A 72,089-nucleotide genomic window follows, 5' to 3' on the forward strand; every position below is an offset into this window, starting at 1 on the left:
TTGCTTGCTGGACAGCTTGCAGTTTGCCGGGAGGGTTGATCCGACCGGTCTTGCTTCCGACATGTTGAACCGGTGAAGCACCTTTGTTATGTACTTCTCCTGTGACAGCCACAGCTGCTTCTTCTTCCGGTCTCGGATGATGTGCATCCCTAGTATTTGCCTCGCCGGACCCAGGTCCTTCATTGAGAAGGTTCGGTGAAGTGCTTTCTTCAGCATCCGTATCTTGCCCTGGTCCCGTCCGACGATCAACATGTCGTCCACGTACAGGAGGAGTATTAGAAAGTCTCCTCCTTCGAACTTCTTCACAAACACGCAGTGATCGGACTGCGTTTTGTGGTACCCTTCGTTGGTCATGAAGGAGTCGAACTTCCGGTACCATTGTCGGGGAGCCTGCTTCAGTCCGTAAAGGCTCTTCTTCAACCGGCATACCAGGTGCTCCTTCCCTTTCTTCTCGAATCCTTCCGGTTGTTGCATGTAGATCTCTTCTTCGAGGTCACCGTGAAGGAATGTCGTCTTCACGTCCATATGTTCTACCTCGAGGTCCATGCTTGCCGCTATGCTCAGCACCGTCCGGATGGAGGTCATCTTCACTACCGGGGCAAATATCTCGTCGAAGTCGACGCCCTTCTTCTGCTGGAACCCCTTCACTACGATCCTGGCTTTGTATCTCGGGGGGTTTCCAGCATCTCCCGGTTTCAGCTTGAACACCCACTTGTTTCGAAGTGCCCGCTTACCTTTCGGCAACTCCACAAGTTCATATGTGTGGTTCTCATGCAGGGAATCCATCTCCTCCTGCATGGCACTTAACCACCTGCGGCTATGGTTGTCAAGCTTTGCTTCTTCAAAACTTTCCGACTCCCCCTCGTCGGTTAGCAGCACGTGCTCTGGTTCCGGAAATCTCCGGGGGGCCCTTCTCTCTCTTAGAGGATATCTCCGTTCCGGAGCTTCGGTAACCGGCTCCTCCGTTTCCTCTTCATCCGAATCCATTTCGGGGTCGGGGCCGGTTCCGGTATCAGTTTCATCTTCCTCGGCCGGTTCTGTTTCTTCACCGTCTTCGGCCGGATCCTCGAGTGCTAACCGGTCCCTTGCCGGTCGGGACTGCTTTTCGTAGAGTTGATCCTCACCGGTTGACTTGGAGCTCTTCATCTTCTTCTCCGACTCCCAGTCGGCGAGTGTCTTGTCCTCCATGAAGATGATATCTCGACTCCTGAATATCTTCTTGTCAACCGGGTCCCAAACTCGGTAGCCGAACTCATCGTCGCCGTAACCGAGGAATATGCATGGCCGGGTCTTTGGATCTAACTTTCCTCTCCGGTCCTTTGCCACATGCACGTTGTCGTGCCTTTCGGCTCCGGATCGTTGCGTGAGTCGGGTGGGAACCACAGAGGTCTTGGACTAGGAGAAAGAAGTTCGTGAGATAGAGATTAATTACGAGTAAATAGCAAAGAGAAAGATAAGAAACTCATGAATCACACGAGTATACTATATTAATTGGTACTTAGAGTGTTAAGAGAGAAGTAGATGTATAAATCGTGAATCCCACGAATAATTTTTGTATTGATTCATACTTAATCCAAATAATCAACAAAAACTACAATGTGCTCCCCATCCTTATATAGTGATGGGAGAGACTAAGCATAGCTACATGCTTTTTCTCATATGTTCATGCACACTAAATGTGCATGTGATGCTTTTCTAATCCTTACTTTTATTTGCTAAATATAGTGCTCATGCACGCTAGATGTGCATGAGTCACTTTTTAGTTGCTTGCGTTTTTCTATAAAATATTCACGCACTCTAAAAATGCATGATTTACCTTTTAATAAAGGTATGCATAAATACAGGTCTTATAAGTATTAAATCTATATTTAAAACACTTAAGATAAGTTAATGTAATGGTAAGGTTGGGGTTTGTCAACGTGGAGGTGCAGAGTTCGAATCACGCCCTGCGCAGTAGTGAGTATTTCCTTTTTTTTTTTACATTTATGTCTCTTTATCCGGCTCTTCCTTGCCGTTTTCTTCCTTGCCGGTATGCTGTTTTCCTCCTTGCCGGTATGCCGTTTTCTTCCGGTTCTCACCGAGCACTCCATTCTCTATCCGGAGGGACAAAAATATAATTTCCACATAGTGTGCAACCTACACTACGACAACGTATGCGAGACACCCGAACACCTTCAGATGCCGGTAGGACACTTCCTTACCGGTCCACACTCTCTGCGGCGTGTCTCCGTCCAAAGGTACTGAGGGTGATCTGTTTATCATGTATGTCGCCGTCGACATTGCCTCAGCCCAAAACCCCTTGGGTAATTTCGCATGCGCCAGCATAATCCGGACCCTCTCCATTATGGTCCGGTTCATCCTCTCGGCCAGCCCGTTTAGTTCCGGCGTCTTCGGCACAGTAAACTCGAGCCGGATTCCCTTCGAGCGACAGTACTCCTCGAACTGCCCCCGGTATTCCCCTCCGTTATTCACTCGTATCGCTTTCAGCTTCTTGCCGGATTCTCTTTCCACTCTCGCATGGAGTTCTTTGAAGACGGACAATACTTGGTCCTTTGTCTTCAACGGTGCCGTCCACAGCTTCCGGCTATGGTCATCTATGAATGTTGCGAAGTACTGAGCTCCGCCATGTGACTTCGCTTCTACTTGACACACATCAGTGTGTACCAACTCCAATGGTGCGCTACGTCTCGTCGGTGGCCTTGAGTGGAAGGAGGTCCGGTTTTGCTTACCGGCCAGACAGTCGGTACACTTCCCCAGGTGTACGTGCTTTACCGGTATCAGGTTGTCATCGGCAAGCCTCTTCATCCCCTTCTCACTCATGTGGCACAGTCTCTTGTGCCACAGCTCACCGGCAGTGTCGGCTGCCACGTTCAGCTCCTCCGGACATAGCCGGGAATTCATCAGGTACAGTGTATTGACCTTCCGGGCCCAAGCCACTATCAGGCTCCCTTTGCTGAACTTCATGACACCGTTCCGGATGCTACCCGTGTAGCCTTCATCATCTAGCCTCCCGGCCGAGATCAGGTTCAATCGGACCTCCGGAACGTGTCGTACATCCTTCAGCAGCATCTTGCATCCGGTTGATGTCATCAGCCACACGTCTCCTATGCCGGCAATCCGACATGTGCCTTCATTTCCCATCCGGACACAGCCGTGCTCACCGGCTGTGTAGGATGAGAAGTATTTCTTCTCCGGGGTCAGGTGGAACGACTCTCCGGAATCGACCACCCAGGTCATCTCTACACCCGGAAGGTTCAGCTCCCTCTCTTCGGTAATGAGCATTATCTCTTCTTCACTTGCCGCGAGTGCCGTCGTTCCTTTCCGGTCCTGCCCTCGCCGATCCGGACCTCTCTAGTCCGTGGCTCCCCGGTATGCACCGTTTCTCTCCGGTGACTTCTTCGAATCGGTGTCGTCGGCTCCGTTGTCCTTTCGGTAATGCCGACAATTCTTCCGGAAGTGCCCCGGCTTCCCACAGTGGAAGCATGTGGGTCTTCCTCTTGACTGCGACCGGGTCCCCGACTTCTCCCGTCTTTGCGGACTCCGGTTCCATTGTCTTCCCCGATCCGATTCGGTAAGCAGCATCTTCGGATCAGAAACCGGTTCTTTATCTCTCCGACGCGCTTCTTCGTTCAAAATGCTTGTCTTTACCGTTTGTAGAGACAAGTTATCTTCGGTGCAGAACGTGCTGAGAGTCACCACCAAGTTCTCCCAGCTTTCCGGCAATGTACACATCAGAATGATGGCTTGCATTGCATCCTCCAACGGGAACTTGATCGCCGCAAGCTGGTTCACGAATCCCATGAACGTGCTCACGTGTTCCACCATATTCTCGTCGTCCCGGTACTTGAGGTTCACTATCTTCCTCATCAGGGAGGTCCGGTTCAACGCATTCTTCCTCTCGTAGAGGCCCGACAGCTTCTTCCACATCTCATATGCGTTGGTGTCATTCGCCACATGTTATAGAACGCTTACATCGACATATTGCCGGATCGTCGCTACGGCTTTCCGGTTCAGGAGCTTCCACTCCGACTCTATTACCCCCTTGGGTATCTCAGCATTGTCGATCGGTTCATACAGGTCTCGGACGATGAGAAGGTCTTCCATCTTTATCTTCCAGTCGGCGTAGTTATGTGAGTTCAACACCATCATGCCCGGAGGCCCACTACCGCCGCCTTCCATTTTCTGTGTTAACCTCGCTCTGATACCAATTTGTTGAAAAACAGTGCTCGGCCACAACCGAGGAATAGGATTAACTCACAGAAAACGGGAAATACAAAATGCACGAAGATAATGGAGAGAAGAGTACACAGGATGTTTTACGTGGAAAACCCTAAATGGGAAAAAAAAACCACGGGAGTCCTCAAACTCCAACGATCACTATAAACAGAGATGTACAATGGCGAAGCTACAAGGCAACAACCTTGGGCTCACTGTCTTCGCCACAGGCGGCGGTAATACACTGAGGCAACGACCTCTTCGTCTCTCTCTCTCTCTCTCTCTCTCTCTCGGCTGCTCTCACTTCCGCTCCCTCTAAATGAAAACAGAAAAAAAATGAGCAACAACATAAACCTGTTTGCCCTAAGTCATATTTATACGCATATGACTTTCGGGCTATTTACAAATATAGCCTCAAGGGCCCTTGGCAAACATATTCACAAATATGTCCCCGCATCCGGATCTCGCTCCGGGTACATTCATCATCCGGCTCCGTAGCCGGGGTCTTCATCATCCGGCTCCGTAGCCGGATACTCTTCATCCGGCTTCATGCCGGGTACTCCTCATCCTCTGGTTCCGTAACCGTAACCGGTCTTGCCGTCATTCACCTCCGGACATCCCATCCGGAGGGACCGAAATCCCAACACAATCGACGAACTTCTTCAGGTGCACTCCCTTGACTTTTGGTAGAAGCTTTTGGTCGGCTAGCTGGTGCATTCCTTTCTCACTCATGTGTCCTAGCCTCTTATGCCATCTCTCTCCTGCTGAGTCGGCTTCCACATTTACATACGATTTGCACAGTCGGGCATGCATCATATATAATGTGTCTTCTTTCTGTGCTCGGGCCACTATAAGTTTTCCTCAATAGAACTTCCACTTGCCATTCCAAAAGCTACCACTATAGCCTTCGTCATCTAACCTTCCAGTCCATATCAGCTTCAATCTGATATTGGGCACGTGTCAAACATCCTTCAGAGTCAGTCGACACCCTATCGACGTCGTCAAGCGGACAGTTCCGACTCCGGCTATCTTGCATTCTCCATTATCACCCATTTTCTCATAAGCGTGATCTCCGACTATGTAAGTCGAGAAATACTCTCTCGACAGAGTTATGTGGAATGATATCCCGGAATCCATCACCCACATGCAATCCTCACTCGCAATATTTGCACTTGTCTGTTCACAAATGAGCAACAGTTCTTCATTGCTCGTAGCAATGGCCGAAGTGTTCTTTTGATAAAGAATCTTCTTGGTTTCGACATTGTTTCCGACACTCTTATCTCTTCTCATGTGTCGGCAATCCTTCTGAAAGTGTCTAGGTTTTCCACAATAGAAGCACAGAGGCTTACCTCTGGACTTCGATCTAGCGTGGAATTTGTCAGTTCATTGTGGACTTCTTCTTCGCTGGTCCCTTCCTCTTTCCGACTGCTGAGTCACATTCGACTCCGATTGGGACATGACTCCTTTGTCCTTCCTCCTTGCCTCCTCATTTAGGATGCTTGTCTTCACCGTTTGTAAAGACAAGTTCTCTTCTTGACAGGAGGTGCTGAGAGTAACCACCAGGTTCTCCCAGTTGTTCGGCAGTGTGCACATAAGCAAGATGGCCTACATTGCATCATCCAAGGGAAACTTGGTCGCGGCACGTTGATTTACATAGCCCATGAACGTGCTAATGTGTTCGACGATGCTCTCACTCTCTCTGTATTTCAACTTTACGATTTTTCTCATCAACGAGGTTTTATTGAGCGTGTTCTTCCTCTCATACAGCCATGATAGCGTCTACCACATCTGGTGGGCATTTGTGTCGTTCGCCACATGCTGAAGGACACTTACGTCGACGCACTGTCAGATGGTGGCCACTACCTTTCTGTTTAGAAGTTTCCAATCCAAATCCAATACCCCCCTAGGTATATCTGCTCTATCAATTGGCTCATAAAGGTCTGTCACGATGAGAAGGTCTTCCATCTTTATCTTCCAGTCTGCATAGTTCTCTGAGTTTAGAACTATCATACCTGGGAAACCGCTCACACCTCCTTCCATGCTTGCACCTCAAGCTTTGATACAAGTTGGTGTTGAGAAATCGTTTGGTCAAATCACAATAAGCGAACTATGCTGAAATACGAATCACAAATATGCCAAAAAACAGACAACAATGGTGCACAAAGATTTAACGTGGAAACCCTAAAACAGGAGAAAACCACGGGAATAGAGCTTCACTATGTATAGTGGATATACAACACAAAATGTTACAACACTCCTTCGAGTGTATCAACCACACAGGGCTCTTGGCGTTTGCTATACGCACACAGCTATGGCCTCACTCTCTGTCTCACACGCTCACACACTACTTCTGTTCTACTCACACACACACATTTTCCCTAAATATATTTATACTAATACATTGTATGGGCTATTTACACATGTCGCCCCTACTACATATTATCACTATTATTATCATTACAATAATAATAATCAACCTATTAGAAAAACCAGTCAACTCTATGTTTTACTCTTCAACTGTCGGCTATTTCCGAACAATCGGTTCTTCCCTGTCTTTGTTTGTCGGCTCTCCTTGGTCCGATCAGTCGACTCCTCGTAGTTATCGACTGTCAACTACTCTTGGATAGTCGACTCCTCCTCCCACTGTAGGGAAATATTCCCAATAGTCAGAGCAAGCGGTAGCGGCGGAAGAGTCAAGAAGGACAAAGCTGACCGGAAGAAGGGCAAGACCCGTACGTGGTCTGATGTGGTGTAGGGCCTAAAAACAGAAGACGAGTTGGAGACTACTAACTCAGACAAGAGCTAGAACGAATTGGAGGAAACCAATTTGGTTCGACAGTTGGATTCGGAAGAGTCGGATCAACTAAAGGCTAAGCAGACGAGAAGAAAGTGGAAGTCGACACCGATACGGAGGAACCGATGGGTTGACAAGCACCAGAGTCATAGTAGTGAAGGAGCTTAAATGGGCCTGTTGAGTAGAGAAACCGACCAAGGAGGTCGAGGTGCGTAGAACCGGACAGGTCGTGGGAAGCAGAACTAGACCAAACGAGGAGCGCAAGCAAGGTGGGAGGACGCTACAAGGAGTCGGACGGAAGAACTGGCTACCACAAAAACTGACGCCACGATCTGACCTCAAGTTGAGCTTGAGGTGGAGTGTTAAGCGAGCAAGCTCAACCAGATCTGGATCGGCTGAATAAGGGAAAGCCGGATCAGTATCTGGAACGGAGAACTGGATCGGTGTCCGAATGATATCCCAAACGAGGAGCCGGATCAGATTGAAACCGATAGGCCATTAGAGGCCTACGGATCCAGCCTAGTACGTAGGCATATTTGTGGGAATCAGTGAGAGTCGCTCATATGAGCATTGAAGTACCTGTCAGTACTTCTGTGAGTCCTTTATGGACTTGTATAAAAGTGCTCTCTGAGCACATTCTATGTACACAGAGGATTATTATTTTAGAATAGAGTTTTATGTTCTGCTTTCTCTCTATCTCTCCTGTGTATGCTAAATATTCTCAAGCTTCCATTGAACCTATGTTTTCTATTCTTTGTTGTTGCCTGGCTAAACCGGTTTTGTCAACCTTCCGCTCGCTAACTTTTACAAACTATTGTGTACATGATTAATAGATCACCTTCAGCACCCTTGGATGGAGACATGTCATACCGACACTTGAAGGTGTTCAGTTGTGTTGCTTATGTGTATGTAGCTAAGGATCAAAGAAGAAAATTGTATCCAAAGTCTCAGCCATGCATATTTCTCGGTTCCGGAGATGATGAATTCAGCTACCGACTATGGGACATCGTTACTAGAAGGTCATTCGGAGCCAAGACATAGTCTTCATGGAGGAGAAGACTATTGTCGACTAGGAGGAGTCGAACACATCCCCCCGAACAGTAGGAAACCAACGGTCGACTAAAAAACATGGAGAGTCGATCGAATTCAGACAACGAGTTGGGTTGGTCGGAGGCTAGTCGGGATTCCGAGTTGGATCCAATGAAGAAGAAGTAGACGACTCCAACCCAGACGAAGAACCAGTCAAAGGAGAAGAAGAAGATCCTAGTGAGCCAAATTAGGACAACAGAGGAAGAAAATACCCTCTGAGAGAGAAGCCCCCCCCGGAGATTTCTAGATAAAGAATATGCGCTACAAATCAACGAGGGGGAGCAGGAAAGCTTCAAGGTAGCAAAGAAAGACACCCACAACAGAGAGTGGCTAAGGATCATGTAGGACGAGATGGATTCCATGCATGAAAACCACACATATGAGTTGGTGGAATTGCCGAAATGAAAGAGGGCACTCTGAAACAAGTGGGTGTATAAGCTGAAGCCGAGAGATGGCAGGAATCCACACAGATATAAAGCCCGAATTATTGTAAAAAGCTTGCAACAGAAGAAGGGTGTCGATTTCGATAAAATATTTGCCCCAATGGTGAAAATGACCTCCATTCGAACAATGTTGAGCATAGCAGCTAGCATGGATCTAGAAGTCGAACTGATGGACATCAAGACAACATTTCTGTAGGGGGATTTAGAAGAAGAAATCTATATGCAACAACCAGAAGGATTCGCCAAGAAGGGGAAGGAGAACCTAGCATGTCAGTTGAGGAAGTGCCTATATGGACTGAAACAGGCCCTTCGACAATTGTACCGGAAGTTCAAATCCTTCGTGGCTGACCAAGGGTACCACAAAATGTTGGCTGACCACTGCATGTTTGTGAGGAAGTTCGACAATAGAAAAAAGTTTGTGAGGAAGGCCGACCACTGCATGTTTTTCAAAAGTAGAAAAAAGTAAAAACAAAAACAAAATGCAAGGCATGGAATTGAGGAGAAAGGTAGAGAAAAAACCTTGTAATTTCCTTGGCCAATTTCCAAATTAGAAAGGAAAGACGCATAAGAAAGCTAACATAGAGAGCTTTCCTATAATATCTTGCATTTCTAAATAGTGATAGAAATAAAACTCGACTCATATAAACAAAGCTTTTTTTAGGAGAAAACAAAAGGCAAGCCATAGAAAACCTATAAATAAGAGTTATTCTTAAGAAGAAGGGTAAATGGATGGGGATTTTAAGAAGAAAAGATTTATGTTCCCTCTCTCATACTCTTATACCCCGAAAGGGGAGATAGAAAAAAAAATGTAACAAAATAAGTCCATCTAGTGATAAAAAACTTTCCATGTTTCCTCTCTCATTCTCTCTTACTTTAACTTTGTTTATGTATAAGTATAATTAAGTGTTATTCATACTCTCTTATGCTAAGCATTATTACTTATAAGCATAATTAAGTACTATTCGATCTCGCATAGTCTCTTACTCAAAGATTTTCTTGTGCATAACTATAATTAAGTATTAATCAATCTCGCATACTATCTTACTCTTATTCAAGGAAAATATCTCGTCTTAAAACTTGAAGTGCATAAATCATTCAGCCCTAAATCCTTCCAGTCCAGAACCTCAGTGGTTTCGCCTCACAGTCTGCACTTACTAGCGGATTTTCACGACAATGTCACAAAGGTGCTCCAGAGATTTGGCATTGACAACGCAAAATTGGTCAGTTCGAGACTCCCGACAAACAACAAGTTATCTTCGACAAAGTGTCCAAAGACAAAGACAGAAAAAACTGAGATGATGAAGGTGCCTTATGCCTTAACAATCGGAAGCCTGATGTACGCAATGGTATGTACTAGGTCAGACATTGGATATGCAATCGGAGTTGTCAGCGAATAAATGAGCAACCCCGAAAGAGAGCACTAGATAGTAGTTAAGTGGATACTTCAGTACCTGAGAGGCACCTGGAGCATGTGTTTTCGATTCGGCTCAAGTAACCTTGTGTTAGAAGGTTTCACCGATTCAGACATGTCGGTTGATGTAGATACAAATCAGTTCACGTCCGAGTATGTGATAACATGTGCAGGGGGAGCCATCTCATGGCAGTCAAGGTTGTAGAAGGTCGTGGCATTGTCAACCACGGAAGCCAAGTACATGGCCGTTGTCGAAGCCGAAAAGGAAATGATATGGATGAAGGAGTTTGTCTGAGAGCGTGGAATTCGACAAGGTGAATTCTGACTCTACTGTGACAACCAAAGTGTCATCCACCTAGCGAAGAATGCAACCTACCACTCAAGGACCAAGCATATTCAAAGGAGATATCATTGGCTCTGAAGGGGAGTTTGCTCTGATGAAGATCCACACATTGGAGAACGGATCTGACATGTTGACAAAGGTGTTGGGTCAGATTAGTGCATTCCCATCCGAGGTGAAGGGGCAGTTTGTTGAGTTTCAGGTCCCCTCGGATGTGTTGAGTTCTAGATAGAGGTGTGTTCTGGATCAGATGACACCGATTTGAGAACCGGATGGAGTCAAGATAAGTATCCAGAAGAAGGTCAAAACTATAAATAGGTTTTGTATCAAGCTTATTTAGGCCAGCTATATACATAGCTCAAACATTATCTAAGTTTAAAGATAACTAGGGAAAACTGCTTGTAGGTGTGGGTTGTAGTTGAGTAGTCTTGTTCACTATGTAGTTAGTGCTAGTTGTTGGAAAAACCTGTGTGCAGCATGGGTGAGGTCGTTCGCTTTGCAGCAGAGCAGCCATAGCCACAAAGAGAGAGAGAGAGAGAGAGGTAGCGAGAACTTCTCTATTGTAACTGCCTGTCAAAGAAGTGTACGAGCTAAGGTCGGTGCCTTATGAGTTCGTTCGTTGTATATTGGCTGAGATCCTGTTTTTCAAATCAGTATCATCACATTTGGGAGTTCCTCATCAACAAGAAGCTTGAAATTTGAAAGATCAACACCAAGGTGAACATCGTTAATGGCCTAACCAAAACGTTGCCAGATTATTGCTTCAGGGCACTTAGAGTGCCAAATACAGACATATGATGGACTTACTATTCACATTACCCCATTGGACAAACTAGGTTAGGCTATTCTTATAAATAGCATAAAGGACAATTGCCCTAGTTTGGTTAATATATAACCAACTTTGTAACCCCTTTGTAGATTGATATCATTGTCATTCTTGAATAATACATGTTATATTTTATTTGTACGCAAACATGTTACCTTTATAGCCATTTGAAACATTACTTTGGGATGTTAAATTAACATTTTAATTTTAATCTAAGCTTCATTCCTTTGGGAGAAACATTATTTAGCATTGATTATTTCATTGTTTAGCATAGATTATTTTCTATTCCTTTCATTGTTTATCATAGCTTGATTATTGTTTACATTTGGGAGAAACATTACATTTGGAATGTTATATTAATTATGTTTTACTATGTCTAAGCTTGACTATTTTCATTGTTGATCATCGAATATTGCTCCATTTAAGAGAAATTGACAAAGAAATCATTGTGCAAACATAATCGCTAAGGATTAGATTGTGCAAAACATAATCACTAACTGTAGATATCATTAAACTTTAGTGCACATCCTCACAATGTTAGAACCTACTCATGTTGATAGTCTTGAATTTAACTACATTTTATATCTAGAGATCATCAACACGCCAACTTTGTCAAAAACTTTCCTAATCTAAGAATAGAGTTTCGAAACTTTAACTTGTGTGAAATGAGAAAACCATTGTGATATTTGTGTATTTATTACATTTGGTAACTCGAAATCATCAACTTTAAAAATGTTCAAAAAACTACACGTTTTAAATTTTTACCAACTTCTTAAATATTAATAAATCACTTGTGATGTTCTTGGATTTAATTACATTTCGTATCGGAAATCATCAACTTTAAAAGTATTATTCATTTAACTTAATGTTTAGATCTTTGTAACTTGTTAAATGTTAATAATTTAGCAAACTTTATATGGTTTGAAGAACATGTGATATTGGTGTATCAAATTTCTGTATATAGCCTAAAATTGTAGAATTATAAAAGAAATCTAAAAGTGGAATGTGCGATCCTGCCACTTGTGAACGTGAACGTGTTTGATGGTAATTTGCACAACTTCAAACACAACAAGCCCACAAATTAATAGAAGTGGTGATGTTTTTCGTAACGAAAAAGATGATGATTTCTATGCATGGTTGTAACATGTGTAGCATACCGTACGCGTACAATACGTATGCTACATATTTTATAAGTATTCTAAAAAAAAATTATAAGTTCTTAGAATATGTATTTATAGGTAAAATACGTTGAGTTTGAATACATTGAATACTTGAACACCACTGATGTTGAATGCAAAGATACTTGGAATTTTTCATAATTACCAATTATCTTTATTGCCCATGGGTAAATGGTTATCTCTGTTTCAATATTTACATAATTATTTTCTTTTTCTCTACTAAAAACAAAACCCTAAAAAATTAATTACAAATTTAGGCTTAGAAAAAATGACAGTTCCAAAAGGTTGAATACGTTTAGAATACGTGTGGGTATTCTAAAACATACTCTATCTATAAAATACGCGTTTTTTAACAACAATGTTTTAATGTCAAAAACAGGATAGGCGAAGTTAGGTTTTTCGAATTGATTCATAAAGGCTCGATTAACTCACTTAAGTTGGATAACATTTGAAAAAATAAATTTATTCATAGACCAAATAAATTATCTTAATAGCCCTACATGGTATTGTTAATAGCTCTTTGTGGGAAAACAAAAAGATCGAATAGATTGTGTGTGTGTGTGGGGGGGGGGGGGTGCGCTGCACGTTGAGGAAGGGAATGAGGGAGATGCATGCATGCGACAAACTCAACTCACTTGACTGAGTACGAAAGGAAAAAAAACGAAAAAAAAGCAAGGGAGAGGAGAGATTCCAAGAGAGATAGATTATATTATCATCTTCGAAGGTCAAAATATGACCTATGGGATGTAACAATTTCAAACCTTACGATTGTACGAACACATGATTCGCCAAAGATAGATAGATAGATAGATAGATAGATTATATTATCGTCTTCGGCGGTCAAATATGACCTATGAGACCAAAAAGAGAGAAATAGAGAGAGAGAGAGAGAGAAAGAGAGAGAGACGTTCATCTCCCTATATAGGCATATGATAGGAAGAGGGGACTAAGAAGTGTTGTAACTAAGTTGATTTTACATACAATTAATTAATATAATTGTGTGCTTTTACCAAGGGACCAAGAGAGAGAGAGAGAGAGAGAGAGAGATTCATTGACTTCTGCGAATGAAAGTTCGATCCGGAGTGAGAGAGAGGGAGAGAGGTGCATGCATGTGCGGCCACATGATTGCCACGTATGACTGCTTGGTGCCAGCCATGACTTGAAGGACAACGAGGGGGGAGTTGTTCCCCCATCCCCGCCCCCTTTTTATACAGCCCACCCAGCGAGCCATAGCCATAGGCCCATAGCCAAGAAAGCAGAGAGAGAGAGGAAGAGAGAGAGAGAGACGCTCCCACCCCATCACGTCATCTTCGATATCTCTATATATAATTAATCTCATATCTGATCTGCTTATCTATCTTTCTCCCCTTCCAAAGAAAGGGATTCAAGGGAAAAGGAGAAAAAGCTTTTAAGGCAGCTTGCTAATCCGAAATCCATTTTTAAACTACAGTTACCATGGCTGCTGCTGCTCCACGCAATGCTTTCTTCTTCTTCGTCTACTCCAACTACTCGCTGCTGCTGCTGCTATTGGCCGCCCTCTACCTCTCCTCATCTTCTTCTTCTCAGCACAACCTTGCGGCGGCGCAGACTGTGCCCAACGTGACTGACGTGCTGACGAAGGCCGGCAATTTCAACAATTTCCTGAAACTGGCGGGCGAGGCCAACGTGGCGCAAGCTCTGCAGAACTTCATCACCCCCGCCAACACGACGGGCGCGACGGCCTTCATCCCTGTGGACTCGGCCTTCACAGACGACATAGTGAAGGCATACGGGAATCTGAGCGCCGGGAATAAGAGCCTTGTCCTTTACTACCACGTCCTCCCCAAGTTCTACAACGCGACGGACGTGGTCAACCTCCGGAATGTGCCCACCCTCGCCACCGCCATCTCTAACTCCTCCTCCCCTAACGCTTTCCACCTCGTCGCTGTCAACCAGTCCAGCAGCACTGCTGTCATCACCGTCTATGGCAATCTCAACTCCGCTAACGTTACCAACACAACCGTGAACGCCAACGCCTTCCCCATCGCCATTCACCCTATCAACGCCGTCCTTCTCCCTACAGAAATCTTCGGTGCCCCTTCCCCTTCCCCTTCCCCTTCAACTTCCCCTTCCCCTTCCCCTTCAACTTCCCCTTCCCCTTCCCCTTCATCTTCATCTTCATCTTCACCTTCATCTTCACCTTCTTCCGGTAGCAACGGCACTAGCAAAGCACCTGCACCTTCTGCTTCCAGTACCAAAACAAGTGCACCTGCCCCTAACGGCACATCACACACGGCCCATGCTACCACCACTCTCTTCATCTCCCTCGCCCTCTCCCTCCTCCTCTCCTTCCACCTCATCTTCTTGGCATAGAATTTTTAACAACCATCCTGACTGAATGAGAACCACCCACCCACTCATGATGTCATCTCAAACCTTGCGTCCTTCGTTGATTGCTGTTTTTCTTCTTCTCTTCCTTTTCCCTTGTATGTTCTAAATTCCCTTCTTTTCATCTGATATTTCTCATTTTCACAATCTCAAAATTCCAAATCATTTGGACACATCTACAATCCCGCCCCCCCAAATCATTTTTGTGATCGAATAATCTATACATGGATTCCTATAATAATCCCATCATTTTTGTACCGTACACCATATACATATGGTGCGTTTGGAATAATCTAATCTATATGTACATGGATCCCTCCCTAATTGATTTTTATATACGTATGATGTTGTTAATGTTAATGTTAATGTATCTATGTATAGCTCATTGTGGGTCAACCGCCTCTTTAACTTATTATGATGGTAAAAAAGGAAAAGCAAAGAAAGAAAAATCACAAAACATCGTGGTAGTTTTGGAAGATACGTATTTTGAATTGTTTACACGTATGTCAACGTATTCAATTATCAATGCTCCTGGTTTGTATTTGGATCCCCTTTTTCTGATTCTTAAAAAAATAATGTTCTTGTCTCTTGTACATATTTCATTCATGTTGGTATGGGATGACAGATACATAATTATTGAGCTTGATGTTGGTTTGGGAAGGTGGTTGCAAATTTATGCTCTTTGCATTTTATTTTTTAAACATTGGATATTGTGTGATGCCTCAAACTCATCTACCTTTTTTTCCATTACATCTCAACACCTACTTTTGTAGTACACTCCAAGATACCTTTTGTTATCTTGGTACATTTATAGTTACTCCTCTAGTTACCTTTAACTAACCTTTTAACTAAACTATGGTATAACTTCCCTAACCCTCATTATCGTTACTTGGGTTAGGTGAGGGGTTTCGCCCTGTGGTTTGTTTTACCACACAATCGCATAGCTCCCCCCTTCGAGAAACCTATGTATGTCGGTTGTGCCATTGATCCGTTGTTGTGGGGGCTACATCTGTTGCGTTGCCATTACAGATCACATCTCGGTTGCTCGTGCTCGATGGCGGCCTTGGTTCGTCGTTGCTCCTGGCGGGGACTGAAGGGTTTTCTAATTCGTCATGGAGTGGACATCATGGTGAGTTGCATCTTCTTGTGATGCTTGAGTTGTGGTAGTATATGTGGAGTGGTTAACATACGGGTTAATCCACATCTCGTGAGCATAGGTCATCCGTCCATTAGCATGACGACAGAGAGTATAGGTGTTGGTCCTCATTGATCGGATGACAGTAAAAGGGCTGATCCATCTAGGCATCATTGATTCACCGAGTCCCCGTCGTCGGATCGGGAAAAGACTAGGACCTTTGCTCCCGTTGCGTACTCTATCGCTCGGCGGCCTTTATCTTAGCCCGCTTTTGTCGTCGTTTAGCTAGTTGTAGGTTCTTGTGTATGCTGAGCTAGAAGATATGTTCAATCTGTTGCAAGTATAGCCACCAATCCATTGCGTCGGTGCAACTATTTTTGTTGGCTAGGTCCACCTTGATGTCGGGGTGTAAACGGCGGTCTCGCCCATACTGATTTGAGTCGAGGCTTGCACCGAGGTGTTATACCCATGCATGATGAAGGCTAAGATCAACTCCCATGTTGTGTGTAATGGATTGATGAATGCAGTAAGTTGTTTAATGGTCTTGTTCATCCGTTCTTCTGGGGGTGAAATGGTGAGGTAAATATATGTTAAATGCCTAACTGTGTGGCTAATGCTTGCAATACCTCTCCACTAAACTGCAATCCTTTATATGATAGGATGCGACCTGGCCAGACATGTGGGAAAACAATCCGCTTCATCAGCTTTGTTGCTATGTTGACGACCCGTGCGTCCGGAATTGCGGTGGTTTCGGTATATTGCGCCAAGTATTCGGAGATAACTACGATATACGTGTTTCTTGCCCGCCATTCAGGAAAAGGGCCGATGATATCCCATCCTATTAACTCAAAGGGTTTAGAGACGATAATAGGTTGGAGTATGTTGAGAGACAAGCTCAACATCGGCCGGATCGGCTGAAGAAGCCGAGGACCGGATCGGTTGGGACCGATCGGTTAGGCCGAATGCGTAAACCGGTACGCAGACCGGTGCGTAGGTAGGGCCGGATCGGTGCGTAAACCGGGAGACCGTTAGGAAAGATATTTCGTGACGAATATATTTGGGAGTTAGTGTAGGAGCTCTTAATGAGCATTGAAGTATTGTCAGTACTTCTGTCAGTCCTTCTAGGACTTGTATAAAAGTGTTCATTGAACACACATATGTATAGAGTGTGGTGAATAGAGATTGAGTATTCATTGTTGAATATAGTTCGTGTGTTCTCTCTCTCTCACGCTCTCTATCTCTCCCGCGTACACTGAGTAAGCTCAAGCTCTCCATTAAACCTGAGTTTTCTTCCTTCTGTTCGGTCTTCATACTTTCTTCCGCACATTACTTTTACATGGTATCAGAGCACGAGGGTTGAGAACCTCTCTGCAGCCGACACAGCTTGACGAAGAAGAACAAGAAGAACGATGGATAGAGGCATGGCGAGCTCGCTTCCAACAGAGAAGCTCGACAGAACCAACTACGCGTCCTGGTCCTACAAGATGCACCAGTACATGCTCGGGCACGGCTATTGGAGTTATGTCGAAGGAGCTAATGATGCGGCACCCGAATCGACACACAGAGACTTCTCGTAGTGGGAGCAATCGGCATGCAGGGTATTATACTGCTTTGCGTCGTGTGTGGGAGAACAACTATTGAGCTATGTTCGGGATGCAAAAACGCCGAAGGGTGTGTGGGAAAATCTGAAGAAGATTTTCGCCGCGAGCACCACAGCCAGGAAGCTTCAGCTCCGACAGGAGTTGAGCAACCTACGACAACGCGACTTGTCGGTAGTGGACTTTACCTCGAAGATCAAGGATATCTGCGACTCCCTCGCCTCCATAGAGGTGAACATCGAGGAGAGCGAGATGGTCCAGATCTGTCTCGGAGGTTTGGCGTCGAAGTTCGGAGCGTTCCGAACGGCTGTGTGTACCTGGGAGAATACGCCGTCCTTTTTCGACTTACAGTCAATGCTCCTGGTAGAGGAGAACCACGCGGGTGCGTCTACAAGCATGCACATCGACAACAGAATGGTGTGCACGGAGAGAGATAGGCCTCGTGGACGTGGAGGACGAGGCAAGTTGGTGCGCAATGGAGGCGGCCGACAAGATCAAGGAAGAAGGCACCGAAGTGATGCCGACAGCAACTCTGGACCCTCTGGAAAAAGGGGGAGTCGAAGCGATGAGAACCGGCAAGGGAAGGCCATCGCGGAGTGCCGGTACTGTGGCAAGAAAGGCCATAGGGAAAGTGAGTGCTGGAAGAAGCGCGCCGATTCGGAGAGAACCGGTTACGGAAACGGTTCCGGACATACCGACAAGGGAAATCGGCAGCGATTGCACTACGCCGAAGACTCCGGGAGAGCCGGAGAAGGGTCTGCCTTCGTGACGAGACACGAAGCAAACTCAATGAAAAGGACCACCCCGAGATCGGACGAGGTGTGGTACGTAGATTCCGGCGCGTCAAACCACATGACGAGCCATAAGGAGTGGTTCGCGTACCTTGAAAAACCGATACAACCTGGAGTAGTCGCAACTGGAGACGACACTCCGCATCCGATCGCGAATGTCGGAGAAGTTCCCCTTAGCCATGTCGGGCAGAAAGGGAAACTCATGAACGTGCTGCACGTTCCGACAATCACGAAAAACTTGGTCTCGGTCGGACAGATCGTGGACCAAGGGATGGAGGTTCGGTTTACACACCTCGGGTGCTTCATTGAGGAAGAAGGCCGAAGACGAGTTGGAGACAGCCAACTCGGACGAGAGTGAAAACCGATCGAAAGTAGCCGAGTCGGTTCGGATGTTTGATTCAGACACGTTGAATCAACACCGCAAGAAGCCAAGGACCGGATCGGTTGGGACCGATCGGTTAGGCCGTTAGGAAAGATATTCCGTGAGGAATATATTTGGGAGTTAGTGTAGGAGCTCTTAATGAGCATTGAAGTATTGTCAGTACTCCAGTCAGTCCTTCTAGGGCTTGTACAAAGTGTTTATTCAACACATATATGTATAGTTTTTTGTCTTTCATAATATGCTCTCCCTTCGGTGTCTTCTCTAAAAACACTCTCGGTCTCTCCCGCGTATACTGTGTAAGCTCAAGCTCTCCATTAAACCTGAGTGTTCTCCCTTCTGTTCTGTCTTTATACTTGCTTCCGCACGCTACTTTTTACAATCGACGACCACACGCGGCACACGTGGATCTACCTCATTGAGAGGAAGAGCGAAGTCTTCGACTGTTTTCGGGACCTCAAAGGGTTCGTGGAAACGGAAACGGGACGAAAGATCAAGTGCCTGCGGTCGGATGGCAGGAAAGAGTACTTTTCTGGTCAATTCAACAGTTATCTACAACAAATGGCAATTCGGCGCGAATTCAGTTGTAGATACACGCCGGAGCAGAACGGCGTGGCCGAGAGGAAGATTCGGTCAGTTGTGGAAGCGGCACGGGCAATGTTGGAGGAGAAGAGCTTGCCCAAGTTCTACTGGACCGAGGCGGTAAGGACCACGGTATACATCCAGAACCGGATCGGAGACAAAGTGTCGGCGCACGAGCTATATTTCGGAACGAAGTCGAACTTGCGACACTCGAGGGTGCTCGATAGCATTGCGTATGTGCATGTACCGAAGGAGAAAAGGAGGAAGCTGGACGAAATGGCCGAGAAATGCATCATGGTCGATTACTCGGACGAGTAGAAGGGATATAAGTGTTATAACCCTCGCACAAAACAAGCGCACGAGGTTGTGGTTCGCGTCCTGGTACCAGCCGCCAATTCCGAACCCGGACTCCAATCCGAGTTCTGACGATGAGGTCAGCGAGGCCGAGATGCCTTCGGATGAGCCCGAAATGGAGACCCGCGAACAGAGTCTGATTTTACTCCATTTAAGTCGACCGATTGGATGACTGAGTCGGTACGAGCAGTCCGATGAAGAGTCGGCGAGTGATGGAGACTCGGCCGTGCATTCCCCGCGCAGGAAGCCGAGGAGACGGCTTACGCACAAAGAGAAAGGGAAGAAGCAGGTGTCGGATTCCGGCACGGATAGGAACGAGTCTGACCGACGCGAGTCTGACTCCGAGGGAACCGGTGACGGGTCTTTAAAGGTGAAGTCCGCGTCGACAGAGAAGGCCTCGACATCGGCTAATGTGAGATTACGCCGAGCTACCCGCCAGAAGAATTCTGTTTTGCGGTTCAGATACAACGACTACATGGCGTATCACTATGCACATATGACCCGTGTAGCGGAAGTGCGTGAGGCGGAGAGCTACGCAGAAGCAGCGAAGGACGCGAATTGGCGCGCCATGATGGAGGAAGAGATGCACACATTGGCGGAGAACGAGACCTGGGACCTAGTTGACGCACCAAGAGGGGTAAAACCGATCGGGTGTAGGTGGGTGTACAAGGTCAAGTACAACACCGATGGCTCGGTCAACCGGTACAAGGCTCGACTAGTGGCAAAGGGCTACGCGCAGAAACACGACATCGACTACGATGAGACGTTTGCGCCGGTCGCGAAAATGACGACCGTCCGTATTTTGCTCGTAGTAGCTGCGGTGAAGGGGTGGCAGTTACATCAGATGGATGTAAAGAATACATTCCTGCAAGGTTACCTTGAGGAACAGGTGTACATGATACAGCCCCCCGGTTTTCACTCCGAAACGAACTCCTCGGTAATATGCCGACTAAAGAAGTCCCTTTACGGACTGAAGCAAGCCCCGCGTGCCTGGAATGCGAAGATCACGCAACAACTGCGTCGGATGGGCTTCGTCATGTCAAAATCGGACTCTTCCCTGTTCATACGGAAAGGTCGACTCGGACCGGTTAGTATTTTACTATATGTTGATGACTTGGTCATCACCGGCGCCGACCTAGGTGAAATCGACCGCGTGAAGCTCCAGCTTGCGGCATCGTTCGACATGAAGGATCCGGGGGACCTTCATTACTTCCTCGGGATCGAAGTGATCCGTACCCCCGAAGGCATATTGATCAGCCAACGTCATTACGTGTTGAGTATGCTCTTCAAATTCGGGATGGCTGACTGCAAGTCCGTCTCGACTCCTCTGGACAGAACTGTCAAGCTTCGTCCCGATACAGGAAAGGTATGTGACCCGAGGAGGTTCCGACAAATTATCAGAAGCCTCATATATTTGACCATCACCCGACCCGACCTCAGTTGTCTAGTCGGAGTGATCAGTCAGTTCATGGCGCGACCTACCGAGGAGCACCTCCAGTGTGCGCAACGCATACTTCGGTATGTCAACGGCACTAAGAACCGGGGACTGCTATATCGGACCGGTGCAGCCGCACAGTTAGTCGGTTACACCGATAACACGTTCGCGTTCACAAGTGGAAGGATCGCGCATAAATGGAAGGATAAGGGAAATTTTAGGGCTTTTTCAATGATTTTACAAAACACATTGATACCAGTATCATACATGTTCAAACATACTATGAAAAAGGTTAAGAATCCACTATTTTCGTGATTTAAAAGTAACTAAAAAAAGACGAATTTCAAAAAGATACATTCTCAATTTATATCATAAACTTTACAACCAATGTTATTTTATAAGAAACGATTTTTTAGAAATCATAAGAATTCAAAACACATGCTTTTATATTACTCGATTTTTTACAAGCGGAATGTAGTTACACTTAATAGCCAAATATACATTCATGATCACTCCTTTACGGAGAATCACTACTATAACTAATATACAATGACGATTCCTCCTCATCATCCTCGGATGTACCAATCAGTGCATTATCTTCATCATAAACCAAATGGTTTGACTCTAGATTATATGTAGCAGATCTCGTTTGCCTTTGACTCGAGCCACCTTGTAGACCCGATAAATTTTCTTTTATTATATCTATTGTTGACTTCCTTAATCGTCCGGCTTTTGTAAGTGTGAAGTCATACACGATGATATCCACATCAGAGATATCAAGGGTCGAGGTGTTATGAATGTTTCGCTTCCTCTTCCTACCTCCCCTTCTTGTTGGGCATTCAATCATCTCCAATGTATACTTACCTGTAAAAGCATTTGCACTTCTAGTGTTGTACCAATGAACATTTATAGACTTGATCGTGTTTTCTATTTCATGCATTAGCACTTCTAGAATTTTACCAACCCAAAATTGGTGGCCATGTGAGTTCTCATCAGCCGGCGTTGCAATCAACATCCCCGCGGTGAGCTCTTGCAAATTGCCTTGCCATCTAGCTTCAGCTGCTTTGGTCATCCTTGGTCCCACATAAATTTCTCTTTGTTGTGGATGGACTAAGTTGTCATTAATCGCATTTACTAGTTGCTCCGGAGTTCTATTTACGCGATCATGTTGCAGCGACCATGTGAATGGCGTTTCCAAATTCCAATTATCAACAGATACACAATTGTCTATAATTTCTTTCTAATCACTATAAAATACATCCCACCATGACGTGTCTTGTTGTGCAACATATTTCTTGGCGGCCTCAATATGCTTTCTTTTTTCTTCTAAGGCTTGGAGCCATGACCGTTTTTGTTCCGATACCAAGTCGCTTTGCAACTGTCCTTTCTTCTCAATTGGCATTTGCTTAGCTCCATGGACAATTGTACTCGGCATACAAAGTAATAACTGGCAACCACCTTCAGGTTCCCATGTTGTAGAAGATGAATATTGTTTAGCATACAAAAGTGTAGAACCACTTATTCCATTTTTCTTTATCATAAAAATGTGATTGAAACTTATATTGTTTAACTGAGCAAGCACTTTAACATTCCCACCACCCCCATCTGATATATATCTCTTAAAGTCATATACCTCCTTCAAGTGTAACACTTTTGGGCGTGGTGTATATGCATCACAAATGATATCAAATAGTTTAGGTAAAGTGAAAGCATCATGCCGAGACAACTGTGTGGAGAATGTGCTAAACATCTGATCTATATGGTCATGTGTGTGGCCAACCAAAAGGAAATTGACTTTCACTTTCCTAAACAATTCTAGGTTGACCAACATACTTAGATAGCCAAATACAGTTGAATTTTTGTTCTCTCTAGCAGTATTGTCCAATTGAATGTATAGAACAGGGGGGAAAGGTTGGCCCCAAGACATCAAAACTCAGTGAATCACTGTAACTGTTACGTTAGGGTCATTGTGAACATTGGGGTAAGTAATGAAGACGTGAGGTCGAACAGACCTATTATAAGCCAAGCATCCCACCAAGTGCATTTGAACAAGGCACTCATCATTGACATCTTTGGGGAGCCTCCGCATATGCGGCAAGCATGTCTTCTTCTGGTCCATGCCATCTATCATTAAGCACATGTATTGTTCGGGCCTCTTCAAACACTTCTCTCTATGATGCATCTCCTTCTTTCGTTCTAAGGATTGTGCCTCACGATGCTCTTGTAGTAACTTCTTACTCGTATCCTTTTCCATTGATGTCTTTGCACCTTTAGCCAAACTTTTAAGATTTGCACAAATGGAGCAATACCCCATACGTACTTTACGAGGAATAATAACATTTGAAAACCGAGCTCTCCATAATCTTGTGAACTGGCTATAGGTGATAGACTTATTACGTGAGCCCAGCATATCAGATCGATAGACATCATAAACTTCCTGACGTGTATAATTATCAGAAAGATGCATCCTACCTGTAGTGGGCATTACTTCACAATTTAACTGAAAGTAAGTTTTCATCCAACCATAGCATGTCTTCCAATTGCACCTTTCATACTTGGAACATCTTTACAATTGAGCATATGATCCCCGCTAAGTAGACGTTGTTGTACTCTATGTAGCCGCATGTTACTAACACATAACACAATTTTGAATGCAACTCTACATATCTGTTGCGCATGGAAGATATAATACTCGAATGATACTTTGATCCCCGTACATTTGTCAGATACTAGTTGCATATGTGACCCGAGGTAAGTGTCTTGCTCATCACCGGTCATCGAAAAATAGTATCGCCTTAATTCTCGCAACTTTGATTTCCAATCATAGACATACAACCACGGGCACAACATATTTTTTTGACATCAAATCCAATCTGTTTATCTGATGTCACCAAGCTAAATCTAGCCAGACGAATTCTTCGTGGGATTCTTCTAATATGCATAGGGCTCCCAGATTTCTCTTCCTGCATAGAGGTTGGTGTAACCTTGTTACAATCTAATTCTCTGTTGTGACCATCGCCAATGTTATTCAATGTTTCCTGGGTACTACCTTCATTCTTCGTATCTTTATTAATATCGTATTCTTCAATAGAGAACTCTTCACATGTGTCATTATTTACATTCCCTGTAGATGAGCTCAGACAATATTCTTCGATAGAATATTGTGAGTCTGTCGACAGACAATATTCTTCAATCGAATATGGTGACTTTGTTGACAAACAATACTCTTCAGTAGAAAACGATGAGTCTGATGACAAACAATATTCTTCAAACGAGAACGGTGAATCTTCACTCATGGCTTAAGGTCTAGATAGGGCTCTGTAAGTTATGTGCTTAGGGTAAGGAAAAAAACTAATAAGCTCCTCTCTAAACATATACTCCTCTCTAAACATAAACTTCTCTCTAAACAAAAGCCAAATCAATAGAATGTCTATATTATGTAATATTCTATTAATACAATACATAAAAAGTTTATGTTTAATAAAGTAATTGTACTTAAAATATCAATTATTATATAAACTACATCTATATGAAGTTAAATCAAGTATAATATAAATCTAATCATTAACAAGCCATGAATATGTTGGATTAATGTTAAAATCATTGGCTAATTAATGGCACCCATTTTGATATAGAACCTCTCACTCATTGGTTCTTTAATGCTCACCATTTTAAATATTAGACTTATCAATCATTGGTTAATTCATGCCCACATCTTTAATACACAGCATTTCAGAGTCATAAAAATTGTTGCTTTTAGTAATCAATCATTGGTACATTCATGAACCTCTATCATTGTCTCCTTCATGACCTTTGAAGTCATTGCAGGTTGTTATGACTATAAAAGATTGATCAATATGTTAGTTTGACTTTGTAATCATTAATGCCATCATAAGTTACTCTAGTTAATGTGACTGTGGTTACCAACTAACTATCCTCAAACTTACCAACCTTGGTTAAGGTGACTATGGTTACTTTAACCAATGTGGTCAATCCCTATAAATAGGAAGACCTTGTCATATTTCACTCACAAGAGCGTACAGAGCGTACAGAGCACACAGAACGTACAGAGCACACAGAGCACACAAAGCACACAAAGCACAAAGAACCAAAGCGCGATCTCTGCCTCCACTGCCACACGATCAACCATGTCTTCAAAGAGAATCGAGCGCGAGGACTCCAGGTAGGCCTCTGACACTGTGGACATTTTTGTAAATATGTTTCGTCGCTCAAGAACTCGATACGCCGTATCGAGTTCCTGTATACAATACAAAATTTATACAGGAACTCGATACGGCGTATCGAGTTCATAATTTGTTTTTGCTTTTTAAACAGGAACTCGATACGGCATATCGAGTTCCTGTTTAAAACCTACACTTTAAACACGAACTCGATACGCCGTATCGAGTTCGTGTTTAAAACCTAAACTTTAAACAGGAACTCGATACGCCGTATTGAGTTCCCGTTTAAAACCTAAACTTTGAACGGGAACTCGATACGCCGTATCGAGTTCCACTGCTTTCTTTGCTTTTTAAACAAGAACTCGATACGGCATATCGAGTTCGTGTTTAAAGTTTAGGTTTTAAACAGGAATTCGATACGGCGTATCGAGTTCCTGTTTAAAAAGCAAAGAAAGCATAGAAACTCGATACGGCGTATCGAGTTCCCGTTTAAAGTTTAGGATTTAAACAGGAACTCGATACGCCGTATCGAGTTCCTGTATAAAAGAAGGCTCTGAAAGAGAAAATTTGTGTTTTTGGGGTAACAATTAAATATTGTGTGGAAAAGATATCAAATTGTCTGTCAAAATCAGTCTTTTTTATGTTGACTTGGCATACTTTTAAAAAAACACATGCCATAATTATAGGTGTTTTATGACCTACTTTAGCTTAAAATAATAGAAAATGATCCACAAATTGCCTTTACGATAGCAAATTCTCCTCAATATAGGTTTGGAATCTATATAAGTCATACCTACTCTTTAAAAGAATATATAACCCTCTTTACTTATTACGATATATATTTTCTAGTTTGAATAGCCCTGCCTAGAATAGATTTTTGAATATAGGACTACCATGTACTCTGAATGCATGATTGATATTTGCACTGCACCACTAATCGCCTACTAGTGAGAACTGTTCTTCATCTTAATATTTATATTTTAATATACAACCTTAATCTACGTGACTACCTAACTTATGTTTTTGCATATACTTTCTTAAATAGGTCGTTTGAGAACTTGTCGGACCGACCCGTGAAGAAAATAAAGCTTCGCATAAAGGGTTCTCCAATCGAAGCCCAGACCAAGGTAGCTCCTGAGACCATGAAGAGAGGAAAAAAGCTTCTCTTCAACGAAGAGACAAAATCTCAGCCACATATTGATGTTAGCCAAAAGAAACTTGTCGCCGCTACTGGAGGTGAAGACCTTCCTGACCGTGATCTAACGGACAAGGAATGGTGTATGCAATATGTCGACTCAAAGAAAAAAGTCGTATTGTATACAACAAAGAAGAAGGGGGAGGGGCAGCTTGGAAAGGAAACCCCATTTATGTATGGCCGTATTCTATGATTTGACTACGAAGATGCAGATTCGGCCAACATACTGGTAATGATAGAGTGCTCCAAGGGGGTACGTAAAGTGTTCCTTTCAGAAGACCTTTTAGTAAAGGAATCTTGTGGGCCAGAAGCGTTCAAAAAAGATCTTGAAAGCTCACAAAACCTTATTGTTACCTTGAGGCCTTATATACAAGGCCATGTAACTCTAAGAGATGAAGTGCTCTCCCCATTTAAGGCCACAAAAAGGGTATCCAAAGTCCAGTCAAGACCACCAAAGAAGAAGACAACCAAAATGTTAGACACCGATTCAACAAGTGAAAACGAAGAGGAGGATAATAAGGGGACGCCAGGAGCTGAGCTGGCATCGGGTGTTTTGTCATCCGAGCATAATAAGATAAGGAGAGAGTTAATGCAACGAAAACTGGTCAGGAAAGGGCAAGTGTTTAATTTTCCTATAACACACATCCATCGGCCCCCTATTGATGAAAAAACAGGTCGACGACCACTTGAGATTAGAGAGCCACACCGCATGCATGTTCAAAATCTCTAGAAAAAAATGAAAATTAATCCTCATGCCACTGTGGTGCCTTTTATTGTTATGATAGATCCTGAAGAATGTGAAACCATTGAAGATTTTGATATTAGAAAGCATGATCAATATAATTATTTTGTCATTGGTGGATCGCATTCAGCAGAGGCACGTCGGCAACTTGTGAGAGAACATTCAATGACTTTCTTCTTCAAGTATGCCGAGTGCAAAATTTATGTTGGGCTCACAACCGAAGAGGCTAAGCTGTTGGCATGGGACCATAATAATGATAATGACTATAGGCAGAAAATGTCGTCCATTGAGCGTATACGGTTCTTCCACCACGAGTATTTAGACATGAAACAAAAGTTTGGTGTGAAGTTACATCCAGGCCTACGACGTCAATGTCTGCATGAAGTCGGCATTGTGGTAGATGATAATGTTAAGTCCGATGGTCTTCGAAAGTATGTGTCTTGGTTTCAATTGGCGTTTAGAGATGGAGAAGTATGGGACCTACAAGATCAAATCTTCTCAATGTGGGAGAATAAGGAGGTAAAGGGTCAACGACAAAAGAAATGTAAGGTTGACCCTCAACTAGAGTTAAAGTCACAAGCCGCCAAGAAAATTGACTTGACAATTGAAGAAGCGGCAGACGACATGAAGCTGTCTCTGTGGAGAGCGATGCAAGATATTAAGGACGAGCAGCTTCTTGTGTCTGTTTTGTCAAGGGTTGTGGCGAAAGATTTAAGCCTTGAAGAAATGGTCACTGAGTTCAATAAGTAAGTCTTTCAAATACTGAAATTGTAGTCTATCTGGTTTAATTCAAAGCTCTAATCTTGATTTCTAATTTTATAGTCATAAGGTGTACATGAAGATCCAAGAAGTGATGATGAAACAACTTGGATGTATAGCTTGGGAACAAGTGACTAAGGATTATCCTCTAACGTCTTCATATAAGGCGTTATCAGAGTATTTTATTGCATTCAAGGATTGGGTTAGTATTGATGGTTTTTCATTACCCTTTCATCATATGTAGAGCTTGTATAATAATACCTGATGTCCTATTGCTTCTATTAGAAACCATGTCGAGGCAAGAAACAAGGAGAAGTTAAGGATATACACGATTTCCCTACATCCTTCCTTGCACATCTCGAGCGAGCCAGAAAAGAAAAGGATCGTCGCTTAGTCAAGGCGTACGAAATGGAGGAAGATGGCTCCTTTAAAAAATTTAGCCACAAAAAAGATATTACGAGAGATCTTTACTACAATGTGGTTTGCGGTGATGTTGTCGACTTGATCCAAAAGGTGCCAAAGAAGGAATATACTCTAATGATTGCGGATATTCCTTACGGATTTCGAATGGCTGGGTCATCATACAACGATAAATCGTTTAGGTTTAAACAATTGGAGAAGATGGTCAAGGATTTCGCTGAGCTAACGACTGCATCCTTGTGGTGAATAGTTGTCTTTCATAGTATGGACCAAGGGTACTCGGTAGCTCAAGCTTTGAGATCGTTGCCATGGCATCGAGAACCTTGCATGGTAAGGATAATTTATAGGTGTCTTTCACTATATTGCATTTCTTAAGGTTGTTCAATCTATTCTTAACTCGATGTATTAATTTTTATAGGATCAAGACCAATGTAAATAGAGGGCCAACTTTTCGGTTCGTTAATGCCATTGAATACATAACGGTTGGCTACTTCGATGAAATTAAGAAACAGAGAATCAAGGAGCATTCTAATGAAGTGGGAGGTTCAAATCTGTTGGTATATCCAGCAGTGACACGGAAATTGCGACATGTTACCACGACAGAATGGGGACTTGTCAACCCATACCAAAAACCTCAACGACTTATGATGCGCTTGATCGAGATGTTTTCTGTCGAAGGAGACTGGATATTAGATCTCTTTTCTGGCACAGGTATTCCTCGAACTAGGGTAACGATCTTGAGATAACCAATCCCTTTTTTTTTCGTTTGACAACTAAATCTTCTTGTTACTTACATCACAGGAACAACGTCTGCATGTGCATTGAAGCTTTTTAGAAATACAGTTGCATTGGAGAAGGACGAGGACCAAGTTATATTTACTAATATGCGGATTAAGGCTTTGTGGGAGTGCCTAGACCAGGAATAGATTAGATCAACTTTAAATACAAGTATTGAATACTTTAATAAGTTAGTTATTCCAATCACTTATCCTAATGTGCACTATCCTACATTTTCCACAATTACATACATGCACGTATGGGTCAAAGTATAAATTATAACTCATTTTATTAGTATGGATACAAGTACACCTGATATTTTTGTAAAACTTACCTAATTAATATAAGTCTTTAAGTTAGTGTTTCCCTTGTCGCACAATAGTGACATATTGAGCCATAGTTGAACTTTATTATGCCTACATTAACTTATCAACGTGTCTAAACTTGCATGATTTCTAATGATCTCCACTCGTAGATCTATCATGTATTTTTATATTTGCAAATTCTCATCAAGTTGAGGAACATGTGATACTAGTGCATCCAATTTTTGTAGAGAGGGTGTATTTGCTTCGTTTTAAGAAGATTCTACAAGTGGAATGCGCAATCCTTCCACTTGTGAACGCGAACGTGTTCGATGCTAATTGGGCTCGCAACGCCGCCGATCGTTGATCCATGTCCGGATACGCGTTCTCCCTCGGGAGTGCCGCGATCGCGTGGAGCATTAAGAAGCCGCCGACAGTTGCACTGTCGAGCACCGAAGCTGAGTACCGAGGAGCGGCTGTTGCGACATGCGAAGCCATATGGTTGAAACAGCTACTTAGGGACCTGCAAGAGGAGGTGTCAGATTCGACGACGATCTACTGCGACAACCTCAGCAGCATCCAGCTCGCGAAAAACCCCGTTTTCCACGCATGGATTAAGCACATTGAGGTGCACTACCATTTCGTCTGTGAGCGTGTCCTTTCCGGTGAAGTCGAACTTCAGTACGTTCCGACGGATCGACAGACTGCCGACATCTTCACCAAGCCTCTTGGTCTTGACAAGTTGCGGAAATTCTCAGGTGCGCTCGGATTGCGTCACCTCGACGTGCCAAACTTGAGGGGGAGAACAGTCCCGAACGACCAAGCAAGGCAGCAGGAAAGGAGCGGAGACCGCGACACCGAGTCGGTTGACTCGATTGCCGAGTTCGACTTCGGATCGGCTGAAGAAGCCGAGGGCAGACCCACGGAAAAGTCCGGAAGCGGACAGAAGGGGAGCAACCGAAGGAGAGAGCCGAAGCCAACCACGCATGGGGAAGATGACACCATCGAGGGCGAGAAGACCGAAGACAAGTTGGAGACAGCCAACTCGGACGAGAGCGAAAACCGATAGGAGGTAGCCGAGTCGGTTCGGATGTTTGATTCAGATACACTGAATCAACCGAGGCCCAAGCGGAAGAAAAGGCAGTAGGAGAAGCGTGAACACCGCAACAGTAGAAGAGCTGATAAGGGCCACATGAGCAGACAAGCCGACCGGAAGGGTCGAAGCGCGCGGAGTCGAACAGGTCGTGGAGCGCGAGCGAGGCGTGAAGCCAGGAGGAACCGGAGCTGTGAGCCCAAAGATCCCGAAGAGCCTCAAGTTGAGGTTGAGGGGGAGTGTTGAGAGACAAGCTCAACATCGGCCGGATCGGTTGAAGAAGCCGAGGACCGGATCGGTCAGGACCGATCGGTTAGGCCGAATGCGTAAACCGGTGTCGTGCCTTTCGGCTCCGGATCGTTTGCGTGAGTCGGGTGGGAACCACTGAGGTTTTGGACTAGGAGAAAGAAGAATATGAGATGAGGCTAGTAATGAATAGATTATTAGAAAGAGAGATAGAAATTTTGTGAATCCCACGAGTGTATTGTATTCAATTAATCAATATTTAGATAAGAATATGTATTTAGATTGAAAGAAAGATATAAGAAACTTGTGAATCCCACAAGTATAGATTATATTATTTTCGTGAATCCCACGATTATATTAATCGGTTGGCTATTTTTGAACACTAATGAAATGCTAGTGTAATGGTAAGACATTACATTATTAACATGGAGGTGCAAGGTTCAAATCTTGCCCTATGCATGTTATATAAATTTTAATATTTTCTACTATTTATTCACATTTATTAAATTGGTACTTTATAAGTTTTTCACGTAGTGTACAAAATACAGTATGACACCGGTACGCAGACCGGTGCGTAGGTAGGGCCGGATCGGTGCGTAAACCGGGAGGCCATTAGGAAAGATATTCCGTGAGGAATATATTTGGGAGTTAGTGTAGGAGCTCTTAATAAGCATTGAAGTACTGTCAGTACTTCTGTCAGTCCTTCTAGGACTTGTATAAAAGTGTTCATTGAACACACATATGTATAGAGTGTGGTGAATAGAGATTGAGTATTCGTTGTTCAATATAGTTCGTGTGTTCTCTCTCTCTCACTCTCTCTGTCTCTCCCGCGTACACTGCGTAAGCTCAAGCTCTCCATTAAACCTGAGTTTTCTTCCTTCTGTTCGGTCTTCATACTTGCTTCCGCACGTTACTTTTACAGAGTAGGCCGTCATTGGAATGGGGTGGTTTAATATGTTGACATGATTGGCATTGTTTTATGTAAGCCGCGATTGTTGTACGCATTTGCGGCCACTAATACCGAAGACGGATTTTGTCCAGCACCTTGTGGAATCCGAGGTGGCCAGACATTGGGTGATCTTGAAAAAATTGCATATATAAATTCCGCAAGCTATGTGGTATGTAGATTCGTGGCTCTTTCCCTATTTTTATAAAGTATAAGACATTGTTTTGTAATTGGAAATGGGTGTGTAACTTTTTGCATTTTGTTGACTAGATCTCATGGATGATTTGTTATATTGCCTCATCGGCTTGTTGTAGGGTTGCTATCTATGCCATCGTTGTGGGTAATTGGACTAGTGTAGGAATGAATTGAACACATTGTGTTTGCACTCTTGACAAATCATCGACGACCAGATTATATTATCATCTTCGAAGGTCAAATATGACCTATGGGATGTAACAATTTCAAACCTTAGGATTGTACGAACACATGATTCGTGAGAGAGAGAGAGAGAGAGAGAGAGAGACAGAGACAGAGACGTTGATCTCCCTATATAGGCATATGATAGGTAGAGGACTTAGGAGACTAAGAACTGTTGTAAGTAAGTTGATTTTACATACAATTAATTAATATAATTGTGTGCTTTTACCAACGGAGAGAGAGAGAGAGAGAGAGAGATTCATTGACTTCAGCGAATGGAAGTTCGATCTGGAGTGAGAGAGAGAGAGAGAGGGAGAGAGGTGCATGCACGTGCGCCCACATGATTGCCACGTATGACTGCTTGGTGCCAGCCATGACTTGAAGGACAACGAGGGGGGAGTTGTTCCCTCCCCCCCCCACTCCCTCCCCTTTTTATACAGCCCACCCAGCGAGCCATCGCCATAGCCATAGCCAAGAAAGCAGAGACACAGAGAGAGAGAGAGAGAGAGAGAGAGAGAGAGAGAGAGAGAGAGAGAGAGACGCCCCCACCCCATCACGTCATTTTCGATATCTCTATATATAATCAATCTCATATATCTGATCTGCTTATCTATCTTTCTCCCCTTCCAAAAAAAGGGATTTAAGGGAAAAGGAGAAAAAGCTTGAAGGCAGCTTGCGAATCCGAAATCCTCTTTTAAAACTACAGTTACCATGGCTGCTGCTCGTCGCAATGCTTTCTTCGTCGTCTACTCCAACTACTCGCTGCTGCTGCTGCTGCTATTGGCCGCCCTCTACCTCTCCTCATCTTCTTCTTCTCAGCACAACCTTGCGGCAGCGCAGACTGTGCCCAACGTGACTGACGTCCTGACGAAGGCCGGCAATTTCAACAATTTCCTGAAACTGGCGGGCGAGGCCAACGTGACGCAAACTCTTCAGGGGCTCCTGGACCGCGGCGCCAACGCCACGGCGTTCATCCCTGTGGACTCGGCCTTCACGGACGACATAAAGAAGGCATACGGGAATCTGAGCCCCGTGAATCAGAGCCTTGTCCTTTACTACCACGTCATCCCCAAGTTCTACAACGTGACGGACGTTGTCAACCTCCGGAATGTGCCCACCCTCGCCACCGGTAACTCCTCCTCTCCTAACGCCTTCCACCTCGTCGCTGTCAACCAGTCCAGCAGCACTGCTGTCATTACCGTCTATGGCAATTACAACTCCGCTAACGTTACCAACACAACCGTGAACGCCAACGCCTTCCCCATCGCCATTCACCCTATCAACGCCGTCCTTCTCCCTACAGAAATCTTCGGTGCCCCTTCCCCTTCAACTTCAACTTCCCCTTCCCCTTCAACTTCCCCTTCCCCTCCATCTTCACCTTCTTCCGGTAGCAACGGCACTAGCAAAGCACCTGCACCTTCTTCTTCCAGTACCAAAACAAGTGCACCTGCCCCTAACGGCACATCACACACGGCCCATGCTACCACCACTCTCTTCATCTCCCTCGCCCTCTCCCTCCTCCTCTCCTTCCACCTCATCTTCTTGGCATAGATTTTTTAACAACCATCCTGACTGAATGAGAACCACCCACCCACTCATGATGTCATCTCAAACCTTGCGTCCTTCGTTGATTGCTGTTTTTCTTCTTCTCTTCCTTTTCCCTTGTATGTTCTAAATTCCCTTCTTTTCATCTGATATTTCTCATTTTCACAATCTCAAAATTCCAAATCATTTGGACACATCTACAATCCCGCCCCCCCAAATCATTTTTGTGATCGAATAATCTATACATGGATTCCTATAATAATCCCATCATTTTTGTACCGTACACCATATACATATGGTGCGTTTGGAATAATCTAATCTATATGTACATGGATCCCTCCCTAATTTGATTTTTATATACGTATGATGTTGTTAATGTTAATGTTAATGTTAATGTATGTATAGATCATTGTGGGTCAACGGCCTCTTTAATTTATTATGATGGTAAGAAAGGAAAAGGAAAGAAAGAAAACTACCTTTGTATTTTTGGGGTTTTGGTTTCTTATAAATAAATAAAAATCATGTTTGCTCATGGAAGATGATAATTCAATGCTTCTTTGCTTGCATGTGAGCCCCCTTTGGTTTGTGTTCCTTCTTAACAAACCACAAAACATCGTGGTAGTTTTGGAAGATACTTATTTTGAATTGTTTACACGAATGTCAACGTGTTCAATTATCAATGCTCTTGGTTTGTATTTGGATCCCCTTTTCTGATTCTTAAAAAAATAATGTTCTTCGTCTTTGTACATATTTCATTCATGTTAGTAGGGGATGACAGATACATAATTATTGATCTTGATGTTGGTTTGGGAAGGTGGTTGCAAATTTATGGTCTTTGCATTTTATTTTTTAAACATTGGATATTGTGTGATTCCTCAAACTCATCTACCTTTTTTTCCATTACATCTCAACACCTACTTTTGTAGTACACTCCAAGATACCTTTTGTTATCTTGGTACATTTATAGTTACTCCTCTAGTTACCTTTAACTAACCCTTTAACTAAACTATGGTATTAACTTCCCTAACCCTCATTATCGTTACTTGGGTTAGGTGAGGGGTTTGGCCCTGTGGTTTGTTTTACCACACAATCGCATAGCTCCCCCCTTCGAGAAACCTGTGTATGTCGGTTGTGCCATTGATCCGTTGTTGTGGGGGCTACATCTGTTGCGTTGCCATTACAGATCGTGTCTCGGTGGCTCGTGTTCGATGGCGGCCCTGGTTCGTCGTTGCTGCTGGCGGGGACTGAAGGGTTTTCTAATTCGTCATGGAGTGGACATCATGGTGAGTTGCATCTTCTTGTGATGCTTGAGTTGTGGTAGTATATGTGGAGTGGTTAACATACGGGTTAATCCGCATCTCGTGAGCATAGGTCATCCGTCCATTAGCATGACGACAGAGAGTATAGGTGTTGGTCCTCATTGATCGGATGACAGTAAAAGGGCTGATCCATCTAGGCATCATTGATTCACCGAGTCCTCGTCGTCGGATCGGGAAAAGACTAGGACCTTTGCTCCCGTTGCGTACTCTATCGCTCGGCGGCCTTTATCTTAGCCCGCTTTTGTCGTCGTTTAGCTAGTTGTAGGTTCTTGTGTATGCTGAGCTAGAAGATATGTTCAATCTGTTGCAAGTATAGCCACCAATCCATTGCGTCGGTGCAACTATTTTTGTTGGCTAGGTCCACCTTGATGTCGGGGTGTAAGCGGCAGTCTCGCACATATAGTGCTCAGAAAGGCTGATTTGAGTCGAGGCTTGCACCGAGGTGTTATAGCATGATGAAGGGTAAGATCAAGTCCCATGTTGTGTGTAATGGGTCGATGAATGCAGTAAGTTGTTGTTTAATGGTCTTGTTCATCCATTCTTCTGGGGGTGAAATGGTGAGGTAAATATCTATTAAATGCCTAATTGTGTGGCCAATGCTTGTAGTACCTCTCCACTAAATTGCGGTCCTTTATATGATAGGATGCAATTTGGGCAGGCATGTGGGAAAACAATCCGCTCCATCAGCTTTGTTGCTATGATGACAGCCCGTGCGTCTGGAATTGCAGCGGTTTCGGTCCATTGCGTCAAGTATTTGGGGATGACTACAATATACTTGTTTCCTGTCCGGGATTCAGGAAAAGGGCCGATGATATCCCATCCTATTAACTCAAAGGGTTCAGAGACGATAATAGGCTGGAGTAGGCCGTCATTGGAATGGGGTGGTTTAATATGTTGACATGATTGGCATTGTTTTATGTAAGCTGCGATCGTTGTACACATTTGCAACCACTAATACTGAAGATGGATTTTGTCCAGCACATTGTGGAATCCGAGGTGGCCAGATATTGGGTGATCGTGAAAAAATTGCATATATAAATTCCGCAAGCTATGTGGTATGTAGATTCGTGGCTCTTTCCCTATTTTTATATAGTATAAGACATTGTTTTGTAATTGGAAATGGGTGTGTACCTTTTTGCATTTTGTTGACTGGATCTTATGGATGATTTGTTGTATTTGCTCATCGGCTTGTTGTAGGGTTGCTATCTATGCCATCATTGTGGGTAATTGGACTAGTGTAGGATTGAATTGAACACACTGTGTTTCCACTCTTGACAAACAATCGGCGATCAGATTTTGGACTCTTTTTTTATAAGTTAATGTGAATCAATATTCCTGTAAAGTCATTGCCCATCTTAATAGATGACCTAGTGGGTGTGGCATGTTAACTAGATGAATTAGGGGATGGTGGTTTGTTTCTACCTTGATGTGGGGGACATGCAAATAGGGATGGAGGTTTGTGAAAGCCCATACGATTGCTAACCATTCCTTTTCTATTGTGGAGTAATTCTTTTCTGCAAGAGTACGGGATCGACTTATGTAGGCAATCGGGTGCTCTGCTCTTGTTGTATCTACTTGTAGTAGTACAACTCCCAACCCATGATTTGATGCGTCTGTCTGGAAAAGGAAGGGGTGTGAAAAATCTGGGTGAGCCAACTGACCTACTTGGTGTAGTGTCTTTCAATTGGATGAAGTTGTTCTCACATTCTATTGTCCACTCAAACTTTGAGCCTTTTCGTAATAGGTGTCGTAGGGGTGCTCTCATGGTGGCCATGTTGGGAATGAATCGAACCGAAAAAGTTGCCATGCCTAAGAAACGTTGCAAGGACTTGACTATGGTTGGTCGGGGAAAATTGGTCACGGCCTCGGTTTTCTTGGGGTTCATCTGTAGGCCTTCGGTAGAAATGATGTAGCCCAAAAACTGTAGCTGGGTGCTACCCCATCTACATTTATTCTACTATAATTTCAGATTGTGTTGTATTCATTGTAGAACTACTTGTAATGCCTGAATGTGTTGTGGCCATGTGGAAGTATGAATTAAAATTTCATCTAGTTATACGAGCACTGTACTTTCAGAGATAAGATCTACGAATATTGAATTTGCCATTCGTTGAAATGTGCTACCTGCATTGGACAAGGCAAATGGCATCATGTTGAATTGGAATAGGCCTCTTCGTGTTCTGAAAGCTGTCATATGTGCGTCTCTTGGGTCCATTGGAATCTGCCAATATCCTGTTGCAAGATCGATAGAGGTGAAGTACGTCGAGCATCCCAACTGGTCCAAGAGATCATTGATTCGTGGTAGAGGGTAAAGGTCGTGGATGGTGACTTGATTGAGCTTGCGAAAGTCAACACAAAATCGGTATGTGTCGTCATCCTTTTTTACCGTGTGGCTCTGATACCCAATCATTATGTGAGGGTGATATGATCCCCTTTTGAAGCATCTCATTCACTGCCTGGTCAATGTAGGCATGATCTAAAGGGGAACGTCGTCTTGTTGCTGTCCAGATAGGTGTTGCGCTGCTTGTGTTGATGACATGTTAGACTAGGAATGAGACTATAGTGGGCTTGTCTGATGAGTTGATTAGCTTGGGGTATTGAGCTAAAAGCTTTTGCACATTGTTTAGTCAAACCTCCTAGCTTAATGTTACATGTGCATTGCTGATTTGGTGGTCGCGCTTGCTGGTGAACAGGGGGACTAGCCTTGTTGGCAATAATGTGAGGTGATGTGTATCGAAATCTAGTTGGGCATTGCTCTGAATGAATCCGAGTGTGAGTGGGAACAATTCATGTGGAAGTACACAAAAGGTGTACGTGATTGTGGTTGTGCCAAGCTTGAGTGTGTAGACGGTTGTGGTGTTGGACTTATATAGGCGTTGGTGATTGCCGAACAACACCTTGATGGGGGGGGGGGGGGCTTTGGAGGTTGCAAAATTGAGGCGATCGACCAAATCTTGGTTGATGGAAGATATGCTACTACCGGAATCAAAGAGAACTTCATGTGGGCTATGGAGGATTGTGGAAATGGTTGTGCACATGAGATAACTTGAGGATGTGGATGCTTGTATGTGTGGGGGTTGTGCTCCCTTCAACATTCTCCAACTCAGTTTTCTGATAGGGTGGCCTGGTAACTCTTGTCAGCCAACTGTACTCGCACATTCTGCTTCTATGTTTGATTGTTCCATTTCCGACAGTGTTTCTTCTCGTGCCCATAGTTATTGCAGAATAAAACACTTAGGTCTTCCTTGTGCATCACGTTGTCGTAGTGTATTTCGTACACTACGTGAAAAAGTAAAAAATAATATAGCTGATTTAATTACATATAAATAAATAAAATAAGAATATCAAGATATTTATCACCAATAAATAAAATAAGAATATCAAGATATTTATCACGTGCATAGGGCAAGATTTGAACCTGTATCTCCACGTAGCCAAACCTCAACTTTACCATTATGCTACCTTATCTTTAGTGTTCTATAAATAGATTTAATAAGTATAATTGCTTTATTTACGCCTACCTTTATTAAAAGGTAAATCATGCATTTTTAGAGTGCGTGAATAGAAAAACGCAAGCAACTAAAAAGTGACTCATGCACATCTAGCGTGCATGAGCACTATATTTAGCAAATAAAAGCAAGGATTAGAAAAGCATCACATGCATATTTAGTGTGCATGAACATATTAGAAAAAAAAAGCATGTAGCTATGCTTAGTCTCTCCCATCACTACATAAGGATGGGGAGCACAATGTAATAGGGTGTGAAATATTTGGAAATTGGATATATTTCCGAAAACACCAACCGATTAATATAATCGTGGGATTCACGAAAATAATATAATCTATACTTGTGGGATTCACAAGTTTCTTATATCTTTCTTTCAATCTAAATACATATTCTTATCTAAATATTGATTAATCGAATAAAATACACTCGTGGGATTCACGAAATTTCTATCTCTCTTTCTAATAATCTATTCATTACTAGCCTCATCTCATATTTTTCTTTCTCCTAGTCCAAAACCTCGGCGGTTCCCACCCGACTCACGCAACGATCCGGAGCCGAAAGGCACGACACAGTTGGTGAACCCGACGTGAAGGCGGGTGGCAAGGAGATGGAGAATCAACAAGAGGCGATGAGCATAACGATGATGATGATGTTCGAACGGATGCTACAAGAACAACGAGCGATGTCGGAGATGAAGGCGGCAGTAGAGCGGCTTCTGCGACGAAACGGGGAATTCAACGGTAAGGGTGTGTCACGCTACCTACGTGAATATAAGGCGGAGATGATGCAATATCGGATACTGGAAGGATTGCAAGTGATATCCTTTAGTCGGGTGGCCTCGGACGAACTACAAGAGAGAATCCACAAGATACAACAACAAAACTCGACATGGGAGTCCTTTGAAGAAGCTTTACGGGAGGCATATGACTATGAGAGATGGACGGGACGAGATCGACGAGAATTCGACGAATGGGTGGCATCGGAGAAGACTCACCGAAGTGCAACGCAAGCGTTCCTAGAGTTCGAGCATCGTTTTGCTCGACTCTCGGAGCGGGAACAACGGTTGGTGGGGGAGGATAAAGTCCTAATGTTCGTAAAATCGATCGATCGAAAAGAAAGGATGGACATCGGGATCGAACTCGAAGATGATGACGGTGCGAACGGCCTTACCGAGGATTGGGCTAAAGTCGAAAGGGTATGCCGAAGACATGATGAAAGGAAGCTGAGAATCTCGTCAACAACGACATGGCCCATGAAGGATGGTCGATTGAGGAAAAACGATGAAGCCAATATGAAGGCCGAAATACAACATGATGGTACCACGGGAGAAAGAGTGGAACAAGACACCCACTCGTCTTGTGAAAGAACGATGGCGAAGGATAAGGCCGATAATTCAAGTGTAGAAGGAAATTTCGGGATACAAGTGCCCGAGACATCGGGTCAAAAAGGGGTAAGCATAATAGATGTTTGCATAATTGATGCAGATAAAGAGTGTGAAGCGGATGTGATTAAGGAGGTAGCCACAAAAGACGAAATCGAATCGGAGGTGGCTATGGACGAATCAATGGCGGATTGCCATATCGAGACTTCCCCACCACTGATTCCAGAGACTCCGGCGGTTGCGATCGAAAGGCAACGTGAGACCGAAGAGACGGAAGGTGGCGGAGAGAAAACGAATGTCGAAGCCGACGAATACGATGAAGAGATAGCCGAGAAGAATGCTAAGGGTGAAACTACGAAAGAAGGTAATACCGAGGATTCATGCCAACAATATCTAGAGACTTCGGCAGTTGTGTCCGAGAACCAACGTGAGACCGGAGAGACAGGAGGTGGCAGCAAGAAAGGTAAAGTCGGAAGCCGGTTTGGATGGAAGGTGATCCGGAACGGGATTCCGACCCGAAAGAAAGCCGAACCGGGCGAATGAGGATTCGGCCGAAAGACGACCCGAAAGAAAGCCGACCCGAAAAGGGGTCGACTCGGTCAAAACCGATCGACCGAGTCTGACTTGGCCGAACGCGAATATGGATGGAAGCCGACCTAGCCGAAAGCCAATCGGACGAGACCGATCCGGAAAGAAGCTAATTCGACTCAACTGGAGGTTAGACCGGTCGAGGCTGGTGAAAACGAGGAAAAGAAAGCCAACCGAAACCAAAACCGATAGATCGAAACCGGGCCGGAAGGAGACCGACTCAATCTAAACCAAACAACCGATTCCGATTCGGCCGAATATGAATCCGATCGGACGCCGATCAAACCAAAAGTCGATCGGACGAGAGCGAACCGGAAAAAAGTCAAGGTTGATGAAGACAAGAAAGAGGCCAGTAAAAGACACTACCACGAATGACAAGGGCCAAGAATATGATGAGAGAGAACAAAGAATATGGTGGATCGGATGGCGACAATGGTTCGGGTGGAAAGAATGGGTCTACTCAAAATGGAGAGACAAAGTTGACATAGCGGGACAAACAGAGGATGAAGGGGAGACAACGAGCATCGGCAACTTCGGCACATACCGGAGGATGTGCGGGTTCGGAGGGGGCGAGTGTCGTAGTGTATTTCGTACACTACGTGAAAAAGTAAAAAATAATATAGCCGATTTAATTACATATAAATAAATAAAATAAGAATATCAAGATATTTATCACCAATAAATAAAATAAGAATATCAAGATATTTATCACGTGCATAGGGCAAGATTTGAACCTGTACCTCCACGTAGCCAAACCTCAACTTTACCATTATGCTACCTTATCTTTAGTGTTCTATAAATAGATTTAATAAGTATAATTGCTTTATTTACGCCTACCTTTATTAAAAGGTAAATCATGCATTTTTAGAGTGCGTGAATAGAAAAACGCAAGCAACTAAAAAGTGACTCATGCACATCTAGCGTGCATGAGCACTATATTTAGCAAATAAAAGCAAGGATTAGAAAAGCATCACATGCATATTTAGTGTGCATGAACATATTAGAAAAAAAAAGCATGTAGCTATGCTTAGTCTCTCCCATCACTACATAAGGATGGGGAGCACAATGTAATAGGGTGTGAAATATTTGGAAATTGGATATATTTCCGAAAACACCAACCGATTAATATAATCGTGGGATTCACGAAAATAATATAATCTATACTTGTGGGATTCACAAGTTTCTTATATCTTTCTTTCAATCTAAATACATATTCTTATCTAAATATTGATTAATCGAATAAAATACACTCGTGGGATTCACGAAATTTCTATCTCTCTTTCTAATAATCTATTCATTACTAGCCTCATCTCATATTTTTCTTTCTCCTAGTCCAAAACCTCAGCGGTTCCCACCCGACTCACGCAACGATCCGGAGCCGAAAGGCACGACAACGTGTTCGCAAGGTCCTTCTTTCTTGTAGGCTTTCGATAATCTGTCGGAACCGTGTCGGGTCACACGCCTTTCCCGAATCTTGGTGAAGCTTGACGTTTCTGTCAAGAGGAGTTGAGATGGACTTACAGTCGACAATCCCGAACATGATGAGCATACTCAACACATAATGTCGTTGGCTGATTAGGATGCCTTCGGGGGTGCGGAAGTAATGAAGATCCCCTAGGTCCTTCATGTCGAATGATGTCGCGAGCTAGGACTTTACACAACCGATTTCTTCTAGGTCGGCGCCGGGGATGACTAAATCAACATAGAGTAAAATATTAACCGGTCCACATTGACCTTGCCGGATGAACAATGAAGAGTCCAATTTGGACTTCGCAAACCCCATCCGACATAGGTAATGCGTGCTCTTCGCGTTCCATGTGCGTAGGGCTTGTTTTAGTCCGTAGAGAGACTTCTTCAGTCGGCATATTGCCGAGGTGTTCTTTCCGGACTGAAATCCGGGGTGCGGTACACTAATGTAAGCTTAAGATAAGGATAAAGAAATGAAAGATAGAAAGGAGAAAGAGAAAGAAGGGTGCCGATCCACCCGACCACCCCCGAGCGAAGGGATCGAGACGGACTCGAGCCTCGATCGGCGTCCCATACCACCGCCGTGGCGTCGAGTCGTACCTGGTGCTGGCGCGCTCGCTACAAGAGTTGACCCACCACACGAGCAGAGTCTCGATGTAGTCAAAAGATGATCAAATGAGGGTAGCTAGGCCTCTTATTTATAGCGATACCCAAGGCCCCCAGGCAAGTTCACACTTGACCTAATGGGTTGTCTCAATCCCGAGGATTAAAAGTAATCCTCCCCTTCTTTACACTCTCATTTAACCCTCACACTTATCCACGTGTATAGAATACTACGGTAAATTCTTACCACGGGATATTATATGGTCATGCCCGTAACATACTCCCCCTCTTTAAAACATTGCACTCTTGCAATGGAAAGTTAGGGAAGTTAGTTCTAAGTGTATTTTCGCGTTCCCATGTGGCATCTTTTATTGATTTATCCATCCATTTTATTTTGAATTCTCGGATTTCTTTAGTACGTAATTTTTTTGTTTTAACATCGAGAATTCTTTCTGGCACATGTGGTTTAGAAGATAATTCTTCAGAAGTAACCAGAGTTTCAGTCGTAACTGTATTGTCGCCAGAACCTAGAAGTTCTTTTAGACGACTCACATGAAAGACTGGATGAATTCCGACACCATCGGGAAGAGCGAGACGATAGGCTGATGACCCAATGCGTTTGAGGACTGTAAAAGGTCCACAAAACCGTGGGGCTAACTTAGCGCACTTACCCGTAGACAATGTCTTAGAATTGTGAGGTACACGTAAAAATACCTTCTGTCCAGGGTTGAATACACGAGGTTGCCTATGATGATCGGCATAAAAACGCGCTCTATCTTGAGCTGTTTTTATATTATCTCGTGCAATATGCAACATATCTTGCATATCCCGAAGAAAGTTTTGCGTACTTCGCAACTCATCATGATGTATAGTAACATCAATCGGGGCTCGTGGCTGAAAACCATACATCAACATAAAAGGACTATATCCCGTCGACGTATGCTTGGAGCTGTTATAAGCAAACTCCAAAATTGGGAGATAACGTTCCCATTTTGTTGGTTTTGCACCAACGTATGCTCGAAGCATGTCCTCAATAATTTGATTTACTCGTTCTGTCTGTCCATCGGATTGAGGATGATCCGTGGAGCTCATGCTCAACGTAGTTTCTAACTTCTTAAAGACTTGTGTCCAGAAGTCACTAGTAAACTTTGGATCTCGATCACTCACGATATCCATCGGTAACCCATAAAAACGAAACAATTCGTCAACGAATTGGTAAGCCAATTCAGGAGCTGTTACCGTGGTTTTAGTAGCAATAAATCTGGCCATTTTAGTTAGTCGATCAATGACAACCCAGATGGCATCATGACCTTTTTGGGTGCGAGGAAGGCTAACAATAAAATCCATGGATATACTTTCCCACTTATTATTGGGAATGTCCAAGGGATGTAAAAGTCCTGCGACTTTAAGTCGCTCAGCTTTGTTAACCTGACACTGGTGACATTTAGTCACATAGCTATGTATGTCAGGACGCATCTTAGGCCAATAAAATTGAGTGGAGATGAGAACGACTGTACGATGTATTCCAGGGTGCCCTGCTGAGGGTGCATCATGGCATTCAAAAAGAATCCTCTTTTTGACCTCGGGTAAATCTGGAACACAAACCTTCCCATTACGGTAGAGCAAACCGTTAGCAATGTGGAAGTATTCCTTCAAGGATGTGGTGGTGTCTGTTCCAGACTCAACTCTTGCCCAGTATTTTGCAAAATAACTGTCATCAGGATACTTTCCTCGAAGGTGATCATAAAGATCTGATGATATTTCAGTGAAGCTAAGCGTGTTAACTTCACGGATGCGACTTAGTGCATCAGCGACAATGTTCATGGAACCTTTACGATATCGTATGGAAAAATCGAAGTCCTGGATGAGATCAGCCCATCGTGCCTTACGACCTTTCAGGTCTTGTTGGTCACAAAAATATTTCAAGGACTCGTGGTCCGTAGTTACCACAAAGTGATTTCCATAAAGATAATGGCGCCATGTTTTGAGCGCATGTATAACTGCAAATAATTCCTTTTCTTGAACGGTATACCGACATTGAGCAGAATCAAGTTTCTTACTCTCGAATGCTATTGGTTTACCATCTTGATACAAGACAGCACCTATAGCATAATCGCTGGCATCGGTTTCAACCTCAAAAGGTTTTGAAGGATCGGGTAAAAGAAGTGAAGGAGCCTTGCAAACCAAGTCCTTGAGTTCCTTAAAGGCAAGGTCTAGTGTAGCATTCCACACAATAGGTTTTGTAGACTTACGCGTTTGACCTTTTAAAAGATCAGTAAACGGCGTCGTCAATTGGGAGTAATTACGAAGAGACTTTCGCAAAAACCCCACAAAACCAAGGAATGATCGAACTTCTCGAATATTCCGAAGAGTGGGCCAAAGCTTGATTTTCTCAATGCGAGAAGGATCAATTTCAACTCCTCGTTCGGTTATGAGATGTCCTAGATAAGTAATTGATTTCTTGAAGAACTCACATTTTGAGATCTTCGCATAAAACTGTTTGTCACGCAATGTTTGTAAAACAAAGCGGACATGTCTAGCATGTTCTTGTAATGTACGGCTATAAACTAAAATATCATCCAAGAAAATAACGACAAATTTTCCAAGTTGTTCTCGGAAAATGTCATTCATTTCTTGTTGGAAAGTAGCCGGAGCATTGGTCAAACCAAAAGGCATAACCAAAAACTCGTAATGGCCATAGCGCGTACGAAATGCCGTTTTAGGAACATCGTCCTCACTTATTCGTATTTGATGGTAGCCAGTACGGAGATCAAGTTTCGTAAAATACCGAGCTCCCTGGAGACGGTCAATTAGATCGTCAGCCCGGGGCAATGGATACGAATTCTTGATCGTCACTTTATTCAAGCGTCGGTAATTAATACACATACGCCATGTGCCCTCTTTCTTTTTAACCAAGAGAACTGGTGCACCCCATGGAGATTTACTATAACGTATATAACCCATTCGTAAATAGTCCTTGAGTTGCTTAGATACCTCATCTTCTTCGGATCGACTTAAGCGATACGGAGGTATACTTATTGGTGCAACACCAGGTACAATATCTATACGATGGTCTATATTACGTTTAGGAGGTAACCCATCAGGTAGTTCACTTGGAAAAACATCATGAAAATCATTTAAGATTTCATCAAGTTGTTGTTGTTCAAAATATGTTAATTGAATCGGGACATTATCGATATTGTAAACGTGAATGTCCGGATCAAGTACACAATAAAATAACGTAGAACAAGACAACTCGGATATTGATGGACACGAGGAAACAATCGAGAGGGATTGTTTTTTTACACATTGAATAAAATGCGTACAATCGTTCAGTACAAAAGAAATGGAATGACGAACCCAATCAATAAATAAAGAAGAGTTTTTATTATAAAACCAGGGATAACCCAGTATTACATCGGTGGTACAAAGATTCATTACATGGAAGTCTACTTCCTCTATATAAGTATCTATAGAAATTCCTAATGAATGAATCGCCCCGTTGATGTATTGTACTCTTCCATCAGCCAAGTGCACCGTGTAGGTGTGATCACTTACGGTGGGTTGGATTCCCCATATCTGAACCAAACGATCATTCACAAAATTGTGTGAGCTTCCCGAATCAAATAAAATTTGTACGGGAGATCCATTGATATACCCGTTTGCACGTAGTAAATCATTGGGACCCAATACATAGTGAGGGAAAGAACATTGACAATTACTTAAATGATGTGTATAGACCTGAAGGACATTAGGAATCTGACCTTTATGGTCTGCAGCTTTAGCTTTGTTGTCGTGCTCTTTCCGTTGGAGCTTTCGACATTGATCTTTTGTATGACCCTTCTTTTTGCAGAATACACAAAAAGGATGTTGTCGCTTACAATCGCGATCCAGGAATTCGTTGGGTGTCTTGCGTTTCCCAACAAATTGCGACTGCTTAGTCCCGGGCGCTTCGTTGGGTTTGTTATGGTCCTTCTTCGAAGTGCGTTGATAGCGAAGAACTATTTCAACGGCCTCTTCGAAGGATTTTGGATCCTTATCGTGCACTATCCAGTGATAGTCCGAATTGGGGATGCCATTGACAAAACAAGCTATCAACCAATTGTCCCCTTCTAGACCCGATTTTTGGATTTGGGTTCTAGCATGGTGAACATAGTCTTCTAGCGAGGAAAATTTCCTGCTAGAGAGGTTCATTAAAGCTTGTGCTGCCTCGGTTCGAGAGGGAGGTTGCAGAAATTGGCCCTTAAAAACCGTGACAAAATCTGTCCAGGTATCGGGCAATTTCCCCATAGTACGGAGGCCACGCCACCAGGCGGCGGCCTTACCCCCGAGTTCTCGACCGACATATGCAATCTTCGTACTATCTGGCGTGGGATAGAGCTCAAAATGAGACTCCCATCGTCCCAGCCATGTGCAGATTGCTTCTTCGGTTCTTTCCTTTTTGTCTCCCGTAAATGGCTTAACGACAAATGATGGTTCACCTTGTCGCTCATCAGGTCTATTAGTCTCACGTTGTAGACTAATGACACGTGCCTCAAGAGCACTCTGAGATTGCCGAAGTTCGGTCATCTGTTGAGCGGTGAAACTAAGGTATTGGGTTATTTGTGCCAAATACATCTCAGTGGACATTTGTCCAGGAGGATTCCCCTGAGTTCCTTCCGCTTGAGCGGATGACATCGGGTCGTTAATTTGAGCCATTAAAGATTATTTCTGGAAAAGAAATAGGATAAGGTCAGAGATATAGTCATAACATCATGTCGTGATGTAAACATATCATGGGCGAGCATTAATCGATATCATTATCTCACGTCAATACCCCTCTAGACGTATGAGATAAGGTTCAAGATCAGGTTACTATGGTAACACAAAGGTGTTTTAAAAACCATGGGGGTGACAAATAAATGTCTTTCCCTGATCTCTATATCAATTTTTTCATGGTGGCTCCCCGAGGCTCAACCATGTATGTTCGCGTCATGAATAGTTTATACACGAAAAAAATGTTAACAATAAACTATGTTTCGGTGCCCACATAAGTGGTTTCGGCTCTTTAAGTCCTATTACGAGGACCCCGAGGTGCACTTAGACCTTAAGTCTAAACATGTGTTATAGTCATATGTATCAAGGATGTTGTATGGTCTTGGTCATATTTGAACTCGAGACCTCGAGAACAAATACATTAAACACTTGAGCCAACCAAGTAAGTTGCTCTTCTCGAATGCTTAATGTTTGATGCGTATAAGAGATATGCGAGGCAATTGATCATATACGTTTTTTTAAAAGAACATATATGTCAAGGGTCCTTATTTCGCCCTCATTTACCAAAACTATGTTGATACGTTACCTAACCTCAAGTCTCGTAATTACGATGGCATATGCCAAAGGGCAACCTAATGGTCAAGCCAAATGAGCCCTCGTTTCGTAGTAGGCTCACGTGGGCCATCACATGGTCACGTCATTACGAATGCCTCTCGTAAGAACGAGCTCATGGTGGCATCGTATCCATGTAACGAGGGAGGGATGTTGGATACGTGCGTCATTGGAGCGACCTCACTTGAAGTGGGTCAAGCCCTACGTACTCAACATCATTATGGCTATTGCGTTTCTTTACGTAACGAAATCGAGGTCATCAACGGGGTTGTCAACAATAAAAAATTGTTGAAAAAGGAATGGTGACAACGCCATTCTCACAAAAATGTGAGGACGGCCACCAACATCCTTTTCCCGACCATGACAACTTTCGACATAATCACGTAATAACGAATATACACATATGTTTACTTTTCACATATATACGATCAAATACGTATATATGTGACCACATATGCCTATATTAAACATATCGTTATATTAAATAGCCACAAATGATGTGATCGAGATACGTACTCGAGGTATATACCTCTACGCACACGAAACATCCACAAATAAGAGATCATCGTAATACGCAATGGAGGTATTGACCTCTTACGCATACGAGACCAAACGCATATCGTTTACAACAAATTAAGGTATTAAACTCATACGCAAACGTAACATATGTTCGTGAACGTAATACGTAATTGAGGTATTAACCTCGTACGCATACGACACTCATCACATATTATTAATATGTCAAACGAGGTATTGACCTCGTGCACATATGTAAACGTTTTAGATAATCAATTAAAGACCACTACAACATCATTGATTTAATGAAAAAAATTACATATAAACTAAACACATGATTAGATGGGAGAAGAGAGAATAGAAAGAAAAATTAAGGAAAGAGTTACCGAAGTTCTTTGTTGATCGTTGTCTGGATCAAGGCCAACCGCACAACGATCGATCAGCATCAATCAAAAGACAAATGAAAAACAAAGAAACATTAGTAAAAAAATCTGATACCAAATATTATAGATCATAGTACTAATGTAAGCTTAAGATAAGGATAAAGAAATGAAAGATAGAAAGGAGAAAGAGAAAGAAGGGTGCCGATCCACCCGACCACCCCCGAGCGAAGGGATCGAGACGGACTCGAGCCTCGATCGGCGTCCCATACCACCGCCGTGGCGTCGAGTCGTACCTGGTGCTGGCGCGCTCGCTACAAGAGTTGACCCACCACACGAGCAGAGTCTCGATGTAGTGAAAAGATGATCAAATGAGGGTAGCTAGGCCTCTTATTTATAGCGATACCCAAGGCCCCCAGGCAAGTTCACACTTGACCTAATGGGTTGTCTCAATCCCGAGGATTAAAAGTAATCCTCCCCTTCTTTACACTCTCATTTAACCCTCACACTTATCCACGTGTATAGAATACTACGGTAAATTCTTACCACGGGATATTATATGGTCATGCCCGTAACAGGTACCATGTACACGTGTTCCTCAAGTTCTCCTTGCAGGAAGGCATTCTTTACATCCATTTGATGTAAATGCCACCCCTTTACCGCGGCTACTGCAAGCAGGACACGGGCAATTGTCATCTTCGTGACAGGCACAAAGGTCTCATCGTAGTCGATGTCGTGTTGTTGTGCGTAACCCTTTGCTACTAGCCGGGCCTTGTAGCGGTTGGGAGAGCCGTTGGTGTTGTACTTGACCTTGTACACCCACCTGCATCCAATCGGCTTTACACCCTTCACAACGTCAACTAGGTTCCAACTTTCATTTTCCACTAATGTGTGCATCTCTTCATCTCTTGCGGCACGCCAAATTGCATCCTTCACCGCTTCTGTGTATGTTACGGGCATGACCATATAATATCCCGCGGTCAGAATTTACCGTAGTATTCTATACACGTGGATAAGTGTGAGGGTTAAACAAGAGTGTAAAGAAGAGGAGGATTACTTTTAATCCTCCAGATTGAGACAACCCATTAGGCCAAGTGTGAACATGGCTGGGGGCCTTGGGTATCACTATAAATAAGAGGCCTAGCTACCCTCATTTGATCATCTTGTTGACTACGTCGAGACTTTGTCTTGTGGTGGGTCAACTCTTGTAGTGAGCACGCCAACACCAGGTACGACTCGATGCCACTATGGTGGTATGGGACGCCGATCGAGGCTCGAGTCCCTCTCGATCCCTTTGCTTGGGGGTGGTCGGGTGGATCGACACCCTTCTTTCTCTCTCTCCTTTCTATCTAGATCTATATTCTATCCTTATCTAATGCTTACATTAGTCCATGTCTCTAAAAGTTGGTATCAGAGCTCATTTTCTAATGTGTCTTTTGTTGTGTTTTGTGTTCTTGACTAATGGCGATTGATCTACGTGCGGTCGGCCTTCATGCAGACAAGGATCAACAAGGGAACTTCGGTAATCTTTCTTGTTTTTTTTTGTCTATTTTTTCTTCTCCCATCTAATCATGTGTATGGTTAATATGTAGATTTTTTTCATTAATTCAATGATGTTGTAGTGGTAATTCATTGGTTGTATAAAACGTTTGCATATGTGTATGAGGTCAATACCTCATTTGACGTATATTGAATATGTGATGAGTGTCGTATGCACACGAGGTTAATACCTCAATTGCCTATTACGTTCACAAACATATGTTACGTTTGCGTATGAGGTCAATACCTCGATTCGTTGTAAATGATATGTGTTTTGTCTCGTATGCGTAAGAGGTCAATACCTCAATTGCGTATTACAATTAACCCTTATTTTTGGATATCTCGTGTGCGTAGAGGTATATGCCTCGATTATGTATCTTGATTACGTCATTTTTGGCTATTAAATATAACGATTTGTTTAATATAGGCATATGTGGTCACGTGTATATGTAGTTGATTGTATATATGTGATAATATACATATGTGTATATAGGTTATTATGTGAATTTAAATCGAATGTTTTCCTTTTCTGGGAAAGGATCTTGGTGGCCATCCTCACATTTTTGTGAGAATAGCGTTGTCACCATCCCTTTTTTCAACAATGTTTTTATTGTTGAAATCCCCGTTGGTGACTTCGATATTTCGTTACGTAAAGAAACGCCTATAGCCATAATGATGTTGAGTACGTAGAGCTTGACCCACTTCATGTGAGTTCGCTCCTATGACACACGTATCCAACATCCCTCCCTCATTACATGGATATGATGCCACCATGAGATCATTCTTACAAGAGGCATTCATAATGATGTGACCATGTGATGGGCCACGTGTGCCTACTATGAAAAGAGGGCTCATTTGGCTTGACCATTAGGTTGCACTTTGGCATATGCCATCGTAATTACGAGACTTGAGGTTAGGTAACGTACTAACATGGTTGTAGTAAATGAGGGCGAAATAAGGACTCTTGACATATATGTTTCTTTTAAAAAACATATATGGGCACATGCCTTGCATATCTCTTATACGCATGAATCATTAAACATTCAAAGAAGAGCAATCTACTTGGTTGGCTCAAGTGTTTAATGTATTTGTTCTCGAGGTCTCATGTTCAAATATGACCAAGAACATACAACATCGTTGATACATATGACTATAACACATGTTTAGACTTAAGGTCTAAGTGCACTTTGGGGTCCTCGTCATAGGACTTAAAGAGCCGAAACCACATATATGGGCAAAGAAACATAGTTTATTGTTAACATTTTTTTCGTGTATAAACTATTCATGACGTGAACATACATAGTTGAGCCTCGGGGAGCTGCCATGAAAAAATCGATATAGAGATCAGGGAAATACATTAATTTGTCACCCCCATGGTTTTTAAAACACCTTTGTGTTAGCATAGTAACTTAATCTTGAACCTCATCTCATACGTCTAGAAGGGTATTGACGTGAGATAATGATATTGATTAATGTTCGCCCATGATATGTTTACATCACGACATGATGTTATGACTATCTCTCTGACCTTATCCTATTTCTTTTCCAGAAATAATCATTTAATGGCTCAAAATAATGACTCGATGCCATCCGCTCAAGCGGAAGGAACTCAAGGAAATCCTCCTGGACAAATGTCCATTGAGATGTACTTTTCGCAAATAACCCAATACCTTAGTTTCACCGCTCAACAGATAACTGAACTTCAACAATCTCAAAGTGCTCTTGAGGCACGTGTCATTAGTTTACAACGTGAGACTAATAGACCTGATGAGTGACAAGGTGAACCATCGTTTGTCGTTAAGCCATTTACGGGAGAAAAAAAGGAAAGAATCGAAGAAGCAATCTGCACGTGGCTGGGCCGATGGGAGTCTCCTTTTGAGCTCTCTCCCACGCCAGATAGTACGAAGATTGCATATGTCGACCGAGAACTCGGGGGTAAGGCTGCCGCCTAGTGGCGTGGGCTCCGTACTATGGGGAAATTGCCCGATACCTGGACAAATTTTGTCACGGTTTTTAAGGGCCAATTTCTGCAACCTCCCTCTCGAACCGAGGCAGCACAAGCTTTAATGAACCTCTCTAGCAGTAAATTTTCCTCGCTAGAAGACTATGTTCACCATGCTAGAAGCCAAATCCAAAAATCGGGTCTAGAATGGGACAATTGGTTGATAGCTTGTTTTCTCAATGGCATCCCCAATTCGGACTATCACTAGATAGTGCACGATAAGGATCCAAAATCCTTCGAAGAGGCCGTTGAAATAGTTCTTCGCTATCAACACACTTCGAAGAAGGACCACAACAAACCCAACGAAGCGCCTGGGACTAAGCAGTCGCAATTCGTTGGGAAACGCAAGACACCCAACGAATTCATGGATCGCGATTGTAAGCGACAACATCCTTTTTGCGTATTCTGCAAAAAGAAGGGTCATATAAAAGATCAATGTCGAAAGCTCCAACGGAAAGAGCACGACAACAAAGCTAAAGTTGCAGACCATAAAGGTCAGATTCCTAATGTCCTTCAGGTCTATACACATCATTTAAGTAATTGTCAATGTTCTTTCCCTCACTATGTATTGGGTCCCAATGATTTACTACGTGCAAACGGGTATATCAATGGATCTCCCGTACAAATTTTATTTGATTCGGGAAGCTCACACAATTTTGTGAATGATCGTTTGGTTCAGATATGGGGAATCCAACCCACCGTATGTGATCACACCTACACGGTGCACTTGGCTGATGGAAGAGTACAATACATCAACGGGGCGATTCATTCATTAGGAATTTCTATTGATACTTATATAGAGGAAGTAGACTTCCATGTAATGAATCTTTGTACCACGCATGTAATACTAGGTTATCCCTGGTTCTATAATAAAAGCTCTTCTTTATCTATTGATTGGGTTCATCATTCAATTACATTTGTACTGAACGACTATACTCATTTTATTCAATGTGTAAAAAAACAATCCCTCTCGATTGTTTCCTCTCCATCAATATCCGAGTTGTCTTGTTCTACTTTATTTGATTGTGTACTTGCTCCAGACATTCACATTTAGAATATCGATAATGTCTTGGTTCAATTAACATATTTTGAACAACAACAACTTGATGAAATTTTAAATGATTTTCGTGATGTTTTAACGAGTGAACTACCATATAGGTTACCTCCTAAACGTAATATAGACCATCATATAGATATTGTACCTGGCGTTGCACCAATAAGTATACCTCCTTATTTCTTAAGTCGATCCGAAGAGGATGAGGTATCTAAGCAACTCAAGGACTATTTATGAATGGGTTACATACATTATAGTAAATCTCCATGGGGTGCACGAGTTCTCTTGGTTAAAAAGAAAGAGGGCACTTGGCGTATGTGTATTAATTACCGAAGCTTGAATAAAGTGACGATCAAGAATTCGTATCCATTGCCCCGGCCTTATATTAAGATGGTAAACCAATAACATTTGAGAGTAAGAAACTTGATTCTACTCAATGTTGGTATATCGTTCAAGAAAGGAATTATTTGCAGTTATACATGCGCTCAAAACATGGTGCCATTATCTTTATGGAAATCGCTTTGTGGTAACTACGGACCACGAGTCCTTGAAATATTTTTGTGACCAACAAGGCCTGAAAGGTCGTAAGGCACGATGGGTTCATCTCATCCAGGACTTTGATTTTTCCATACGATATCGTAAAGGTTCCATGAACACTGTCGCTGATGCATTAAGTCGCATCCGTGAAGTTAACATGCTTAGCTTCACTAAAATATCATCTGATCTTTATCGTCAACTTCGAGGAAAGTATCCTGATGATAGTTATTTTGCAAAATACTGGGCAAGAGTTGAGTCTGGAACAGACACCACCACATCCTCGAAGGAATACTTCCACATTGCTAACGGTCTGCTCTACTGTAATGGGAAGGTTTGTGTTCCAGATTTACCGAGGTCAAAAAGACGATTCCTTTTTAATGCCATGATGCACCCTCAGCAGGGCACCCTAGAATACATCGTACACTCGTTCTCATCTCCACTCAATTTTATTGGCCTAGATGCGTCCTGACATACATAACTATGTGACTAAATGTCACCAATGTCAGGTTAACAAAGCCGAGCGACTTAAAGCCGCAGGAATTTTACATCCCTTGGACATTCCTAATAATAAGTGGGAAAGTATATCCATGAATTTTATTGTTAGCCTTCCTCGCACCCAAAAAGGCCATGATGCCATCTGGGTTGTGGTTGATAGACTAACTAAAATGGCCAGATTTATTGCTACTAAAACCATGGTAACAGCTCCTAAATTGGCTTACCAATTCGTTGACGAGTTATTTCATTTTTATGGGTTACCAATGGATATCGTGAGTGATCAAGATCCAAAGTTTACTAGTGACTTCTGGACGCAAGTCTTCAAGAAGTTAGAAACTACATTGAGCATGACCTCCACGGATCATCCTCAATCCGATGGAGAGACAGAACCAGTAAATCAAATTATTGAGGACACGCTTCGAGCATACGTTGGTACAAAACCAACCAAATGGGAATGTTACCTCCCAATTTTGGAGTTTGCTTATAACAGCTCCAAGCATACGTTGACGGGATATAGTCCTTTTATGTTGATGTATGGTTTTTAGCCACGAACCCCGATTGATGTTAATATACATCATGATGAGTTGCAAAGTACACAAAACTTTCTTCGGGATATGCAAGATATGTTGCATATTGCATGAGATAATATAAAAATAGTTCAAGATAGAGCACGTTTTTATGCCGATCATTATAGGCAACCTCATGTATTCAACCTTGGACAAAAGGTATTTTTACAGTCAAACGGTTTTTTGGACCATTTACAGTCCTCAAACGCATTGGGTCATCAGCCTATCATCTTGCTCTTCCCTATGGTGTTGGAATTCATCCAGTCTTTCATGTGAGTCGTCTAAAAGAACTTCTAGGTTCCGGTGACAATACAGTTACAACTGAAACTCTGGTCACTTCTGAAGATTTATCTTCTAAACCACATGTACTAGAAAGAATTCTCGATGTTAAAACAACAAAATTACGTAATAAAGAAATCCGAGAATTTAAAATAAAATGGATGGCTAAATCAATAAAAGATGCCACATGGGAACGCGAAAATACTCTCAGAACTAACTTCCCTAACTTTCCATTGCAAGAGTGCAATGTTTTAAAGAGGGGGAGTATGTTACGGGCATGACCATATAATATCCCGTGGTGAGAATTTACCGTAGTATTCTATACACGTGGATAAGTGTGAGGGTTAAACAAGAGTGTAAAGAAGGGGAGGATTACTTTTAATCCTCAGGATTGAGACAACCCATTAGGCCAAGTGTGAACATGACTGGGGGCCTTGGGTATCGCTATAAATAAGAGGCCTAGCTACCCTCATTTGATCATCTTGTTGACTACGTCGAGACGCTGTCTTGTGGTTGGTCAACTCTTGTACCGAGCGCGCCAGCACCAGGTACGACTCGACGCCACGACGGTGGTATGGGACGTTGATCGAGGCTCGAGTCCATCTCGATCCCTTCGCTTGGGGGTAGTCGGGTCGATTGGCACCCTTCTTTCTCTCTCTCCTTTCTATCTATCTATCTATATTCTATCCTTATCTAATGCTTACATTAGTCTATGTCTCTAAAAGCGTAGCTCTCCGGCTCACGCACTTTTGCTACTCGCGTCATGTACGCATAATGATGCGCCAGGTACTCGTTGTATCCGAACCGCACCACGGGGTTCTTCTGGCGGGTAGATCGGCGTAATTGGATATTAGCCGATTTTGAGGCACTCTTGGCCAATACAGACTTTGCTTCGGGTTTAGGGTTTCTTTATTAGTGCCATACTCCAACATCTTCTTCTTTCCCTTCTCTTCGCACGTAAGCTGTCATCTTGACTTCCGGCACGGGGATTGCACGGGCGAGTCTCCACTACTCGCCAGCTCTACGTCTGACTTGTCATGCCGACTCAGTCGCTCATTCGGCTCTGTTAGCCTGAATGAGATCGGTTTCTCTTCAGGAGCTCCGATGTTTTCTTCGTCTTGAGGCATTTCAGCCTTGCTGACCTCTTCGTCAGAGATCGGAATGGAGTCGTTAGGGGTTGGTGGCGAAGGCAAGTACCATGATGCGGACTCATCAAACACAACACCACGACTTATGCGAGCTTGTTTGGTTTGGGGGTTATAACACTTACAACCCTTCTATTCGTCCGAGTAGCCAACCAAGATACACTTCTCGGCTTTGGTGTCCAGCTTCCTCTGTTTCTCCTTCGGCACATGCACATACGCGATGCTACCGAAAAGCCTCAAGTGTGCCAAGTTCGTCTTCTTCTTGAAGTACAACTCATGCAGAGACACTCCTCCATTGGCAGATGCCCGATTCCTGAGGTAGATAGCTATTCTGATTGCTTCGGCCTATTAGAACTTCGGCACATGCTTCTCTTCAAGCATTTCCCTTGCCGCCACTTCTATCGTTCGATTCTTCCTGTCGGCCACGTCGTTCTGCTGCGGCGTGTATCTACACGAGAATTCGCTCCTTCTATAGATAACTTGAGAACTGGTCGGAGAAGTACTTCTTCCCGCCATCGGACCTTAGACACTTGATCTTTCGCCCAGTTTCCCTTTCTGCAAGGCTCTTCACCGTCAGGAAACACACGAAGACTTCGCTCTTTTTCGCGATCAAGTACACCTAAGTGTGTCGAGTGAAGTCATCGATGAAGGTTACAAAGTAACGGATTCTTCCAATGCTCACGTTCTATGCCGATCCCCATACATCCAAATGGATCACATCGAGTGTATTTCAACTCCGATTACGCTCGTTGGGGAATGGAAGTCGGTGTTGCTTCCCGAGCTGGCAAGCTTCGCAGACTTGGTCGTTCCAGCCACTAAATTTCGGCAATCCGAAAACAATGTTCTTCGTTTGCATTTCACGAAGCAGCTGGAAGTTAACATGGCCGAACCGCTTGTGCCATAGGTTGATGTCCGCCTCAACCTTCTGTCCTTTCACAAACAACACGGTTCCGACCTCATTGGTGTTGAGGATGAACATCCTCCCTTCTCGACGCCCTTGCGCAATCACTTTGCCTTGTTCTTCAATGTAGCAACCAAGATGCGTGAATCGAACTTGCATCCCCTGGTCGAAGATCTGTCCAACCGACACCAGGTTCTTCGTTATTGTCGGGACGTGTAGCACGTTCATGAGTTTCCGTTTTTGCCCGACTTGGCTGAGGGGAACTTCTCCGACATGTTCGATGGTATGTGGAGTGTTGTCTCCAGTTTCGACCACTCCTTGTTTTTCCAGTTTCTCCAAGTACGAGAACCATTCCTCGTGACTCATCATATGATTTGACACTCCGGAGTCAACATACCACACCTCGTTTGGTTTCGAGGTGTTCACCGCCATCGAGTTGGCCTTGTGCTTCATTATGAAGGCTAGGCCTGATCCATTTTTGGCGCGTTCGGAGCAATCGGCGTAGTGCGATCGCTGTCGATTTCCTTGTTCGGTCCGCCAAGATCCGGATGCGGTTTTCTCCGAATCGGCGCATTGCTTCCAGCACTTGCTCTCCCTATGGCCTTTCTTGCCACATTACCAGTATTCCGTGACGGGTTTTCCTTGCCAGTTTCCGGCGCCGCCTCGACTCCCCCTACTTCCGGAGTGTTCAGAACTACTGTTGGCATTACGATCATGCCTTCCATCTTGCTCCTATCGGCTGCCTCCATTGCGTGCCAGCTCGCCTCGTCCTCCACGACCACGAGGGCTATCTTCCTCCGTATACAACATCTTGCTATTAGCGTGCGTACTCGTCGATGCACCCGCGTGGTTCTCCTCTACACTAGGAGCATCGACTGTAAGTTAGCCATGTATTCTCCCTCATACAGACCGCAGTTCGGAAAGCTCTGAACTTCGACGCTAACCCTCTGAGGCAGACATGCACCATTTCATCCTCCTCGACGTTTACATCAACAGAGGCCAGAGAGTCGCAGATATCCTTGATCTTGGAGGTGTAGTCCGCCACTGACATATCGCGTTGTCGAACATTGCTCAGCTCTTGCTGGACTTGGAGCTTTCTGGTTGTGGTGCTCACGGTGAAAATCTTTTTCAGATTTCCCTAAGCATCCTTCGGCGTCTTCACATCCCGAATGTAGCTTAGAAGTTGATCACTCACTGAGGATGCAAAGCAGTAGACAACTCTGCTTGCCGCCTGCTCCCAAGCCAGGAAATCTCTGTGTGTCGATTCGGGTGTTGCATCATTAGCTCCATCAACATAACTCCAATAACCATGCTCGAGTAGGTACTAGTGCATCTTGTACGACCAAGATGCGTAGTTGTTTCTATCGAGCTTCTCTGTTGGAAGCGAGCTAGCCATTCCTTTGTCCATTCTTTTCGTCTTCTATTCTTTCACCATTATTAGGGTTTGTCTGTTTGTCGGTAGTAGAGGATCTCAACCATTGCGCTCTGATATCATGTAAAATAATATGTGCGGTAGCTAAACAGACACAACCGGGTAACAACAGACACAGACAAAGAAGATGAGGAAGGTTTAATGGAAAGCTTAATCAACACTATGTGCGCAGGAGAGACAGAGAGTGCATAACATAGAAAACTCTATTCCAAAACAATACTCTTAAACTCTGTACATAGGATGTGCTCAAAGAGCACTTTTATATAAGTCCATACGGACTGACAGAAGTACTGACACATACTTCAATGCTCATCAATGAGCCTCTACAGTAACACCCAAAATATATTCCTCTGCAGAATATCTGTCCAACGGCCTCCCGGTTTACGCACCCAGTCTACGCAATGGTTTACGCACCCAATGTTGAGCTTGTATCTCACTCAACATATTTGAGGGTTGTTAAATCACATAAGGTCAATAGGTAGAATCAATATAATATATATTTGAGAGGTGTTAAATTGTGTGAGGTGAATAGGTAGGAAAGGTCAAAATATGGAGGTAAAAATAATTGACAATGTTAAAAATATGGATGTAAAGCTACATATGAGGGTAGTTAGATGAGGTCTGAAGCCACTCTGACAACGTGGTCACGGCCCGCTTATGCTTTTGGCGAAAATGGTGGAACACGCCAATCGTAACGCAAGGAGGAAACGGTCTGAACTAGAACTAACAACCCCCATGCTAGTTGTTTATTACTCACCTCTCACCCTCTCTCCGTTGAAGGCCACAAGATCAGGCCACAAAATTACCAAAAAAACTCATTGCACGTTGGAGGTGAAGAAGGTAGTGATGCCCATAGATGTCGATCTTCTATTGTTGCACAAGAAATCGCCAATGGAGGAAGTAAGGAAGGATTGAATCATGTTCTCAAAGTTTAGCTCCATGCAATCTTTGATTCTTCCCATTTCCTTCCCTCTTCTCACTCTCAAAATGTGAGTGTATGTATATACATTTATTATGACACTCTATCCACACTAGAAGAAGATTAAGAAAAATAACATTTGAGCATCCATGGCCCATCCACACTTACATAAAAAGAAGATTTGGTCATGTGACGCAATTTATATCCGTTCCAACGACTGGCCCATAGCTCCAATTTTTCTTTCACTACTATAGAATAAGGGCATACAAATTTACATTACTATGCCCATGAATAACCTTGTCGGTTCTATACCTCACTAAATTTGTAAATGCAATGCAGTAAAAAAATATCACTTTTACTAAAAATTGAAAATTTGTTTTAAATGTGTATGTGTAAAAAAACTACAAATAAATCAAATTAACAATTTAAAATTGTGGTTTTCAAAAGCATGTAGATTTGTGCAAGTATATACATTTGTATGTATGTAGCTTCGTCTCGTGGTCTTTCGATGCCAAATTAAAGACCATCTACTATAAGATTATGGGAGTAAACATAAAGATAAATGCTTCGTTCTCTAGGAACCTCAACTCATTCCATAGTCATTTCTTGTGCCCTTTCCATGCAGAATAGAAGATAATCCAAAAATATGATGGAACCAAACAAAACAATTTGTGCTTCATTCTCCAGGAATCTCAATCATTGGAAGATCCTATAGTAGCAGTGGTTCCATATATGCCATGTTGCAAGGCCTTCAAGTGTGGTCCATAATGACTTCAACTTTGTTGACTTTGTTGACTATGTTTGTCAAGAAGATGGAGAATTAGTTGTCGTGATTGTTCCCCGCTCTAGTTGCATGAAGGGGCCTAATTTGTTGAATTGGGGAAATCATGATTCTTGGTCCATCATGAGGCATTGGGCCCTCACCCATGAGACCTCCCCATAACCTCCAATACAGGCTAGTATTCATAAAGTTCGTTTCCTTACTTCCAGTGCGTGTATGCAAGACCACGTGCAGTGCTAAGATGATTTAGTTCCTTTAGTTGGGTCCAGTCCACATTTGTTGCTCCATTCCCTGGTTGGAAGGGCACAACGGCTAAGTAGCCAGGAAAATGATTTTGTTTTTTACGGGAGATAGGCAATCCATAAATTTTTCTAGAACCTATCCAAGAATTGTCATGCACTTTGTGTGATGCCCACCGATTTTGAATTAGGTTTATAGCTGCCAACTTTTGGACTAGTAGGCAGCTTCTTATGCTCATAGTATAGGTGAAGAACTGCTTTTTCTTCTAATTAGGCATGTTCCCGTGATATACTAAAGGATCCCAATCGAGATTTTCTAGTAGGAAATTGTCGTAAATCCATGCCTTATAATCTTCCTCCCAGCTCTCTAGTTCAAGGTCGACATGCCATTTCTTTTCCATGCATGTGATGATTCGAATGGGGTACCAGTTCACTTCCGCTTCATTTGAAGAATCCAGGTGCATTTACAAAAAATCACCATTCACTTTCCTGTCTTTTATGGTGACCATTTCACCATCTCTCATGAGGAAACCAAGCCACGTATCATTTGTAGTTTGTGCCGTGTTGGGTTCACTATCTCATTCTCTGTCAGTTGTAATTTCGTAACGTGTCGTGAGTCTCCAATCTCGAAGCATCTCCAGTCTCAAAGCGTCCAACTATTAGGGTGAAAGCATGGGAATGGGAACAATTAGCAGTGTCCTGGACATAACTAATTAGCTATGCAAAAAGTTGAATGTGATTTAGTTGCTAGCCACTGCATCTACATCTAAGGCATTGTTGTTTCTGATAGTCATCACCGCCACCACACTCGCTTACTTGCAACAACTGTTCCCGATGGCGGTTGCAATCGTCGTCTTCTCATTAGCGTTCACTCCATTGCAAACGATCGCTTACCGCTATTGTGTGCTCTGGCAACCGGTGGGATCATTCTTTACAATTACCCTCTTGCATGTGGTATAGTCATTTATGTCTCATGTTCTAATTAGTTAGTTGATGCAGATGTCAAACCAGATGGAAGGGGAAGGAGGGTGTTTATCAACAACCATCATGGATCATCATCAAGAAAGGGTTTTGGCTATTACTACACAACAAGCAATACGAAAGTATTGGGTAGGAAAAAGAAAAAGGAAACATCTACAAATGTTAAAGGATAAGGTAGACACCTCAACTGAAGGTAAGGATAGTATTGGTTGTGATGTAGATTTGAATATCACGGAGAATGGAAGTTTGGAAACTAGCATCATAGAGAGGAAGGTTGTAGACTATTTCAATAATTTGATCAAGCACATTAGGAGACAAGAAGGTAATACTTAATGGAATATTAAATGATCCATCGATAAAAGATAGAGTTGATTTTGATGGTCTCAATGGAGATGTAACAAATGTACTAGTAAATAATCACAGTAATAGTTTAGTCAACATGAGCAAGTGAGAAGATGCTCTTGTCTTAAAAAGGTCTAGTTTTAATGATGTTAGTTAATAGTGATGTTGAACATCTTAACATCAATATGCTATCTAAGGTAATTGGTGTTAGTTAATTTCAGGTGGTGACGGAAGTAGTCTGTTAAAGCTAACCACAAGATGTAAGCCAATGACACCAATAACATCAGAAATCAAGGACATAATCACCACATTTGTATAATGAGAGTAAGGGTTCACCCAATAAGAAGTATTTGTGCGTCTGTGAACTCCTGTGGTTTTGTCTCTCGAGGTTTTCCACGTTAACATCCGGTGTCGTCTCATTCCTGTGTAAGTGTATCAATATCTACATTCCGTTTTGTTTCTTCCATTGTACGTTTGGATCTCAGTTGTGGCCGAGAACGATTCCTTACATGACATTGTCGGTGAGCTGTGGCACAAGAGGTTGTGTCACATGAGTGAGAAAGGGATGTTTGTACGGAATAATGCTCGGCGACAACCGAGTCTTAATCGCTCTATGGAAGAAACAGAACAAAAATAAAGATTAATGCAATTACACACAATGAAACGACGTTGTATGTTTACGTGGAAAACGCCTTGACACAAAACCACAAGAGTTCATAGACTCCGAACAGGATGACTATAGGGCAGAGGTACTACAATGTGAAACTCAGAGGCAACGACCTTGAGCTCTGTCTTCGGCGTTTGCCAGCTAGCGGTTACAATAGAAAAGCTTTTTGTATCTCTCTCTCTCTTTTTCTCTCTCCCTCTCTCTATACAACAATAATGATAACAACTACTACTACCATATTTGCCCTAAGTTATATTTATACTAATATAACTTACAGGCTATTTTTGAATGTGGCCTCAACAGCCCATAAGAAACATATTTACAAATCTATCTCTCTTCATGGTTCATACCGGATCCGGCCAGACCCCTTCGGGGTCCATCCGATCTGGTTTCTGGATATCCTTTTGGTCACTCCAACCTGGTTCACCTTCTTCTTCGGCTTCTCCAATCTCCATCTGGAGGGACCGATATCTCAACAATCTTCCCCTTCACTCCGGTATGGAGTCGGCATCAGTCTGATCCGTCACCAGCACACGTCCATCTTGTCGGTTGACAACACCTTGATCAACATATCTGACCCGTTCTCCTCCGTATGGATCTTCGTTAGCGAAAATTCTTTATCTTCTACCTTCTGCCAGAGCTAGTGACATCTCCTCTGGATGTGCTTAGTCCGGGAGTGGTAGGCCGCATTCTTTGCAAGGTGCAAGGTATTCCTCTTGCTGGATTCCCAGTTCTTTGATGAAGTCCTTCATCCAAATTACTTCCTTGTCGGCTTCCACGACGGCCATGTACTCAACTTCTGTTGTCGACAGTGCTACGGATTTCTGCAGCCTCGAGCACTACGATTCAGCTCCCCCTGCATATGTCATGACGTATCTAGATGTAGACCGATTGGTATTTTCATCAGCCGACATGTCAGAATCGATGAAGCTTTCCAATAAGGGTTTATCGAAGCCGAATTGGAGGCACATAGTAGAGGTGCCTTTCAGGTACCGGAGTATCCACTTGATAGCGGCCCAATGTTCTCTTCCCGGATTGCTCATGAAACGGCTGACCACGCCGACTGCATATCTAATATCGGCAATGTAGACACCACAACGTACATGAGGCTTCCAATTGTAGAGGCATATAGTATCTTAATCATTTCGGACTTGTCTACCTTTGTCTTCGGGTTTTGCTTTCCAGATAGTTTCCAATTTTCTGGAAGTGTCGATCTGACTGGTTTAGCATCCGACATGTTGAACCTTTGAAGCACCTTTTCATGTACTTCTCCTGTGACAGTCACAACAGTTTCTTCTACCGGTCCTGGATTATGTGCATCCCCAAAATCTGTCTCACCGGACCAATATCTTTCATTGTGAATGACCGGCTCAAGGCCTTCTTCAGAATTCCAATTTTGATACGGTCTCGTCCGATTATCAACATGTCGTCCATGTATAACAGTAGTATCAGGAAGTCTCCTCTATCAAACTTCTTCACGAATACGCAGTGCTCAGTCTGTGTCTTGTGGTATCCTTGATCGATCATGAAGGAGTCAAACTTCTGGTACCATTGTCGGGGGCCTTGCTTCAGTCTGGACAAGCTCTTCTTTAACCGGCACACCAAGTTCTCCTTCTCTTTCTTGACAAATCCGTCTGGCTATTGCATGTAGATCTCTTCTTCGAGGTCTCCATGTAGGAACACCATCTTGATGTCTAGTTGCTCTATCTGTGGTTCATGCTCGTCGCTATGCTCATCACTGTCCGGATGGATACCATCTTGACTACCGTAGCAAATATCTCGTCTAAATCCACTCCTTTCTTATGTTGAAATCCCTTCACCATGATCCGGGCTTTGTATCTTGGTGGATTTCCTGCATCTCCCGGTTTCAGCTTGTACACCCACTTGTTTCGGAATGCGCTCTTTCCTTTCGGCAACTCTGTTAGTTCATATATTTAGTTCTCATGCAAGAAATCCATCTCATCCGGCATGACACTTAACCACTTGCGGTTGTGGGTGTCTTTCTCTGCTTCTTCGAGGCTTTCCGGATCCCCCTCGTCAGCTAGAAAGACACACTCTGCATCTGGAAATCTCCAGGGAGCTCTTCTCTCTCTGAGAGGATGTCTCCGTCCTTGGTTTTCACAACCTGCTCCTCCATCAGTTCTTCATCTGAATCCAATTAAGCGGCCTTGTCCGGTCCCGGTCTCCAATTCTACTTCTTCAGTGGATTCGGTTCTTTGTTCAAATCCGGCAAGTTCATCATGGTCTTCGGCTGACATCTCGCTTCCGACTGGATGTCTCCTTGCATCTTCCAACCGATCTCTATCGGTCGACCGGAATCCATTGTCTTCTTCACTGACTCCCAGTCGGCAATGGTCTTGTCTTCCATGAAGACAATGTCTCGACTCCTGAAAACCTTATTGTCCACCAAGTCCCAAGGAATATGCATTGTCGAGACTTTGGGTCCAACTTCTCTCTCTTGTCCTTTGCTACATGCACGTTGGTGATACAACCGAATGCCTTCACATGTTGATATGAAACATCTTTACCAGTCCATACTCTCTGTGGTGTGTCTCCATCCAAGGATGCTAAGGGTGATCTGTTTATCACATAGGTTGTCATCATCAACGCCTCAACCCAAAACGTCTTGGGCAGCTTAGCATGTGCCAACCTGCTCCGGACTCTCTCTATCACAGTATGGTTCATCGTTTCGGCCAATCCGTTCAGCTCCGGTGTCTTTGGCACGGTGAGTTTGAATCGGATTCCCTTCGACTGGCAGTACTCCTCAAACTGCCCCTACTATTCACCTCCATTGTCCGCTCTAACTGACTTCAGCTTCCAGCCATTTTCTCTTTCCACTCTTGCGTGGAACTCCTAGAAGACGGATAATACCTAGTCCTTCGTCGTTAGCAGTGAGACCCACAACTTCCAACTGTGGTCATCTATGAACGCCACGAAGTACTGCGACCCAGCATGTGACTTCGTGTCCACATGGCATACATCGGTATGCGCAAGCTCTAGTGGTTCTTTCCATCCTGTCAGTGGTCTCGACCGAAAAGAGGTCTGGTTCTGCTTGCCAGCCAAATTCTCAGTGCACTTCTCAAGTTGCACATCTTTCACCTCTGGAATGAGGTTATCTTCAGCAAGTCTCCACATTCCTTTCTAGCTCATGTGGCGCAAGCTCTTGTGCCACAGCTATTACGGGCATGACCATTTAATATCCCGTGGTGAGAATTTACCGTAGTATTCTATACACGTGGATAAGTGTGAGGGTTAAACGAGAGTGTAAAGAAGGGGAGGATTACTTTTAATCCTCGGGATTGAGACAACCCATTAGGTCAAGTGTGAACTTGCTTGGGGGCCTTGGGTATCGCTATAAATAAGAGGCCTAACTACCCTCATTTGATCATCTTTTGACTACACCGAGACTCTGCTCTTGTGGTGGGTCAACTCTTGTAGTGAGCGCGCCAACACCAGGTACGACTCGACGCCACGGCGGTGGTATGGGACGCCGATCGAGGCTCGAGTCCATCTCGATCCCTTCGCTCGGGGCTGGTCGGGTGGATCGGCACCCCTCTTTCTCTTTCTCCTTTCTATCTATCATTAGTTTATCCTTATCTTAAGCTTACTTTAGTACCTAGATCTCTAATATTTGGTATCAGAGCTATGTACTAATGTTTCTTTGTTTGTCTTTTGTCTTTTGATTGATGGTGATCGATCGATGTGCGGTCGGCCTTGATCCAGACAACGATCAACAAAGAACTTCGGTAACTCTTTCCGTAATTTTTTATTTTTTTTCTATTCTCTCTTCTCCCATCTAATCATGTGTTTAGTTTATATATCATTTTTCTTCATTAAGTCAATGATGTTGTAGTGGTCTTTAATTGATTATCTAAAACGTTTACATATGTGCACGAGGTCAATACCTCGTTTGACATATAAATAATATGTGATGAGTGTCGTATGCGTACGAGGTTAATACCTCAATTACGTATTATGTTCACGAACATATGTTACGTTTGCGTATGAGCTTAATACCTTGATTTGTTGTAAAGGATATGTGTTTGGTCTCGTATGCATAAGAGGTCAATACCTCAATTGCGTATTACGATGATCTCTTATTTCTGGATGTTTCGTGTGCGTAGAGGTATATACCTCGATTACGTATCTCGATCACATCATTTGTGGCTATTTAATATAATGATATGTTTAATATAGGCATATGTGGTCACGTATATATGTGATAAGTAACCACATGTGTATATTCGTTATTACGTGATTATATCGAAAGTTGTCCTTGTCGGGAAAAGGATATTGCTGGCCGTCCTCACATTTTTGTGAGAATGGCGTTGTCACCATCCCTTTTTCAACAATTTTTTATTGTTGACAACCCCATTGATGACCTCGATTTCGTTACGTAAAGAAATGCCTATAGCCATAATGATGTTGAGTACGTAGGGCTTGACCCACTTCAAGTGAGGTCGCTCCAATGACACACGTATCCAACATCCCTCCCTCGTTACATGGATACGATGCCACCATGAGCTCGTTCTTACGAGAGGCATTCGTAATGACATGACCATGTGATGGGCCACGTGGGCCTATTACAAAACGAGGGCTCATTTGGCTTGACCATTAGGTTGCACTTTGGCGTATGCCATCGTAATTACGAGACTTGAGGTTAGGTAACGTACCAACATAGTTTTGGTAAATGAGGGCGAAATAAGGACCCTTGACATATTTGTTCTTTTAAAAAAAAACATATATGATCAAATGCCTCGCATATCTCTTATATGCATCATTTGAGAAGAGCAACTTACTTGGTTGGCTCAAGTGTTTAATGTATTTGTTCTCGAGGTCTCGAGTTCAAATATGACCAAGCCCATACAACATCCTTGATACATATGACTATAACACATGTTTAGACTTAAGGTCTAAGTGCACCTCGGGGTGCTCGTAATAGGACTTAAAGAGCCGAAACCATATATGTGGACAAAGAAACATAATTTATTGTTAACATTTTTTTCGTGTATAAACTACTCATGACGCGAACATACATGGTTGAGCCTCGGGGAGCCGCCATGAAAAAATCGATATAGAGATCAGGGAAAGACATTAAATTGTCACCCCCATGGTTTTTAAAACACCTTTGTGTTACCATAGTAACCTAATCTTGAACCTCATCTCATACGTCTAGAGGGGTATTGACGTGAGATCATGATATTGATTAATGTTTAGACCTCGGGGTGCTCGTAATAGGACTTAAAGAGCCGAAACCATATATGTGGACAAAGAAACATAATTTATTGTTAACATTTTTTTCGTGTATAAACTACTCATGACGCGAACATACATGGTTGAGCCTCGGGGAGCCGCCATGAAAAAATCGATATAGAGATCAGGGAAAGACATTAAATTGTCACCCCCATGGTTTTTAAAACACCTTTGTGTTACCATAGTAACCTAATCTTGAACCTCATCTCATACGTCTAGAGGGGTATTGACGTGAGATCATGATATTGATTAATGTTTGCCCATGATATGTTTACATCACGACATGATGTTATGACTATCTCTCCTCTCTGACCTTATCCTATTTCTTTTCCAGAAATAATCATTTAATGGCTCAAAATAATGACTCGATGCCATCCGCTCAAGCGGAAGGAACTCAAGGAAATCCTCCTGGACAAATGTCCATTGAGATGTACTTTTCGCAAATAACCCAATACCTTAGTTTCACCGCTCAACAGATGACCGAACTTCGGCAATCTCAGAGTGCTCTGGAGGCACGTGTCATTAGTCTACAACGTGAGACTAATAGACTTGATCAGCGACAAGGTGAACCATCATTTGTCGTTAAGCCATCTACAGGAGACAAAAAGGAAAGAACCGAAGAAGCAATCTGCACGTGGCTGGGCCGATGGGAGTCTCATTTTGAGCTCTATCCCACGCCAGATAGTACGAAGATTGCATATGTCGGCCGAGAACTCGGGGGTAAGGTTGCCACCTGGTGGCGTGGGCTCCGTACTATGGGGAAATTGCCCGATACCTGGACAAATTTTGTCACGGTTTTTAAGGGCCAATTTCTGCAACCTCCCTCTCGAACCGAGGTAGCACAAGCTTTAATGAACCTCTCTAGCAGGAAATTTTCCTCGCTAGAAGACTATGTTCACCATGCTAGAACCCAAATCCAAAAATCGGGTATAGAATGGGACAATTGGTTGATAGCTTGTTTTCTCAATGGCATCCCCAATTCGGACTATCACTAGATAGTGCACGATAAGGATCCAAAATCCTTCGAAGAGGCCGTTGAAATAGTTCTTCGCTATCAACACACTTCGAAGAAGGACCACAACAAACCCAACGAAGCGCCTGGGACTAAGCAGTCACAATTCGTTGGGAAACGCAAGACACCCAACGAATTCATGGATCGCGATTGTAAGCGACAACATCCTTTTTGCGTATTCTGCAAAAAGAAGGGTCATATAAAAGATCAATGTCGAAAGCTCCAACGGAAAGAGCACGACAACAAAGCTAAAGCTGCAGACCATAAAGGTCAGATTCCTAATGTCCTTCAGGTCTATACACATCATTTAAGTAATTGTCAATGTTCTTTCCCTCACTATGTATTGGGTCCCAATGATTTACTACGTGCAAACGGGTATATCAATGGATCTCCCGTACAAATTTTATTTGATTCGGGAAGCTCACACAATTTTGTGAATGATCGTTTGGTTCAGATATGGGGAATCCAACCCACCGTATGTGATCACACCTACACGGTGCACTTGGCTGATGGAAGAGTACAATACATCAACGGGGCGATTCATTCATTAGGAATTTCTATTGATACTTATATAGAGGAAGTAGACTTCCATGTAATGAATCTTTGTACCACCGATGTAATACTGGGTTATCCCTGGTTTTATAATAAAAACTCTTCTTTATCTATTGATTGGGTTCATCATTCAATTACATTTGTACTGAACGATTGTACTCATTTTATTCAATGTGTAAAAAAACAATCCCTCTCAATTGTTTCCTCGTGTCCATCAATATGTGAGTTGTCTTGTTCTACTCTATTTTATTATGTACTTGATTCGGACATTCACATTTATAATATCGATAATGTTTCGGTTCAATTAACATATTTTGAACAACAACAACTTGATGAAATCTTAAATGATTTTCGTGATGTTTTTCCGAGTGAACTACCAGATGGCTTATCTCCTAAACGTAATATAGACCATCGTATAGATATTGTACCTGGTGTTGCACCAATAAGTATACCTCCTTATCGCTTAAGCCGATCCGAAGAGGATGAGGTATCTACGCAACTCAAGGACTATTTACGAATGGGTTATATACGTTATAGTAAATCTCCATGGGGTGCACCAGTTCTCTTGGTTAAAAAGAAAGAGGGCACTTGGCGTATGTGTATTAATTACCGACGCTTAAATAAAGTGAGGATCAAGAATTCGTATCCATTGCCCCAGCCTGACGATCTAATTGACCGTCTCCAGGGAGCTCGGTATTTTACGAAACTTGATCTCAGTACGGGCTACCATCAAATACGAATAAGTGAGGACGATGTTCCTAAAACGGCTTTTGGTATGCGCTATGGCCATTACGAGTTTTTGGTTATGTCTTTTGGTTTGACCAATGCTCTGGCTACTTTTCAACAAGAAATGAATGACATTTTCCGAGAACAACTTAGAAAATTTGTCGTTATTTTCTTGGATGATATTTTAGTTTATAGTCGTACATTAAAAGAACATGCTAGACATGTCCGCTTTGTTTTACAAACATTGCGTGACAAACAGTTTTATGTGAAGATCTCAAAATGTGAGTTCTTCAAGAAATCAATTACTTATCTAGGACATCTCATAACCGAACGAGGAGTTGAAATTGATCCTTCTCGCATTGAGAAAATCAAGCTTTGGCCCAGTCTTCGGAATATTCGAGAAGTTCGATCATTCCTTGGTTTTGTCGGGTTTTTGCAAAAATCTCTTCGTAATTATTCCCAATTGACGACGCCGTTTACTGATCTTTTAAAAGGTCAAACGAGTAAGTCTACAAAACCTATTGTGTGGAATGCTACACTAGACCACGCCTTTAAGGAACTCAAGGACCTAGTTTGCAAGGCTCCTTCACTTCTTTTACCTGATCCTTCAAAACTATTTGAGGTTGAAACCGATGCAAGTGATTATGCTATAGGTGTTCTCTTGTCTCAGGATGGTAAACCAATAGCATTCGAGAGTAAGAAACTTGATTCTACTCAATGTCGGTATACCGTTCAAGAAAAGGAATTATTTGCAGTTATACATGCGCTCAAAACATGGCGCCATTATCTTTATGGAAATCGCTTTGTGGTAACTACAAACCACGAGTCCTTGAAATATTTTTGTGACCAACAAGACTTGAAAGATCGTAAGGCACGATGGGCTGATCTCATCGAGGAATTTGATTTTTCCATACGATATCGTAAAGATTCCATGAACACTGTCGTTGATGCACTAAGTCGCATCCCTGAAGTTAACATGCTTAGCTTCACTGAAATAACATCAGATCTTTATGATCACCTTCGAGGAAAGTATCCTGATGACAGTTATTTTGCAAAATACTGGGCAAGAGTTGAGTCTGGAACAGAGACCACCACATCCTCGAAGGAATACTTCCACATTGCTAACAGTTTGCTCTACCGTAATGGGAAGGATTGTCTTCCAGATTTACACGAGGTCAAAAAGACGATTCTTTTTTAATGCCATGATGCACCCTCAGCAGGGCACCTTGGAATACATCGTACACTCGTTCTCATCTCCACTCAATTTTATTGGCCTAAGATGTGTCCTGACATACATAGCTATGTGACTAAATGTCACCAATGTTTGGTTAACAAAGCCGAGCGACTTCAAGCTGCAGGACTTTTACATCCCTTGGAAATTCCCAATAATAAGTGGGAAATATATCCATGGATTTTATTGTTAGCCTTCCTCGCACCCAAAAAGGTCATGTTGCTGTCTGGGTTGTCGTTGATCGACTATCTAAAATGGCCAGATTTATTGCTACTAAAACCACGGTAACAGCTCCTAAATTGGCTTACCAATTCGTTGACGAATTGTTTCGTTTTTATGGGTTACCAATGGATATCGTGAGTGATCGAGATCCAAAGTTTACTAGTGACTTCTGGACGCAAGTCTTTAAGAAGTTAGAAACTATGTTGAGCATGAGCTCCACGGATCATCCTCAATCCGATGAACAGACAGAACAACGAAATCAAATTATTGAGGACATGCTTCGAGCATATGTTGGTGCAAAACCAACAAAATGGGAACGTTATCTCCCAATTTTGGAGTTTGCTTATAACAGCTCCAAGCATACGTCGACGGGATATAGTCCTTTTATGTTGATGTATGGTTTTTAAGCCACGAGCCCCGATTGATGTTAATATACATCATGATGAGTTGCGAAGTACACAAAACTTTCTTCGGGATATGCAAGATATGTTGCATATTGCACGAGATAATATAAAAACAGCTCAA

At 43.1% G+C, this 72,089-nt stretch overlaps 1 protein-coding gene across 1 annotated transcript; it reads left to right on the forward strand.

Moving 5' to 3' along the window:
- Positions 1 to 32,726: 32,726 nt before the first annotated feature.
- On the forward strand, positions 32,727 to 34,274 carry LOC147857046 (uncharacterized). The gene is made up of 3 exons (XM_087328126.1): positions 32,727 to 33,560; positions 33,966 to 33,975; positions 34,099 to 34,274. Exons 1-3 carry the CDS (start codon positions 32,727 to 32,729, stop codon positions 34,272 to 34,274), a joined length of 1,020 nt encoding a protein of 339 aa, XP_087184252.1.
- Positions 34,275 to 72,089: the final 37,815 nt, after the last annotated feature.

The sequence above is a fragment of the Azolla caroliniana genome, unplaced genomic scaffold (assembly GCF_043228905.1).
Source record: "Azolla caroliniana isolate FFs.n. ecotype wild unplaced genomic scaffold, voAzoCaro1.0.p SCAF_12, whole genome shotgun sequence".
NCBI lineage: Eukaryota > Viridiplantae > Streptophyta > Polypodiopsida > Salviniales > Salviniaceae > Azolla > Azolla caroliniana.

Bases quoted from the DNA above. Each gene is read 5' to 3' on its own strand.
- LOC147857046 (XM_087328126.1), top strand. From the start codon at position 32,727: ATGGCTGCTGCTCGTCGCAATGCTTTCTTCGTCGTCTACTCCAACTAC.